A 72,089-nucleotide genomic window follows, 5' to 3' on the forward strand; every position below is an offset into this window, starting at 1 on the left:
CACTGATTTTGAATCTCCTTATGATGTGGTAGATTGAATTGAGTTGTTTGAAGAATTTTTTGGAAGGTATTAAGGACTCAACAGAGTTAAGGTATGTTTAGGCTATACCTTCTTTCTTTTAGGAATGATCCAAATGATACAAACGAAACGAGCAAAATACGCAACTTTCATAAATGACTCTATTCATAGAAATACTAGGGATGTCTATATTCTTGATTCCCCATGTGAATTATTATTATATCCTCTGTTCATGGGTCTCAGAAAAATATTTATTTGATAAAGTTTGTCCGAAAGGCATATTGACTTTATGATATTTGAGAAATCTTATTAACGTATTTTTTATGCATTTCATGCATTTATACATGTACATTGACCCATGACCAGAAGGTGTTATATATGTATATATTATATGTATATGGGATATGGAAAAAAGTTAAGGCGTTATATACGCACCACCATATGATCAGCTGGTATACATTGATGATTTTGCCCACAGTGGCCGAGATGATATGATGGGATGCCCTCAGAGGCTTGATGATGTTATGAACACATATACCTATGTATGGTATGACATTTATACGCACATGCATGACATTATAAATTTTCATAATTCACAGAGCTATTCAGAATTTCAGGTTAAGTTCATTACTCCACGTTTCTTTCATGTCTTTTAAATACTACTGTCATGCCTTACATACTCAGTACTTTATTTGTACTGACGTCCCTTTTTATCTGGGGACACTGCGTTTCATGCCCGCAGGTCCCGATAGACAGGTTGAGAGTTCTCCTAGTAAGCTATCAGCTCAGCAGAAGGTGTTTGTGCACTCCACTTGCTCCGGAGTTGCCTATTTGGTCAGTATGATTTGAATATGTATTATTTGGTATGGCGGGGCTCTGTCCCAGCCTTTATGATATTTATGTAATCTTAGAGGCTTGTAGAATGATGCCATGTATACAAATACTGGTATAGCCTTATAGGCCAGTACGTAATATATATAAGTCGGTATATCAAGTTGGGTCACCTTATATTGAGTATTTTCTCATGTATTATTCTACTTATCTCACGACAGCCTTTCTGGCTCAATTACCTATGATAGTATGATACGGAAGATATGTTATGTTGGTACTCGGTTGAGTAAGGTACCGGGTGCCCGTCGCGGCCCATCGGTTTGGGTCGTGATAGAAGTGGTATCAGAGCAGTTCTGTCCTAGGGAGTCTACAAGCCGTGTCTAATAGAGTCTTGTTTATGGGTGTGTTGTGCACCATACTTATAAGCAGGAGGCTACAAGGCATTTAGGACTGTCACTCTTTCTTCTTACTCTAGATCGTGTGGTAGAGCTCAGTTGTAAGAAATTCTAACTCCTAAATTCTATTTTATTTGTTATACAATGACATCCACATCCAGAAAGACAGTTGGTAAGAGATTGAATGTGACTGTGGAAGAGTTGAGTCAGATGAACTCGATTTTGCGTCATGCTTATGATGAGTAAATGTAAGGCCTTCAGTAGATATGTGTGTACTACGACGCGTGAGCCTCTTGATAAGGAGACCTAAGGCATGAATATCTATCTACCCCTATGGTAAAAATCAACGAGAGAATCAGAAGGAAGATACAAGTTTCAACAAGTAAAAGAAGCTAGGTGAAGAAGGATACGAGGTACCCAGTTAGTGAAGATTATCTATATTTATAATTCATACAGATAAATATAAGAATTCTGAGTTACTTTCAACAATAATAAAGATATATTCACTTGACAACACTCATTTCAGTTATGCCATGTGGGAGCTAACAGATATAATTTAAGAGAAGGATGAGATATCAGCATCTAGCTAGAGTTAGAGTAACCTAAAATTGTGGACGGATTATTATCATTAGCTCACATTTTCGAGAGATATTGCAAACGTGGTAATGGTTCTCCTTGTGAGACACCCAGATGGTGCACTCTAGAATAGTACAATCAGATATAAATACTAGAATGTTCAGAAATTTCAGAAGATTGGCATTATAATCCTAGAAGGGATAAATATTTACCTTTGTATGGCTCTCGTCCCTAGTAAAGAGAGAGTGTTAGGTGACCCGAAGAGCCAGTGAGTTGAATCAAGGGGGGAATGTTTTAAAGAAGTTTTCATAATAAGGTGATAGACAGAAATATTAGCAGGAGAATAAAAAGAAAGTAAATGAAGTATTATGAGTAAGATATGATAAATGGATGATAATGGTAAATCAAAATATGACAGGACTACAGATTCTATAGTCAAGTGAAGGAAAAGACAAGAAGTTACAGGCCTTGAGACAATAAAAGAGTATAAGCCATAAAGTCCTGCCCCATTTGAGAAATGAGTTGGTGACTCAAACATGATTACCAGAAAGAAAGGTTAGACCCCTGGAGTAATAGAAATTAGTATGGGCTAGTGAATAAGATAAACTGAACATGAATTCGGGACTGAAGGATTTGATAATAGTTGACATCGTGAGAATTTTAGAGGTCGCATTCCGACGATAATTGAATGGACAACAGAAGAATAATCTTTAAAGGTAATTCGGGAAGACGCTTCCCTAAAACAAGCGATGTGAGCAGAGTTAAGCTTAATGGACTAAGTGTGACAGTTACACTAGGTGTTACCTTTGTGTGTAAGGAATTAAATTATCCCTGGTACAGAAGGGTTATCGCAAGGCAAGTAAGAATCCGTGAAGATGTGAAAAGATGCCAAATATGAAGAAGTGAAACATTTATAGGTAAATCTTCATAGCAATAAATGTTAGTACTCCCCTAAAGGGGGAAGATGCTGTGATATGGTATTAAGTCAAAGTTATGTGGTTAAGATAACTATGGAATAGTAAAGGAAGAATGTGGTAGAAAGGCGAAAGGAATGAGATTGCATTTATTCAGATCCTACGGATATGATACGACTCCAGAACGCTATGTAAGCATGACGACGGGGAGAGGCAGAAAGGGTTCCATCACTAGATGTTATTGATAAGTAAGTGCAAATGAATAATTGATACATAAGGAGCTAGTGTGCGGGGTAAGTTAAGACAAAGGATATAATCCACGAGAGATTACGCAGAATATATATATGATAATGGACTAACGTGTAGTTAGTAGTTGATTCAGGAAGAGCCTAGCCATGGCTAAACAAGAGGATACAGACAAATCAGCAGGTTGTGCAAGATAAATATAGTGAAACCCAACATAGGGAATTCAATCTCGCAAATATAATGACATCGTAATCCTTGAGAAATATTCAGATAGGAGTTGGGATTGTTAAAGGTACCGCATATATGTTACGGGAAACAAAAACGGTGCCATTGAGAAGTCAGTCAAAACTTTTAGTTTAGAATCAACCTTACGAGCACAAGGGCGCGGAGGTAAGTAATTAAGGATAATTATAGGCGAGTAAGAACATCAAAAATCCTTTCGGGTATACGATGTAATAAGCTCACAACTTTACAGAAGTCAAATGGTCTCTCTTAAGTAGTACACAGAAAGACTAGCTAAGAGAATAAGAAAGAAGGCTTCAACTTAATTATAATGGCATATGGAAGAATTGGTCTTGTAACAACAGTCTCACAACAACATTGTATGCACTCCATAAGAAAGTGGCACCTATCGTGGCTAATGAACGGGAAAAAAAAAATCAAAAAATGATATTTGAGATCATATGAGTTACATGAAATTCCAGTGTTTATGGTCAATGAGATAAGCCATGTATTCATGCAACAAGTGGCAGAACGACCATGAAAAGTAATCGCTTATGTTTAAAGACAACTAAGAAAGCACAGGAAGAATTATCTGACCCGCGATTTAGAGTTAGCCGCGGTGATTCATGCATTAAAGATGTGGAGACACTATTTATATGGCATTCATGTTGATATCTATACGGATCATAAGAGCCTTCAATATATCTTCAATCAAAAGGAATTGAATTTACACCAAAGGAGATGGTTGGAGATACTGAAAGACTACGGCGTTGATATTTTATACCATCCGGGGAAGGCGAATGTAGTAGTCGATGCCCTCAGCCGTAGATCTATGGGTAGCATGTCATATTTACAGCCAGAGAAGTGTGGGATAGCCTATGTGATTCATCAACTAGCTAGTATTGGAGTTCGATTACTGGACTCAGGTGATACCGGAGTTACTATTCAGGACACGACAACATCCTCTTTAGTAATTGAAGTTAAGAAACGCCAGTATGAGGATCCTGTGCTAGCTCATTTCAGAGATACATCCCCTCAAAAGGAGAATACACCATTCGAGATTACAGGAGATGGAGTCCTCAAATATCGAGGTCGATAATGTGTTCTAATGTGGCAGGGTTACGCCAGTAGGTTATGGGAAAAGCTCACTATTCTCGTTATTCTATTTATCTAGGAGCGACAAAGATGTATTATGATATCAGGGGAATATACTGGTGGGACGGAATGAAGAAGGATATAGCAGAGTTTATTGCTCAGTGCCCTAATTGTCAACAAGTTAAGATTGAGCATCAGAAACCCGGTGGATTATTACAGGCTATAGAGATTCCGACTTGGAAATGGGAAGTGATTAATATGGATTTCATCATAGGCTTACCTCGTACCCAACGTAAGTTCGATTCTATATGGGTTATTGTCGCTTGACTTACAAAAGTAGCCATTGTCTATCTGTCAGGACTACTTACTCAGCAGAGGATTATGCAAGGCTTTACATTAGGGAGATAGTACGAATTCATGGTGTCCCTATTTCTATTATCTCATATAGAGGTGTTCAGTTTACAGTTAATTTCTGGAAGTCCTTCCAAAAAGGATTGGGGACTCAGATAAGTTTTAGTACAATATTTCATCCCCAGACAGACGGTCAGGCTGAACGTACTATTCAGACACTAGAGGATATGCTACGGGTTTGTGTGATGGACTTCAGGGGTAGCGGGGATGATCATCTCCCACCTATTGAGTTTGCATATAATAATAGTTATCATTCCACCATTCAGATGGCTCCATACGAAGCTCTTCACAGACGAAAGTGTAGGTCACCTATCAGATAGTTCGAGATTGGGGAAACTATGTTAGTAGAACCAGAGTTGGTACAACAGGCAGTTGAGAAGATTAAGATTATAAGGGAAAGACTATTAGCAGCACATAGTCATCAGAAGTCCTATGCAGATAATCGACAACGAGACTTGGAGTTTCAGGTAGATGATTGGGTATTCCTAAAGGTATCACCAATGAAAGGCGTTATGAGATTCGGTAAGAAAGGAAAGCTTAGCCCTCGGTACATTGGACCTTATAAGATTATACACAGAGTAGGCCAAGTAGCATATGAGTTAGACTTGCCTTCCAAATTGGAGTCTGTATATCCAGTATTTCATGTGTCTATGCTCCATAGGTGTATTGGAGATCCCTTTAAAGTTATTCTAGTTAATAATGTTCAGGTTACAGACTAGCTATCATATGAGGAAACTCCCATTGCTATACTAGATAGACAAGTTCGGGGATTAAGAACTAATGATGTAGATTCGGTTAAAGTACATTGGATTAACAATAATGTGGAGGAGATGACTTGGGAAGTTGAATAAGAAATGAAGACCTGGTATCCTCATTTTTTTTCACTTCCGGAGGAGGATCAGACTGAGACATCACAGCCTTTAAGTATGTATATGGTACTTGATTCTTATGTTAGTTACTGTTATTGGTCGTGTGAGGCCATTGGTGTTATTGATGATTGTGGCCCTGTGTGGATTTGTATTGTTGGATTTGCTGTGCGGCAAGTTGGTAGTACTACCATTACAGAGGATACTTTGCCAAAATTTCTATAGATTTCTTAGAGCTTAACATTCGAGGACGAATGTTTCTAGGGGGGAGATTGTTACACCATGTGCGTCCCAAGGTGACGTAATAAATATGAGACTTATTAATCATGATTTAAATGATTTTAAATTCATAATATGGATATATATGATGTTTGGATAGAAAATATGAAGTTTGAGAAAAATCATATTAAAGTTGCGGAAACACCGACTAAGGATTTGCCATGCAACAGAGCTTTTTGAGAAATATATTTTGTATGCTATATGAGGTCTTTTAGGAAATATTATATATCAAATTGAAGTTCTTGGAATGTAGTTTCCAACTCACTTAACCGTTCATTCATACGACACCCGGATAAAAAATTATGAGCGTTGGAAGAAGGGCCAATCAAAGGGTGCCAAGTATCACCTTTATGACTTTTAAAACAATTGGGATATTTGCATCCCATCTCGTCTCTTTCTCCGATTTTCCAGAGAGATCGCCCAAATAACACCCCTAACTTTACTCTTAAGCTATCTATAAGAGCTTCAAACAATATTATCATCCCGGGCACGGAATCAAGAAGCGATAACATTAAAACGATCCCTACGATGTAAGTATCGCTATATTGCCTCTCTTTTTCTTTGTGGTTTGAGTTTTGGAAGGTACTTCATTGTTAAGAAAACGTGTGATTTATGTATTTAAGTGTTTAAATATCAAGGAAGGTTGATAAATTTATTTCCTAATAGTTAGAACTCACGGGACGGTGATCGGAAGCCGTGAGTTCGAGTTATTTCACTTGTAGTGGACTGTTTTGTAGTATGTTTCGTGTTGCCTTTGGGCTGTATATTTTTCTAATGTTTAATGGAGTTTTGGAGGATAAATGGTGTGGAGAAACACCACATAATGACAGAATGGTGGGCTGGTCGTTCATCGTTATATTAATTTAAATTGTTTGATACTACTTTGGTTGTCATTTTATGTATGAAGTGATTAGGGTATGTAAGCTGTTTTGTGGTATATTATGATGGAGATAATGTTGGAAAATGATGCTCACATGTTGTTATTGTTGTGTTCTTGTTGTTGTTGGTATATGGTATTGGAGGAGGGCCTAGTTACAGGAGAGATGCTGCCCAAATTTACGTAAACGAACTACTAGTTTAAGTTGCGGACTTAGCCTTTACTCAGCACTGATTTTGAATCTCCTTATGATGTGGTAGATTTAATTGAGTTGTTTGAATAATTTTTTGGAAGGTATTAAGGACTCAACGGAGTTAAGGTATGTTAAGGCTATACCTTCTTTCTTTTAGGCACGATCCAAATGATACAAACGAAACGAGCAAAATACGCAACTTTCATAAATGACTCTATTCATAGAAATACTAGGGATGTCTATATTCTTGATTCCCCATGTGAATTATTATTATATCCTCTGTTCATAGGTCTCAAAAAAATATTTATTTGATAAAGTTTGTCCGAAAGGCATATTGACTTTATGATATTCGAGAAATCTTATTAACGTATTTCTTATGCATTTCATGCATTTATACATGTACATTGACCCATGACCAGAAGGCGTTATATACGCGTATATTATATGTATATGGGATATGGGAAAAAGGTTAAGGCGTTATATATGCACCACCACCTGATCAGCTGGTATACATTGATGATTTTGCCCACAGTGGCCGAGATGATCTGATGGGATGCCCTTAGAGGCTTGATGATGTTATGAACGCATATACCTATGCATGGTATGACATTTATATGCACATGCATGACATTATAAATTTTCATGATTCACAGAGCTATTCAGAATTTCAGGTTGAGTTCTTTACTCCATGTTTCTTTCATGTCTTTTAAATACTACTGTCATGCCTTACATACTCAGTATTTTATTTTTCCTGATGTCCCTTTTTGTATGGGGATGCTGCGTTTCATGCCCGCAGGTCCCGATAGACAGGTTGAGAGTTCTCCTAGTAAGCTATCAGCTCAGTAGAAGGTGTTTGTGCACTCCACTTGCTCCGGAGTTGCCTATTTGATCAGTATGATTTGAATATGTATTGTTTGGTATGGCGGAGCTCTGTCCCGGCCTTTATAATATTTATGTAATCTTAGAGGCTTGTAGATAGATGTCATATATACGGATACTCATATGGCCTTATAGGCCAGTACGTAATATATATAAGTCGGTATATCAAGTTGGGTCACCCTATATTGAGTATTTCCTCATGTATTATTCTACTTATCTCACGACAGCCTCTCTGGCTCAATTACCTATGATAGTATGATACGGAAGATATGTTACGTTGGTACTCGGTTGAGTAAGGTACCGAGTGCCCGTCGCGGCCTATCGGTTTGGGTCGTGACATATTATTATTTACATAACCCATGCTTATTTAGAACTTGTGTATTTCTTTACTGTTAGCCCATAGTAATTGTCGATGTCGACCCCTCATCATTACTTCTTTGAGGTTAGACTTGATACTTACTAGGTACATGTTGTTTATGTACTCACGCTACACTTCTGCACTAATCGTGCAAGATCTGAAGCATGTGCATCTGGCGGTCACACCAGCGCGCATCCCTGATACCCTGAGGCCTAGTGGTGAGCTGCTTCCTGAGCCGTTCTGCAACACCTAGAACCTCTCTTTTGTACTTATTTTTTATCCATTTTATTTCAGACATTAGTTAGAGTTTTGTACATTCTACTAGTGCTCATACACTTGTGACACCAGGTCTTGGCACACATTCTAGTAGACTTTATACTTTTGGAGTACTTATATATTTATGATTACACTCAGTTGCTTTCGTTTTATTTATTAAACTTTCTACTTTTTAAATCTCTTAATAAATGGAATTTAATTACTTGAAAACTTATTAAAAGAAGTAATCACGTAGTTAGTTCACCGTTGGCTTGTTTAGCGGCGTTGTTGGGCGCCATCACGGCCTATAGGAGAAATTGGGCCGTGACAATATGGTATCAAAGCACTAGGTTCACGTGGGTCTCATAAGTTATGAGCAGGCCTAATATAGTCTTGTGGAGACGTCCGTACTTATTTTCGAGAGGTTATAGGGTGTTGGGAAACTACTATTTTCTTCATCTCCTATCGTACACTTGATGTTGTGCTAAGTATCATTCTCTTATTCTCTCACAGATTGTGAGAACGCGCGCGGCAGATATACCTGATCTACCAAGATTCTATGCCTTCCCAGCTAGACCAGATGTAGTAGCCTCAAATGCCGTGATCACAGGTATTATTGCTATCTGCGGTAGGGATGCTTCAGTACTATTTGATCCAGGGTCTACATATTCATATTTTTCATCTTTGTTTGCTCATTTCCTGGGAGTTCCTCGTGAGTCCTTGGGTACTCTTATTTATGTGTCCATTCCAGTGGACGATTCTGTTATTGTGGATCGGATCTATCGATCCTGCATTGTTACTTTTTGTGGTTATGAGACCCGAGCAGATATTTTGTTGCTCGATATGACCGATTTTGAGGTCATCCTAGGCATAGATTGGTTGTCTCCATATCACGCCATTCTTGATTTCCATGTCAAGACTATTACCTTGGCGATGCCAGAGTTGAATAGATTGGAGTGAAAGGGTTCGTCTGTCAGTACATCTAGTCGGATTATATCCTTTCTGAAGGCTCGACATATGGTCGAGAAGAATTTTTTGGCTTATCTAGCTTATGTTCGGGATACTACTGTAGAGACCCTGGTGATTGATTTAGTGCCCGTGGTCCGGGAGTTCCCCGATGTGTTTCCTTCTAATCTTCCAAGCATGCCACCCGATCGTGATATCGATTTCTGTATTGATTTGGCTCCAGGTACCCAACCTATATCTATTCCACCGTACCGCATGGCTCCAAAAGAGTTGAAGGAGTTTAAGGAAAAGCTTGAGGAGTTTTTAGCAAAGGGGTTCGTCAGACCAAGTGTGTCGCCTTGGGGCGCACCGGTGTTATTTGTGAAGAAAAAAGATGGGAGTATGCGGAGGTGCATTGATTAGCGCCAGTTGAACAAAGTTACCATTAAGAACAAGTACATGTTGCCACATATTGATGATTTGTTTGACCAATTGTAGGGTGCTAGGATGTTCTCTAAGATCGACTTGAGATCGGGATACCATCAGCTGAAGATTCGGGATTCCGATGTTTCGAAGACGGCTTTTCGGACTAGATATGGCCATTATGAGTTTCTAGTGATGTCCTTCGGTTTGACTAATGCCCCGACGGTATTTATGGATTTGATGAACCGGGTGTTAAGGCCATGTATTGATTCGTTTTTCATTTTCTTCATTGATAACATTTTGATCTACTCACGTAGCATGGAGGAGCACGAGCAACATTTGAGAGTGGTGCTTCAGACCTTGTAAGAACAAAAGCTATATGCTAAGTTCTCCAAGTGTAAGTTCTTGTTAGATTCTGTGGCATTCTTGGGACATGTTGTATCAGGCAAGGGTATTAAGGTAGATCCCAAGAAGATTGAGACAGTTCAGAGTTGGCCTCGCCCTACTACAATGACTAAGATCAGGAGCTTTTTGGGGTTAGTAGGTTATTATCGCCGGTTTGTGGAGGGCTTCTCATCTATTGCGGCACCTTAGACTAGATTGACCCAGAAGGGTGCTCCGTTTCGATGGTCCGATTATTGCGAGGCGAGCTTTCAGAAGCTCAAGACCGCATTGACTTCAGCACCAGTGTTAGTGTTGCCTTCCGGTGCAGGGATGCATACTGTGTATTGTGACGCTTCACGCATTGGTTTGAGTTGTGTATTGATGCAGGAGGGGCGAGTTATTGGATATGCTTCACATCAGCTGAAGCCCCACGAGAAGAATTACCTTGTACACTATTTGGAGTTGGCCGCGATTGTTCATGCTCTCAATATCTGGAGGCATTATCTTTATGGGGTGTCCTGTGAGGTTTACACCGATCATCGCAGCTTGCAGCATTTATTCAATCAGAGGGATCTCAATTTGAGGCAGTGCAAGTGGCTTGAGTTACTAAAAGATTATGATATTATCATCCTTTATCATCCGGGCAAGGCTAATGTAGTTGCGGATGCCTTGAGCAGAAAGGCGGAGAGTATGGGCAGTTTGGCATTCATTTCAGCAGAGGATAGGCCACTAGCTTTGGACATTCAGTCTTTGGCTAACAGACTTGTGAGGTTGGATATTTCAGAGCCCAACCGAGTTCTTACATGCATTGTCGCTCAGTATTCACTATTCGAGCAGATCAAGGCTCGTCAGTTTGATGATCCGCACTTATTGGTTCTTAGAGAGACGGTACTATAAGGTGGTGCCAAAGAGGTTACCATCAGGGAGGATGGTGTTCTGTGACTCCAGGGTCGCCTATGTGTCCCTAATGTTCATGGTTTAAGGGAAAAGATTCTAGAAAAGGCACACAGTTCTCTGTATTTTATTCACCCAGGTGCTACGAAGATGTATCGCGACCTGAGGCAGCATTATTGGTGGCGGCAGATAAAGAAAGACATAGTTGAGTATATAGCGAGGTGCCTTAATTGCTAGCAAGTTAAGTATGAGCATCAGAGGCCAGCATATGACTATACCTGAGTGGAAATGGGAGCGCATTACTATGGACTTCGTAGTTGGGTTGTCGCAGACCTTGCGGAAGTTTGATGAAGTTTGGGTCATTGTCGACAGGTTGACCAAGTCGACGCACTTCATTCCGGTTGTTACCACATATTCTTCAGAGAGGTTGGCTCAGATTTACATTCAGGAGATTGTTCGGTTTCACGGTGTGCCTGTCTCCATTATATCAAATAAAGGCTCTCAGTTTACTTCGTATTTCTGGAGGGCAGTATAGAGTGAGTTGGGGATCCGGGTAGAGCTCAGCAAAGCCTTTCCTCCGCAGACCGACGGGCAGTCGGAGCGGACAATTCAGATCTTGGAGGATATGCTCAAAGCATGTGTGATTGGCTTCGAAGGGCAGTGGGATCAATTCTTGCCTTTGGCCGAGTTCGCTTACAACAACAATTATCAGTCCAGCATCGAGATATCTCCATTCGAGTCTTTATATGGTCGGCAATGTCGTTCGCCCATCGGATGGTTTGAGCCCAGCGAGGCTAAGTTATATGGTACTGATTTAGTGAAGGATGCCTTGGAAAAGGTAAAAATTGATTCAGAAGCGACTTCACACAACACAGTCTAGACAAGTTACGCAGATCAGAAGGCGTGCGATTTATCATTTATGGTGGGCGAGAAGGTTCTCTTGAAAGTCTCGTTGATGAAGGGAATCATGAGGTTCGGAAATAAGGGAAAGTTGAGCCCAAGGTTTATAGGTCCATTTGAGGTGTTGAGGCGAGTTGGGGAGGTTGCTTATGAGCTTGCTTTGCCTCCCAGTCTATCATGAGTTCATCCTATTTTTCACGTGTCTATGCTCCGAAGGTATCATGCTGCGGGTCGCATGTGTTAGACTTCAGCATGGTTCAGCTAGATGAGAGCCTGGGTTATGAGGAGGAATCGGTTGCCATTGTTGACAGACATGTTCGCCAGTTGAGGTCCAAAAAGATTTCTGCGGTAAAAGTTCAGTGGAGGCCAACTAGTCGAGGAGGCGACTTGGAAGGCCGAGGAGGACATGCAGAGCAGATATCCACACCTATTCAGCACTCCAGGTACGATTCTAGACCTGTTCGAGGATGAACATTTGTTTAAGAGGTGGAGAATGTAACGACCCGACCGATCGTTTTACTTTCTAGATCCTAGTTCCCTTAAATAAGACTTCCCGTATGTGATTTTATTATTTTATGACTCGCGGGAATGATTAGTTCGTGATTTGAAAGGGTTCGGGTTGAAATCGGAATACTTGGTTCCTTAATATTGGCTAAAAAGGACTAAGTTTGACTTGAGTCAACATTTTGAGTAAATGACCTCGAAAGCGGGATTTGACGGTTCCAATAGGTTTGTATGATGATATTGGACTTGGGCGTGTATTCGAATCGGGGTTTGGATGACCCGGGAGCATTTCGGTGCCTAATATTGAAAGTTGACTTATTGGAGGTTTAAAAGTTCTTTAAATTTGGTTTGAAGTAGGTTTTGATGTTATCGGTGTCTGTTTGGGATTCCGAGTTTGGGAATAGTTCCGTATGGTGATTTAAGACTTGTACGCAAAATTTGGCGCCATTTTGATTAGTTTAAGTACGAATCGGCACGTTCGGAGTAAGTTGGAAGAATTTAAAGTTCATAAGTTGATCCTATTGGTTTTGGGTTGTGATTCTTAGTTTTGGCATTGTTTTCAGCGATCCGAAGGTTCGAGCAAGTCCGTCTCATAATTTAAAACTTGTTGGTATATTTGGACAAGGCCTCGGGAGCCTCGGGTGCAATCCGGACGATGCACGGATTAAGTTAGAACTTGAAATGTGCTGCTGGTGCACCAGTTCTGGTATGCCCGCACCTGCGGGCTCGCATCTGGCCAAGTGGTCTAGGCATGCTGGCTGTGGCCCGTAGAAGCAACAAGGGTTACGCAGAAGCGGCCTCGCTTTTGCGAGGGAAGGACCGCAGGTGTGAAGGGGTCATCCATGCCAGGAGCCGCAGAAGCGGGCTCACAGATGCGGTCTCCTCTCCGCAGAAGTGGCCAGGGCTGGGCTTGAAGCTTTCCGCAAAAGCAGACCATGGTCCGCAGAAGCGGAGCCGCAGATGTGGCCCATTGACCACAGATGCGAAAGTCGTGGAGGCAGTGAGGTTCATTTATTTCCGACTTAGGTCATTTTTGGTTCGTTTGTTTCACTTCTTGGGGCGATTTTGGAGCTTCCTAGAGAGAAATTTTTACCTAGCTATTGAAGGTAAGTAATTTCTATCCAATGTGAGTTATATACATAGATTACGGGGAGATTTTGACATGTAAATTTGTGAAAATTATGGGTTTAGATGAATAAATTTAGGTTTTGATAAAAATGGGACTTACCCACGAAAATGGTTATGGGATTGAGTGAAAATTCTATATTTGAGTTCGTGAGATTATGGGTAACAACTTTCTTTGAAAATTTCCGGAATCCGGGCACGTGGGTCCGGGGTGAATTTTAAAAAAATTTCAATTTGGGTTGGGTAATTACTCTAATAGCTAAATCATTAACTTTTGAGCGTCTATTGATTAATTTGTACAATATTTGACTAGTTTTGGATTGCTCGGCATCGAGTTGAGGCTTTAGGGTGAATTTGAGGTCGGAAAGCGAGCTTTGAGACAAGGTAAGTCTCTTGCCTAACCTTGTAAGAGGGAATTTACCCCATAGGTGATTTAAATTGCTATTTGCTTCTAATTGTGGGGGTTACGTAGGCACGAGGTGACGAGAGTCCGTACGTAGCTACTAACTATGCTTATGTTCGGGTAGTTTAGGATCCGAATCATGAAATACTTATAATGTTTGTACCCTACTTGCTAATCAAAATGCCTAAATTATATTAAAACTTGATAGAGGAATTGTAAAAGATCGAATTTCACTTACTTGAGTTTTGTCGGGTTACTTGATTGTTAATAAAAATTGTGTTTTGTTGTACATTAGCCTTGTATTAGCTCTTAAATCGGTTATTTATAAAGTATCTTCTCTTCTTGTGGAGCGGGCCGAATGCCTCGGCAGTAGATAGATGCATCTATCGTTCGTGCCGCTCGACCCTCGGTAGTGTACACATTATTATGGATTGGGTCGTACAACCTCGGCATAATCGTGCGTGACAACACTTGAAGTTTAATGATATATCTGATATTTTTTCCTGGCTTGAGAGGCTAAAATTATATAAGACAAATTTATTTGAGACTTACCATCTGTGAACGAATTATTTACTTCGTGCTTGTTATTGAGTTATTATTATTATTATTATTATTATTTACATAACCCATACTTATTTAGAACTTGTGTATTTCTTTACTGTTAGCCCATAGTATGTGTTGATATCGACCCCTTGTCACTACTTCTTTGAGGTTAGACTTGATACTTACTAGGTGCATGTTATTTATGTACTCACGCTATACTTCTGCACTAACCGTGCAGGATCTGAGGCTGGTGCATCTGGCGGTCACACCGGCGCGCATCCCCGATACACTGAGGCCTGGTGGTGAGCTGCTTCCTAAGCCGTTCTGCAGCACCTAGAGCATCTTTTTTATACTTATTTTCTATCTATTTTATTTCAGACATTAGTTAGAGTTTTGTATATTCTACTAGTGCTCATACACTTATAACACCAGTTCTTGGCATACATTCTAGTAGACTTTATGATTTTGGAGTACTTATATATCTATGATTGCACGCAGTTGCTTTCGTTTTATTTAGTAAATTTTCTACTTCTTAAATCTCTTAATAAATAGAATTTAATTACTTGAAAACTTATTAAAAGGAGTAATCGCACAGTTAGTTCACCGTTGGCTTGCTTAGCGACGACGTTGAGCGCTATCATGGCCTATAGGAGAATTGGACCGTGACATAAATATTATAAACATCTGAAATATAGTACAATTTTTGAGAAGAAAAAAAATGCTTTAGAAAATATAATAAACACCCCCAATAAATAATGATAAACGATGTCATATTTTTTCCTTAGGAATTTGTTATGGCATCTTGTGTGTAAATTATGTGCGTAATTTCCTTAAATGTATCTAACCACTACAGTGGCACCATTGCATCAATTACTTAAACTTCATATATATATATATATATATATATATATATATCTCGTTATAAGTGTGAAATTCAAAGTTGAGAATTGAATTACCAACATAACCTTATAAAGTTGAGTGACTATAATAATCTTAAACATAATATTTTTTCATATATAATTTTGTATAAAGATGTAAATATATATTCCACGAAAATTAATTAAAAAGATAATATTTAATTGAAACAAAGACAAAGTTGGCAACCCTTGATCTTCATCATAAAAAAGTAACCTCCTATTAAGTGTTAAATAATTCTCCACTAACATGAATGTGGTTAATTGAAAATCCTATTAAATGATGACTTATAATAACACGTTAATTTATTATAAATCATAAAGTTTAGATGTTAATTACCTTGTATTTTTCATTTATTTTTGCTGCTAAATAATGAGCTAATAAAAATTATTTATGTCATTTGTGATATATTGGTTAACTTTTATTTTTTGAAAATTAACTTCTTCTAACTTTCTATGTATGTATCACCATTTAAGAGCTAGCCGGTTTACCAAAAAGCATATTAGCAAACTTAATTATATTAACCAATATTCTCTTCATTTTGTAAAATATTTGGAGAATTTGAGGAGCCGCTTTGAATATTTTGTTTGTCTAATTTCATCCAACAACTTATTCCTTTACTATTCACTTTTTTCTCTTTCTCCTATTTCTATTTTCAAACTTTAAGCACTCAAAATATATTTCTCCAATAAATTGTAAAAGATTTGACTATTTGTGAACCCATACTACTCTGTGAAAACTAAAAATGAATTTCATGTTTTGAGACGCAAATTCAATTTCTGTAGTGCATTGCAAGTTATCTATTTACATTGATTGGTTCATTAAATTTTTTAAGATATAATACTGAAAGTATCTCAATGAATTGCTAGGATTGAAGTAAGATAAGTTGAAATGTCCTTATGAATGCTTATTTTATCAGTAAAATATTAAAAAATATTTATCTTTTTATTTTTAATTTATCAAAATCACTGCACGCCTCCCTAAAAGGAAGCATTATGAATGCGAATTGGGCATTTGAGAAAATGCAAAGCCATTTTGGTCCCTCTTCAATGTTCAAAACGTTCAAAACGACGGTGTGGACTTGAGGAATCTAACACACTTCCCCACTCTCGATTGGAACTGGAATACAAAAATATTTGTTGTCTCTTTAATTTTATAAGATCATATTTATATTTTTTAAGAATTTAATTACTTTTGGTTTTATAACTCAAATACATTTTTAGTAATATAACTTTTTAAAATTTTGTCATTCATATAGGTTACACGCGCATTGCGCATTCTGCGCGTATCAAGATACTAGTATATATATATATATATATATATATATATATATATATATATATGCAAGTATATCTTTGGGGGCGGCCCCTCTAAATCTTTTTGTAATTTAAATCAGTGGACATTAATGAATCATTATTGATAGACTAGTACATGACACAATTAATTCAACTCAAGATTCAACACTAAGAGAAGTTACTTACTTTTCAAGTAGCGAAGGAATTAAAGGGAAAGGTTTTTGTCATAGTAATAGTAGGCGAATTTCATGAGATCTATGCCGGCCGTTGAAATCAAAAGAAGATCGAAGGATCATTAAGGGGCATAGCAACACTTTCACCTGGCGCCATTTTCGAACCTGACAGCAGACGACGGTATCAGTATATGATATTATTATATATGACATTATTAATTTCTTCTTGATAATTTTGCGTATTTTTTATATAAATTATGTATGCTATGTGCTTCTTCGGTAAATTTAATATTGGGTTAAATATATTTTAGTACAAATTATTTCTTGAAAAACAAGTGATTTACTTTGTTAGCCTACAATATTTTTGATGAAAATGTAAGTAATCTATGCAACTGCATACTCACATATGTCGTTGCTTAGATAGTTTACATTTAAATTCAGCTATGAAAATAAAGAAATTTAAAATGTGAGATTTTAAACAAAAGCATATTAGTTGTAGATTTGGTTAACAAATTGGATCACTAGTGGTTCCCCACTTAATAAGATTAAGGTTCCGTATTTTTAGGTTAATCTTTTATTTAAATTGCTCGGACATGCATTATGACTGAATTGTCTCTTCTCATCATTATATTTTTTTCCTTATCCCTTTACTCGATTAGTAATCAAAAAGTAAATTTCTTTTTTGTTGCTTTTCAGCTAATTGAAGATAACTTTTATAATAAATAAACATGTTTAGTCAAATTTTCACACAATTTAACCATATAGGAGCGCATTTGGCTAAAAAAGACCATGTACGACTGTATTTTTTTCCTTCAAAATCAATTGTTCAAAAAGTAATTAAATGCAAAGATGTTTGTTTGTTTTCTACAAATCAATTCTAAAACTAATTTCCAAAATTAAATTTAAAGCTACAACAATCAATTGTTTTAATAAATAAATTAGATATAGGAGGGTATAGGCAAATAAGTAACTCTCTACTTTGTAGCCCTTCTGTAACGACCCGACTTGTCATTTTGAATATTTACACTTCTTTTAACTATTTGAAATCTTGAATATCTTCATATGATGTATTATGACGTGTGTGAATCATCGGTTTTGGTTTTCAGTTGTTTCAGAATTAGTTCGGAAGAATGAATTTCATATTTGAAGCTTTAAGTTGGAAGAGTTGACCAAGTTTGACTTTTTAGTATTCGACCTCTGATCGTAGTTTTGATGATTCCGTTAGGTCCGGATGGTAATTTTGGACTTGGGCGTATGCCCAGAATTTCATTTGGATATTTCTAGAAGGGTTCGGCACTAATTAGCGAAAGTTGGAAACTTGAAGGTTTGGAATGTTCATAAGTTTGACCGGAAGTTGATTATGATGATATCGGATTCAGATTGTGGTTCCGAAAATCTTAGTAGCTTTGTTACGTCATTTATGACTTGTACGCAAAATTTGAGTTTATTCCGAGTTGAATTGATATAGTTCGGCATGAGTTTTGGAAATCTAAAGGTTTAAAAATTTCTAAGTATGAATTATGGTACGACTCGTCATTTCGATGTTGTTATATGTTATTTGAGGCCTCAAATAGGTCTGTAATATGTTTTGAGACTTGCTGGTACATTCGTACGGGGTCCCGAATGGCTCGAATGTATTTCGGGGTGAGTTTTGAGCGAGTCTGGGCATTTCGGCACTCTGATATTGTTTTGGAACTTTTGAAGTGCGGGGGGCACATTTTGGAGTGCTGAGGCAAAGCCTCAGGTGCGGACCGCAGAGGAAAAGTTCGTACCGGAGAGGAAATTTGCGAACCGCAGAAATCCTCTCGCAGCCGCAGAAAGAAGATTCTGCAGATTCGATGGTCCGACTTCGGAAGCTTATATCTTTTAATCTACAAGGAATTTGGAGATGATCCAAAAATAAAAGTTGTAGCCCTTTAAATCTAGTTTTCAGAAAGTTAAACCATTCATAATTTGGACCGAACGTTATGGCCAATTTACTGAAACTTGGTAGTGCAGTCACTGCTAAAGTGCGACCGCACAATTTGGATTGCGGCCGCGGAACTTGGAATGTGCAGACCGCACAAAAAAATGTGCGGTCAGTATAATGGGAGATCAGATTGGTACCATAAAAACGAAGGTTTCATCTCATATTTCATATTTGAACTTTGGGAGCTCGGTTTATGGCGATTTTTTGTGAGATTTTCAAGAAATTCATCAGGGCAAGTGATTCTAAATCGGATTTGGTTAATATACATGAATATATCATTATTTTCATTATTTAATTAGTATTTTGAGATGAAAATTTGGGGAAAATTGTAGAAATTTCATAAAATAAATTTTTGGGAATGTCGATTCGGAGTCGGATTTGAGTGAAACTAGTATGGTTGGACTCGTAATTGAATGGGTTGTCGGATTTTATGAGTTTCGTCAGATTCCGAGATGTGAGCCCCACTGCCGACTTTTCGAACGGAGTTGAAATTTTTTATAAATTATTAAATTATAAACATTGGAGAATATTTTGATTAATTTGCACGTTGTTTGACTAGTTTCGAATCGTTTGGCTTGGAATTGAGGAGATATAAAGGCGTTCGGATGTTGAAACGCGCGGGATAAATTTTTTGGAGTATTGTTTATCTTGCTCGACATTGGATTCGGCTTGTTTGAGGTAAGCAACACTTCTAAACTTGGAACTGAGGGTATGAACCCTGATTATACGTGTTATGTGATTGTTTGGAGGTTACGCACATGCTAGGTGGCGGGCGTAGTGCACCTTAGAAATTGTGACTCAGTCGATTTCGTAGAGCTGTGTAGTCAATTAAATTGTATTGTTCCATGTAAGTTTTCTATGTTAGAGATACTGAGCTGTGACTCATGTTAGAAATCACGCTTAGGCAAGTGTTAGTATTATTGGGACCCACTGAGGTCATTTCTGCTATCGAATTATATGTTTAAGCTATAATTTCATACTCGGTCATATTCATTCATTGCATATCATATCTCAGTATCTGTTGTTATTTATTGATACATCAAATCATCATTTTGGGCTAGTTTCATGACATTGTGAGCCCGAGAGACTGGAGAGATTGATGACTGAGCGAGGCCGAGGGCCTGATTGTGAGGATATTATGGGATCGGGCTGCACGCCGCAATATGTTTTTATTTATTTATTATAGCGCTTGGGCTGAAGGAGCCCTTCTAGAGTTTGTATCCCCACAGTGAGCGCAACGAATATTATATTTGGGATGGAGTTCCTTGGCATGTAGTTTCCATATATATTCACTTCAGAGATGCAGTTCCCTGGGCATGGAGTTGCCTTCTTTATTTATATTTGGGATGTAGTTCCCTGGGCTTGATTGGCCCTGTACAGTACTGAATGACTGAATGTCAGTTATTATGTATATATATGGGATGGATCTTCCCTGGGCCGGATTGACCATATACAGTACTGAGTGATTGAGTACTCTGAGAGTGTGAGTACATGAGTTCATCACTGTGCTGCATTGCATTAGACATGTATACTTGATATGTAGGCATAACGAAGTATTTTTCCTCATGCCGTCTTATAATGAAATTTCTTATCCGTCGTTAAAGTTTTTGAGAAAAATCATAGATCTCAGACTTATTCATATTTCGGTGACTTTCGGCAAAAGATTTGAGTTTTATTGTTATAGTTGAAAAGAAAATATTTATTTTCCAAAATTGTATACGAGCTGAGCATTTTATTATTGAGTTATTACTTGTGTTGCTTTAAATTATATTGTTATGAACTGTTGTTGGTTATTGGAGTTGGACTCTGACCTTGGTACAAACTCATCACTACTTTTAACTTAAGGTTAGGTTTGTTACTTATTGAGTACATGGCGTCGGTTGTAATCATACTACACTTCTGCACCTTGCGTGCATATTTTGGATTGTTGATGTTGTTGTACATGGAGGGAGCTAGATTTGAAGATGTACCTGCGTTTCAGTCATTGTTGCCTCTTGTTCATGGTAGCTTTAGAATTTTATCTGTTCATGTATATTTCAAACAGATGACATATTCTTATTTCACACCAGTTTTGTAAATTCTAATCTTAGAAGCTCATGATTTGTACTACCAGTCATTGGGGAGTGTACTAGAGTCAGTTAAATATTAATTGAATCGGATTGTTATTATTTAGCTTACCTAGCGGGTGAGGTTAAGTGTCATCACGACTAGTTGAAATTTGGGCCGTGATATCTTCCTACCCTCCTAGATTTGGATTAGAGAGGTTCGAAGATGGAAGAAAGTTGTACGTTTTGTCATCATGGGCCGGAATAAATTGGATTTTTTTGTCTCTTTTCTATTTCAAACCCATGGGTTGGATATGGGAAAAATATAAAATTAATCCATTATTTGTTTTGCCTAAGGATAATTAATAGTAATAATTATTAATTAAAGGTCGTGGCCAAATAGTAAATACTTTGTTCTTAACCAAAAGGTCACGGGGTTTAAGCCATTAGAATTTAATAGGGAGCACTTTATCCTTTGAAGTAGGACTTCTGGGTGTGAATATGAATTAATTGATTCTCAAAACAAGTATCAAACACATGGTGAGAAACCAAAAAGTAAAACTAATAACAATTGTACACCTCAAAAAATTGCCTTATGCTGATTTTGGTCTTTATACTGTTCAGTTAGAAATATTATATATTAGGTAACATAATAATAATAACTAAAAATTTAAAAATATTTAAAATTAGAAATAGAAGGGAATGATGATTTGAACTTGAGATTAGATTAAAATTTTGATAAAAACGTTCAAATAAATAATACTCAAAAATATTATTGATATATTTTAATATCGAAATAATTTGAGAAAGTCATACAGGATAAAGTCAAGTTAAATTTCAAGAGTAGTACAAAATTATATTCATTATATTATATTAAAATGCTAATTTATTAATAATTCATATGTCAATTTAATAAAATTAAATAGTGGATACTACAATTAGATAAGCAAGAAATAAAAAAAGAAATAAAATATAAATTTATGAAAAAATATAAAAATATAAAACTTATAATTAGAATTATGATGAGAAAAGTCGTATATATACACATAACTAAAATCATAATAAAAATAATCATAAAAGAAGAATACTAAAAACAAATCAAGCGATAGCGTAAAAATATATTTACTAATTAACATTATAATGTAAGAAATTTTAGTTAATAAATAGAACTCATAATTTTATAATAAAAACTACAAATTTAAAGATACTATTAGGATACTATACATATATATAAGTATATATATATATATATATATATATATATATATATATATATATATATATATATATATATAACACAAATTAATAATTATTAAAAATATTGATAGGTTTTTTTATAAAAAATAATAAAAGGCTTATATCTTTTATACTTTTGATGAATTCAAAATTATAATTTAGTAAAACAAATATTACATTATTTAAATTTTTAGTAAAATACAAAATGCAAAAATAAATCAAATATTACAGTAGAATAGAATGTACAGAGGGAAATAAAGATAATTTTATGATATTTATATTTTGAATTAATTAATAAATAAAATATAAATAACACTCAAGAAAATTATTGATAAATTTAGACATCTGAAGAATTTTGAATAGTATAACATAAGTCTAAAAATAAAACTATTTTCAGAGTAGAAAATATATATCTATATTATATCAAAGAGAAGTAGTATTAAAATATTAAGCCAATTGGCGAGTTAATAAAAAGTCATATTGGTAAATGTATAATACTAAGTACTTGCTAATTTAATAATATTAAAGAATAATTAAGAAACAAATAATTTATTTGGTTACTATATAATGTGTATCCTTTGATTTTGTATAGATTTTGTTATATTTTTGTACACCACATTAAATAGTAAAATTACAACTAATATTTATTAAAATAATATAATATATTAGATCATAATTTTATAAGATTAATATTCTATCAAATTATCCGCTTATCGCGCGGGTTCTAACATTAGTTATTAATTAAATGTTGTGGCCGAGTAGTAAAGTGTATTCTTAACCAGAAAGTCACGGGTTCAAGCCATTAGAATAGTATTATCTTTAATAAGTAGCACTTTATCCTTTGAAGTAGGACTTCTGGATGTGAATATGAAGTAATCGATTCTCAAAACAAGTACCAAACACATGGTAAGAAACTAAAAAGAAAAAATAATAGCAATTGTACACCTCAAAAAATTGCCTTATGCTGATTTTGGTCTCTGTACTGTTCAGTTAGAACAGTGACATGTTATTTTATAAAACTTGTATCATATCAATTTTTCGGTTATTCTATTATGTATAACTAAACTTAGACTTTTAGAAACCGTACCAATCATGTCGGTTTCTCTCCGATATCGGTACGATTCGGTTAATTTTCAGTATTTTTTAAATATCATTTAAAAGTCAGTAGTAGAAACAGAATGCAATAACATACATACTTTTACAGGACTTAGCAAAACTCTCTAGATATTTTTACTATTTAAAGGTGATGAATTAAGAAAACATGAAAAGATGACTAGAGTATAGATCCATCAAGCATAAAAGAAACTACGCCAAGGCAAAAAAAATATAAATCACATTAGTGAAAAGATATTAAGCAAGTTGGGACTTAAGAATAAAGTCTATAGAAGATTAAATATTCAAAAATATAAATTTAAATCATACGAAAGGAAACATATTCAATAAATTATAGTTTGCTACTCAAAATCGCCAGAATACCTTGTGTCTTACTAGTGAATATGTTGGAAATAGTTTAGTTTAATAGGAGTAGTTTAATAGGTTTGTGAATTAGAATTTTGAGTTTAATTACTTGTTACCTTGTAACCTTTTTCATAATTTCAATGCCCAGGGAAAAATGTTATGTTTTATTATTTTTAAACTTAATATATAAATATATTTTTTCCATGTAAATTTATTCGATGCGCTTCGGTATTTTTTCGGTTTATTTTCATAAAATAAAAAACCTACCCTATTTATCGGTATGATTATAAATTTATATAAAAACCTACGATTTTATTAAAAGAAACATAAAATTCGGTTCAGTGCGGTACGGTTTGATCGGTTTAGTCGATTTTTAAATATCCGTTGACACCCCTAATTAGAACATTTAACCTTTAATTGAATCAAACATGCATTCTTAAGTTTAATTATTGAAAATAGCTAAAGTTAACGAATTAACATAATCTTTTATTTATGAAAGTGGAAAATGAAAAGAAAAGCAAAAACCTTGTGTTACCTCCAACAAGGAACAGAACATTCAGAAAATCGTTTCACACACCTTTGACCATACAAGTTATTCTCTTCTACTTGACTGCTCTTATGGGGCTCTAAATGGAGAAAAGATTATTGCATATACAACCATTCCAAAATAATAATATATAACTTAACTATTATTATTAACTCATAGTCCAAAGTCATGTATTTTTTACCAATAAATCTCTTTTTCTTGGGCAGGTCCCTAAAATAGCAAGGCCTCAAAAATTACCCATATTATATATAAATTTTAAAAATTATTATTCATTATTAGTGAAAAATAAAATCTTTTCAATTATTTCCAGTCAATATGATTGAAATGCATGCAATTGAAAGTTGTAGCATTTTATATTATTGATTGAAATACTCTGTTGAAACTTGAAAGTTGCAGCCAATTCATTTTGTTTTGAGGAAGAAATATTTACAGCCAATTTATTACTTTCTTCTTATTTTGTCTAATTCATTCCAATTTAGCTATGTATAATTTTTACTTCAATCCATTTAGTGCCATTGTAAGTTAATTAGACAGATAACAATTGAATTCGTTGTCTTAATCTTGAATATTATTTGAAACATAATGATCATCATTATGATATTATTTAATTTCAGCTTATTTTTGGAATTAAAAGTGCTAAGAGAAATGAACATATATATATATATATATATATATATAATCTTACAGACATACTCAATCAGGTAAGAAGTGTTAAAGTTTTAACATAATTAGATGGCTAATAGAATAAATTAAACAATTTTTATATTTGTTGTCTTAGTTGGAAAAGTTTTTCAAAATATGAATCAATAAAATCTTACCTACTATCAGTTATGTCTCTACAAATATTAAATAAATCGGTGTACATATTGCCAATTAAAAAATAATTTTAAAAATATAATGAACTACTTCACATTTTAAGAAGTTAAAACATCAAATAAAATATATTAAAATTTTATCAAAAGAATTAAGGCCATGTTTTTAGTTTTTGCCTTAGGCCTCTCATTACATTGAGCCGACTCTATTCTTGGGTTGCAATACCTCTTGAAAGTTACATAATTAATACATCAAAATCAAATTTCTTAATTTTGACCATGAATTCGGACATAATATATTTAACTTAAAATTTTATATATTTAAAAACTACGTAAAAAATATTTTAAGTCACAATAATTAATAATTTAAAATAATTAAAAGGAAAATAAAAAATTACATTCAATGAAAAACCTTGTAAATTCTTGAAATTCGAATATTGCCATTTAAAGAATACTGCCATATAAATTGGGACTGCTGACGGCGTAAAGAACAACATTGAAGTACTGTGTATACCCCTAAGAAGTACCAAAAACAGCAAATTGTATAGTAAGTGATTTAAATGCAAATGATACATTTAAATTTATTATTCTTGACTCGTCTTGAGACAATTGTAGGCTTTTAAACAGCAAACTGAGAATACTTAATATTAAAAGCCCTGAGTAGAATACAAATTGTCTATTATATCGCCATCGAAAAACGCAATAATGCATTTGACACTTTTGGTTAATTAACTTTATTATTCATGAAAATTCAGGACTTTTCCTCTCTGTATACTTTTAGAAAATGTTATTAAACTGCAATATTCATCTAAAGCACAATTTAGATTACGACTGAATAATGATAAAGTTAAACCTAGACAGTGACGGAGCCAAGATTTTTATTAAGGGGAGTCAAAATATAAAGAAATAAACTCATCAAAAAGTCAATGAGTGTCATTATATAGTATATATACATATTTTTAAAAAAATTACCGCTAAACAATATAATTTTCTGACGAAGGGGTGTCCGACACCCCTTGGGTACATGTGGCTCCGCCACTGAACGTAGGAAACACCATCCTCGAAATTTTCTTGCGTCAAGATGTTCGTCGCTAGGCCTCATTTCTCTACATTGGTTCAAAGTTTCTAGACGTAGAATTTTACAATGGCATTAGACCCTCAAAATAGTTTTGATATGAGTAATATTTCATTTTATCTTTTTTCTCAAAGTTTTCTTTAAAAGCAGTGTTTTAGTTGGTTTTGCTTTCCGGTTGATTTAAGTGTGCTTCAAGAGAAGAGAAATAGCGATTATAAATGACGACGACGACGATAACATATCCAGTATTATTCACACCGTGAGATATGAGGAGGATAGTGTGTACGCATGCCTTACCCTTACCTTACGAGAATAAAGAATTTGTTTCCAATATACCATCGGCTTAGAACAATTATGAATGAAAAGATAGTTAAAACTAGTAGTTAGAATTAGCACTATTCAAAAGGTCGTTTATGATGTACTATTAATAGATTTTTTTTATCCCAAAAAATTGCTTTTTATTTTGAACCAACACTGATCTGCTTCATGCTTTTTCTTTTATTGTTCATTTCAATCTTCTTTCGCGTAGGTTGTGGAGCCAGCCCGCTCAATCCACCAATCAAAAGGGGGAGGTGAAAAACAAAAAGAGATTTGGCAACACTAAAACAAAAGAAGAACAAGAGAAATGTATGTTAAGTTGACCATTTGCTGTACTTGTGACTGCAACTAGTACAAATGTACACGCGTCAACTGCAAATATGCGATATAGGGGATATTTTTTATTTTGTATCTCACACAACTGATATTAGTTGTATGAGGCCTTTTTTTTTAGGACAATTTTGTGGACCAAAAAGTGTAAGATATGAGTTTACAAATTTGTGAGATAAAAAGAGGAATCACACAACTAATGTCAGTTATATGAAGTACACCATAATTTTTTTCCGATATAAGGTCTTGTGAGCTACTCTTATATCCGGGTAAAAACTTATCCGCACCGTGGGATATTTACACCCATTCGAGTTAAGTAAACCATGAAAGCCAAACTAAAGTATTTTAGAGTTCTATTTTTAATAAATAAAAAATTTATTGCCTCAGTTCATCTTCTATGTTGGCTTAATATTTCAAAGGACTCTGCCTTTCTTCAGTTTTAATAATGGAGAGACAAGTTTTAACTCAAGCTCTTAGTACATAAGTTTGAAATTTTGTTGTCCAGATTTAAGTTTGATAAATTTTTCAAGATTAGTAAGATTGTGACTACGCAAAGCCAAGTGCAATTTTTTGTGAAGCGCATGAGTCTGTTAATATTTTGATGTATTACAACGAAGGTTTACAAAGGCAAGTGTTTTTCTTGTTAATGTTAAAATGTTTATATTACTAAAAATATTTGATTGAAAATACTTAAATAAATTATTGAACAGTCATTAAATATGCCCAAAAGAAACGAAGTTTTTTTTAGTTGTAATTTGCTCTAACTTGGTTTGTTGTGTGCGAATCTAAATGAACCTTCCGAAATGCCTTCCTTCCAGTTATAAACACCATTACAGGTAAGTTTTTAGTTTTTACCCTCTTCTCTTTCTTGGTTTTCGTATCACTACCCAATTTAGGATCATGACCGGCACTTAGGAGCAAGTTCTCCCAAGTAAGCCTCATCGATATTTTACAGAAAATCGGACAAAATTTCCCCTATTTTTGGACTATCCAAAAATTTTTTTGTCTCAAAATCAACAACCAACCATCCTAATATCAAACCAAACAATTGACAACTTATCAATTAATCAAAACAAGTCTCCACCATTACTAATCAACCCACTAACAACCAAAAATACTAATTTATCTCCAATTTCGATAAGAAAGTACAATATTCATCATAAGTCCATAATAACAAAAGAATGCTCAAGACTCTAAAAGAATGACTATGGAGCGACTCTAAGAGTTCAAAAGAAAAGACCATAACAATAAATAAAATCTCCGCCCACGCGAACAAGTGCGAGACTCACCAAGAACTATCAACCTGTGCGCTCTACAACAACAACAACAACCCAGTAAAATCCCACTAATGGGGTCTGAGGAGAGTAGTGTGTACGCAGACCTTACCCCTACCCCGAAGGAGTAGATAGGCTATTTCCGAAAGACCCTCGGCTCAAAAAAAAATAAAAAGACAAAATGACAAAAAGGAAACAATATTAGTATCACAACAACAATCATAGGATAAATAGGAACACCATGAAATCCAGAAGAAAAATGCAAAGCAAAGGGAGACAATATTAGTAAATATTAGTATCACCACAATAATCATAAGAAAAATAGGAACACCATAAAATCTAGAAGAAAGATGCAAAGCAAAAGCGATAGCTAGTAAATAGGACATGCACTGAAAAGCGAAATAGTAAGCCACAATATTGCCAATAGTTATCTTAGACAAAAACCCTACATGGCTAGTCCCACAATGGTACGAAGTAAGGCACGACTCAACTATCTCCTAACCTACAACCCTAATACTCGACCTACACATCTTCCTATCAAGTGTCATGTCCTCGGAAATCTGGAGCCTCGCCATATCCTGTCTGATCACCTCTCCCCAATACTTTTTAGGTCGCCCTCTACCTCTTCTCGTGCCATCCACAACCAGCTGCTCACACCTCCGTACCGGAGTATCTGGGCTTCTCCTCTGAACATGTACGAACCATCTAAGCCTCGCTTCCCGCATCTTGTCATCAATGGGAGCCACATGCACCTTCTCCCGGATATTATCATTCCTAATCTTATCTATCCTAGTGTGCCCGCACATCCACCGCAACATCCTCATTTCTGCTACTTTCATCTTCTGGATATGTAAGTTCTTAATGGGCCAACACTCAGCCCCATACATCATGGCCGGTCTAACCACCGCTTTATAAAACTTACCTTTGAGTATCGGTGGCACTCTCTTGTCACACAGGACTCCAGATGCTAACCTCCACTTCATCCATCCTACCCCAATACGGTGTGTGACATCCTCGTCGATCTCCCCTCCCCCTGGATAACCGAACCAAGGTACTTGAAGCTGCCTCTACTCGGGATGACCTACGAATCAAGCCTCACATCCACGCCCTCTTCCCCTGGATCAGCGCTGAACTTACACTCCAGGTATTCCGTCTTCGTCCTGCTCAACTTGAAACCCTTAGACTCAAGAGCCTGTCTCCAAACCTCCAGCCTCTCGTTAACACCGGCTCGCGACTCATCAATCAAAACTATGTCATCGGCGAATAGCATGCACCATGGCACATCCCCTTGAATATGGTGTGTTAACGCGTCCATCACCAGGGCGAATAAGAACGGGCTGAGCGCAGAATCTTGGTTTAACCCCATTACAACCGGAAAATGCTCAGAGTCGCCTCTTACTGTCCTAACCCGAGTCTTAGCCCCATCATACATGTCCTTAATCGCCATAATGTAGGGAACCGACACACCTTTTGCCTCCAGGCATCTCCAGAGAATTTCTCTAGGAACCTTGTCATACGCTTTCTCTAGGTCAATAAACACCATGTGCAGATCCTTCTTCCTCTCTCTGTATAGTTCCACCAACCTTCTAACAAGGTGTATAGCTTTTGTAGTCGAACGACCTGGCATGAACCCGAACTAGTTGTCGGATACAGACACTAGACACTGTCATCCTCACCCTCGCTTCAACCACCCTCTCCCACACTTTCATGGTATGACTCAGTAATTTGATACCCCTATAATTGTTACAACTCTGGATATCACCTTTGTTCTTATACAATGGAACCACCGTACTCCACCTCCACTCATCTAGCATCCTCTTCCCCTTAAAAATAATATTAAACAACCTAGTCAACCACTTTAAACCTGCTCTCCCCATACACTTCCAAAATTCTACCGGAATCTCGTCTGGCCCGGTCGCTCTGCCCCTACTCATCTTACGTATAGCTCCCACGACCTCCTCAACCTCGATACGCCTGCAGTACCCAAAGTCACGATGACTCTCGGAATGCTCCAATTTGCCTAGCACAATATCCCGATCCCCTTCTTCATTCAGAAGTTTATAAAAGTAAGTCTGTCATCTCCTCTTAATCTGGGCATCTTCCATCAATACTCTACCATCTTTGTCCTTGATGCATCTCACTTGGTCCAAATCTCGAGCCTTCCCCTCTCTCTCAACCTGTGCGCTCTAATTAACGAAATCCTCGCCCGCGTCAACTGTTGTCTCTGTAAAAAAAATTACGGGGAGTGAGTCGCTAGCTCAGTGAGTAATAACACTAAACTACAACCATTTTTATTGGGGACAAGTCAGAAAACATGCTAGTATATCAAATAGAAAATAACAAAAAAATGCCTTTTCAGAAACAATAAATAATTTTCAGTCGCATCATGTTTTTCTTGTAGTATAATATAATTAACAATTCAGTAATAAACTCGGTAACCACTATATAATATCAATATTCACATTTTGGGAGGTTTCTATGAACGGATCATGTAATCGGTATAACTGTGGACTTCTTCGCAAGAAGTCAAATATAACGGTAGTCCCTACTCGAGGAAAATCGGTAACAGTATGCTAGTTCTACCTTCCCACTATCGAGGGCTATAACGGTAATCGGTAATTACAAGGTGCACTAGGTTTAACGAACCCACTGATAGCTACGAGATCCTTCAAAGTCTACTTTCATTTATACTTGTCTCTGTAATTCGTATATACTCATAGAAAAATATTTTTTAAAAATATAGGGCATTTCGGTTCTTATCAAATCATATAATTTTATTTCAATAACAGTAAATTCAAGTAACGGTAAAACAGATCTAGTGACAACGGAAATATTTAAAACAACGGTAATCATCTCAAATAACTATTTCGGTATCATATCGAGTAAAAGACTTATCCCATATGCAACTCAAAATAATCGGTAACATATTCATATTAAAAATCATGTTTAAATCATGTAAGTTATGAAAATACAAAGTGCGGTAAGATTACTACTCACAGTACTCGTGCTGAAATACCAAATGCTTCACCTCAAGCAATTCGTACAACTTCCTCCAATCAATCTATAATTACATTATATCGATCTCATGTTAATTTTCATGTTTAGGCTAATTCATAGCTAATTTAGAATGCTCAATCCTCAGAGTTTAATGTTTGGCTCTTAATTCGTTGAATTATAATAACCCAACAAATCCCTCTTATTCTACTTGAAATATCAAGACCCATTTCAGTATCCCAACTCGCTGCTATCAAAATTACATTGTAAATTTTTTACCAATATTAGTAGCAATCATATTTGATTACCAATCACTAACGAAACAGAAGGTTTTTGAAGGAATATCCCTTTTTTTTATTGGCATATACAGAATATATAAGTTTATACCCCAAACCTATAGTACCGATTCATGAAAAATTCCATGAACTCCATTAATTCATTAATTTTAATTCTTCAACTAATTCTCAACCCCAACTCTATAGCCATGGAATTTATGAATTAAGTTAAAAAATTTACCTACCTTGTTCCCCTTCTCTGTAAATCCCTTTGCTAGAACAAAGTAAACCCACTTTGTGGTAGCTTTTGATCGCCTCTGTCCGTTTTGCTTATGCCGAGCTTGGTCCCTTGTTCTTTTATTTTTGTATGCTCAATGCTCTGTTTCTCTTTAGCGCAGCTTTTGCTGCTTTCCCTTTTCCCCTTTTCGTTTGTGTTTGATTTTTCCCACAGAATGGGCTTCGACCCTTTTTGAATCCTTATTCCTTTTTTTATGATTTGTTTTGTTTTATTATAGTTAGTTTCTTCTTCTTCTTCTTCTTATTATTATTATTATTATTATTATTATTATTATTATTATTATTATTATTATTATTATTATTATTTTGCTAATGACCAATGCACCCTTATAAAAAAATATAGGGTATTACATCCTCCCCACCTTATGAAATTATGTCCTCGAATTTAACTCAAGTACGTACTTGTAGACTGAAACAAATGGGGGTACTTGACTCGCATAGCATCTTCTATTTCCTAAGTAGCTTCTTCAACTGTATGATTTCGCCATAAGACTTTTACGAACTCAATTTTCTTTGACCGTAGCTTCCTTATTTGCCTATCTACAATAGCCATCGGTTTCTCCTCGTAAGACAACTTCTCATCAAGCGATATAGCGGGTGCTTCAAGCGCCTGAGATGAGTCTGATATACATTTTCTTAGCATTGAGACATGAAAAACTGGATGAATAAAGGACAACTCAGGAGGAAGTGCCAAACGATAAGCCACCGCTCCCACTCGGTCTAGTATTTCATACGGTCCTATAAACCTGGGGCTCAACTTGCCTCTTTTCCCAAACCGCATCATACCTTTCATAGGAGAGACTCGTAGGAACACTTTGTCCCGAATTGTGAACACTAAATCTCTTCTTCTCTTATCCGCATAAGATTTTTGTCTACTTTGAGCTGTAAGCAATCTCTGTCTGATCAACTGAACTTTTTCCATAGCTTCTTGTACTAAGTCAGGTCCCAATAAGTTAGTCTCACCAGCTTTAAACCATCCAATAGGAGAACGACATCTTTTACCATATAATGCTTCGTACGGTGCCATTTGAATACTGGACTGGAAGCTATTGTTGTAAGCAAATTCAGCTAAAGCTAGATGCGTCCCAACTACCTCCAAACCCAAGAATGCAAGCTCTCAACATATCCTCCAAGTTCTGTATAGTACGTTCAGACTGCCCGTCTGTCTGTGGATGAAATGCAGTACTAATATCTACTCGTGTACCCAATGCTTCTTGAAAAGATTTCCAAAAGCGTGAGGTAAATTGTGATCCTCTATCAGAGATGATGGATATGGGGACTCCGTGAAGTCGGACAATTTCCTTCATAAATATCTGGGCATATCTTACTCCACTATATGTAGTCTTCACTGGCAAAAGGTATGTTAATTTTATCAAACAATCTACAATCACCCATACCGAGTCATAACCTCTAAGGGTTTGTGGTAGACCGGTGACAAAATCCATAGTAATCCTTTCCTATTTCCACTATGGAATCTCAATTTGTTGTAGTAGGCATGCGGGTCGCTGTATATACCCAATATTTTTCTCATATTTTTTTTAAAAAATATATATATATATATATATATATATATATATATATACCCCTTCAAAATAGCGCATATGCATCATAATTGATTTACAAGCATACACAAGTATTTTTCATAATTTTTCATAATTTTTAAAGACTTTAAATCAATTTATTTCTGCATTTTAATTATATAAATATCCAATAATTACCCTAAAAATTATTTTTATGATGATTAAATCATATGAACTTATCATTTATACCAATATGAGATTTTAAATATTTTCAGTGCATTTTATCATAATTACACTTGCATATTTTAGGGCCAAATTGCATATTTTGCAATAATAGCCCATATGCATATATAATTATATTATTCATATAGAAAATAACTTTTTATATTTTTATAATATTAAGTAATTATTTTTAATCATTTTCATATACAAATGATATTTTTGTTATTTATTAATTATTTTATAAATTATTTAATTGTTAAATAGTGGGTATTTAAAATCTAGCCCTAAAATCCCCTATTTTCGGATTTAACCCAACACCCTTACACCAACCCAATACCCTTGGCCCAAGACCCATTATCCCAATCCCCATACCCATTTAAACACCCGACCCAGGACCTTTTTAAATCGTGACCGTTGAACTCTAAGATCAATGGTCCACGTTACACCCTCCCCTTTAAACCAACCTAAACCCCTAACCCTAATAATTTTATACCACCTCGCCGCCCCGGAACTTCCTCGTCTCTCATCTCTCATGAACCCTAGCCGTCGTTCCTATCAACCCCCCCCCCCCCCAAATCCGGCCCCAAAACGGAATCCACCATGGATTCCCTTACCTTATTTACTTCTCCTCGCCACTGGCCACTCGTCTATGATATTACTTAGTTGCTTGCCTAACATGGCAAGCACATCTTTCCAAAATCGAACCAAATCGGTTCACACCTCTAATTTCCGTGGCTATTTCGTCTATGTTCATCATTGATTCTTTGTGAGTAACGGATATTCTTCATATCTATTGATGATTCTTACCTACCCCAAATTAGGGTTTTCAAACCCTTTCAATCGGACCAAAATAGGTCCGATTTTCTGATTTTTAATGTTATTCCGCTTCTATTCATCTTATTTTTTGCGATTTTTACTTTATTTTTCACTGATTTCACACTTTTCCTAAAATTAGGGTTGGAAACTTTCTCCTTTTCTTACCGATTCTGGTGAATCTTTCTGTGTTCGATTACTTTTTTTCCTTATGTTTTCCCTGATTTTTACTTTAATATTTGTTTAAATATTCTGAATAATATTTTGTTAATAGTTTCTTAAATATTCTGAATGATTTTTGTTTCGATATTTATTTGTGTGTCTTTTAAAGTCTGCCTTAATAAGTCTGAATGATTTGTGTTTTGGTGTGTCTGTGTATTTACCTTAAATATTCTGAATAATCTCGGGTGTTTCCCTCATTTGCTGAATCACTTGATTTGTGCCCTAAATTACCTATAACTGATTCTAAAATGTTTTCTTGCATATGACTGATTTGTTTCCATATTTATGTCCTGATTTCCATCACTATATATACTCTTCCCCCATTCCCTTTTGAAGGGACCTTCGACTACTTTCTGAACTCACTATAGACTTACTAGACCTAAGGTTATTCTGATTTTGTATTCTATACTCTAACTTTGGCCGGCTGGGAGCCAAGGCCAGTCAGCTCTGAAATCTTGCTATATACTGTGGACTTCCATACTTTGTGCATTTTTTTCGCATAACTGGTGAGTCACCTAATTTCTGCACTTTTATTCTTACATGTCCCTGATTTGTATATGTGATTACTACTGAATTTGTTATTCAATATGCTTTGGAAGGGTGTTTAAGGATAGCTCTATCAAATCTGTATGTCTTAGTCCCTTTAACACTTAATTGCTCCTAATGTTACTTGTGCCGAAGTTATTTGAACTTATTTAAGGTCTATCCAGTTAGTGTATCAATCCTTGAATGCCTATGAACATGTTTATCCTCTTACCCTGAATCCCTGCAGTGAATGCCTCACATCCGTGACTCTTATTACTAGTTATAATCTACCTCTTTGCTATTGTGTTAACATGATCACTCGATCCCACACCCCCTCTAGTGTTTGTTTGTAATTTGGAATAGCTGTCTCATCATGTTCAAATTGGTGCTTTATCCTTTGACACAAACTGGATCATCTTTGGTTAGATCATTATAACAAAGTTACCTGCTACTTAACATGATTTTACTGAGTGTGTGTCTTGACTTAGGACTGTAAACATGATGCCCTCCCCCCTTCTATGATGTTGTTCTAGTTTTCTTGATAATAACACTAGGTTATGTACTTAACATGATTCAACATGCTTTAACTCATTCTACACCTATGACTTTGCCAAACTTGCAAACATGTTCTTTGCTAACTTTTAGCATGTGACTGCTACTGTGCTGAGTTTGAAACATGTTTATTAGTTTCATTAAACTTGTTCTTTTTTTTTAAGTTCTATATAAGTGTCTGCTTGTTAACTCAATTTTGTCATGTCTATTTAAATCCCAAATTCCTGTCTTCTTAATTTTGGTCTTTCTTTCTCTCTCACCTAAGCTCTTTTAAATCCTATTCTTAGACAATGCTGCCCAAGTTCTGTCCTTTGGCCTCCCTACTGTGAGCACTGCTCAGGGTTTAATAGAGACTCTTGTGAACTCTGACACACTAGGATTTGGCCCCTAATCCCTCCTCTGAAATATTTTTGTTAACCACCTTAGTGTGAGCACTGCCCTGGGTTCTTGAAGCACTTGGAACTCTGACACACTAGGGCTTTGGTGCTATATGCTCAACTCTATCTTGTGCTCACTGGGTGAATCATTCAATTCCTGGCTGTTGTATGTGTATGAGTATGTAACTTGGAGACTGTTGTGATTTGTGAGAATAAAGGCCAGGCCTATCCAGGTGTATTTTGGGCCTGCTGTAGGCTCCCTATAGTTATTCTCTTATGTAATTCATGCTATTCATTCTGGGTATGTAATAATTATTGTAATAATATTTGGGGTATTGGTGAAGTTGGGTAAGGAACTTTTATCTTATATTTGCAATAAATGGGGTAGAAATCCTGCCTATAGATTCAATAATGTGTGTTTAGTTATCGTGTGTTAGAAATCATGCCTATAGGTATCCTATTATGTTCAGTCATTATATGCTAGCAATCCTGCCTATGGTTTAAATACTCGGTTCAATTGTGTTCTATTTGTGATTATTAGAAACCATGCATATAGGGAATTGTATGATTCAATATGCGTTTACATGTTTCCCTATTCACAAATTGTAGAGATCATGTCTATAGGATCTAAAATCGGATTAAATTGTAGAAAGCATGCCTATAGGTCTGAATCAGTTTAATTATCATCTTGCTCGTTTATACAGGAGTTCTCGACACTATGTCATTATTATCACTAGAAAATATGCCTATAGGACTAAATAAGTAATTCTGAATATCCTTACGTGATTACCATTATTTATTATTGAGTAGAACACCTAGACATCATGCCTATAGGTTTAATCCCCTTATGCTTAAATCTGTAGGCAGATTATGTAGGTTTCTGGAAATCGTATTTAGGAAATGGATTTTTCGTGTAGCTGTCTGCTCATTAATTTGGTATCACATAGAGATCTTGCCCATAGGATTCTGCAACCTTAACTCATTAAAATATGTCAATGTTAATCAGTTTGGCGTGCATTTGTTGTCTAAATGCGGAGGCTAACTTGAGCCCTTATTTGCTTATATGTGGAAGTCCTAAATGTTTTGCTTGTCGCCGAGTATTTTCCCTTTTGAGCAACCTAAGTTAAAGTCTAGAACCACCCTGAAATAGTGGTCCAAATGCCTCCTGGACCATAGGCATGGGACGGGTAGTGCACGCATAGAGTACGACTTAGAATTGACTAATGCACTTTAGGTAAACAACTTAAAGATAGTAATTGGGTAGCAGGAGATGATAGTTTGTGCTCGCTGAATAATATGAGTAACACCTCATCTTGAGGGAGTTACGAAGTATTATTTATGTTGCACGGGGTGATCCTTTAGGCTAATAAACTTAGGACCCTTCCCCCAACACACACACACCCCTTTGTTTAAAGTCAATCATTTTATTTGCCCAAATTGCTCCCCTTCTTTTAGACTAATTCATATAATTCGAGTTCATCCGGGACCCACCGTTGTGGACCTCGAGGAGTGCCTAACACCTTCTCCTCAAGGTAATTTGAGCCCTTACCCGATCTTTGGTGACGCGAACTGGTTAATCCAGAGTTATTTGCAAAATAGGTGCCCTAACGCATCTTAATCCGTTAGGTGGCGACTCTCTCTTTTAGTACCCTTCCTTTAAAAGAGTTGTCACGACGTCGAAGCCCAATTTCGCGAGAAAGAAGGGGCGCGACAGCATGGCGACTATGCTGGGGATATTTTTAGGCTCTTACCATATCGAACTTGGTCTATATGAATTAGTCTTCTTTGATGAATGTTTTTCCTTGTTCTTTATCGTTACATGAACATCTCGCTTCCATTTTCCCTTTTTATTGGCACATGCACACCCTTTCCCCTATTTTCCTCTATTTTGAATTTGTATTAATATGCAAATCTTTGCTTAATTTGGTTACAATGTGCGTTTTCCTTTATTTTCTAGTCATGTTCACTTGCTCCGAATCATTTTTAAATTTGCTACATCATGTCTCTCCTTACCCCTACCCCCTCGCTTGCTTTATTACAATTATTTCATGTTGCGCAAACTAACTTCTTCCTTGTTTTTCTTTCTTTTTATGTCTTTACATTTCATTTAATACTGCATTTACCATTTTCATCATGCAAAATACTTGATAACGTGTTATTTTATCTTTGCATAAAGCATGCTCCACATCATATTCCACTCGTGCGCAATTAATACCATAGCGGCGCTTGATGAGTGTCTGCACTCTTTCTAAATCACCCTTTTAAATTTGGAAAGGCTTATTTGCGGTAAAACTAGTCGATCAGTGATGCAATCGACGGTTCCGTGCCTTCCCCTCTCAAGTTTTCCACTTGAAGATACTGGTCTAGACTCTTCTAGAAACCCCCACTCTAATAATAACTGTGCATGCATCATGTCTAAACCTAGTATGGGTTAGAACGTTGTCCGCGTAATAACTCTCTAAGGCAAGCCTTGTCCAAAGCCCGCCGGGATTTCCTTAAATCCTAATGGGTACAATCATGATATGTGCATTATTTGGAGAAAACGTGCCAATATGCTAATCATTAATGTGTAAATTGAATCCGTTGGAAAGGGCTAACTTTATTTGTTTTGCAAAAATGAGGCACGAAGTCCCCAGGTTCGGCATGGTTCGAAGTATCCCACCTTTGTTGCTAGATTGGTGGGAAAATCTCTCGCCAAGCGACAAAAACCATGTGAAAAGAGTTCTCGGAAATTTACCTTCTTTGTAGATATTCAGCCGAATAATGTGTTAATTGAGGCTGCTACCATGTTCTGGGATGAGAAGAGGGTCGTCTTCCGTTTTGGTGATATAGAAATGATTCCCCTTCTAGAGGAAATAAGAGGCTTCGCTGGGATCACATGGGATAGCCCTGGCTTGTTGGTATCGGAAAACCGTACTTCTCGAGGTTTCCTAAAAATGATGGGTTTCAGGAAAAATGATGAGTTAGTCTGTCTGAAGAAATCTTACATACCATTCGACTTCCTTTACGAGCGTTATGGTCACGGCAAGTCATATCACCTTTACCATGATGAATTTGCCATCACTTCTTTGGGTTGAACTCACCGCCAGGTTTTTGTATTCATTGTTTATTTTCTAAGGATACTGAAATTCTTGATACAAGGAGAAAGGATCCACACTCGCCTAGCTATGGTCACTAAGACCCTAATGGAAGGAATTGAGGGGCAAACTTACACTATTGTCCCAATGATTGTTGCTGAGATATACCGAGCCTTAGACCGTTACAAAAAGGGATATAGGCATTTCGAGGGTTGCAATCTGTTGCTGCAAATATGGTTGTTGGAACACCTTCAGAGAGGACAATACCATCAAGAATTTCCGTGACGGCCATGGAATGACCACATAACTTCTCACCATCCGAAGAGAATGACTTTTATCCCAGACAGGTTTGCACAACTGGGAAACACTGTGAGTTGGGTACATTTATTTAGCAATTTGACTGATGACAAGATACATTGGATGTTCGAGTGGTTCCCTAGTAGTGAATTCATCATCAAGTCGAGAGATGTTCCTCATCTAGTACTAATCGGATTAAGAGGAATCTATCCTTATGCTCCTATCAGAGTCATGAGGTAAGCTGGGAGAAAACAGGTTATACCACGAGTTTCCAAAATGGTTCATTACAAAGCAGATTTCCAAGAGAATGTTATTCGATTCAAGTTCGAGGCACAACACATGTGGCATCAAAAGATTATTGTGGAGAAAGATACCATCGAGCCAAACAGGTATCATGCCGGCCATGTGTACTTTTACCCATCATGGTTGGTCGATGACATAGCAGGAGAGGTCAAGCCAGGGGTTGATTTGAGAAATAGGGTCATAGACGATGCTGCTGAAGCATAAGTCAAATACAAGAGGTTGCGCAAAAGGGTCTTTGAATCTGAGTCCAGGCATTTGGAACAGCATAAAGTGGACATGGAAGCAATCAATGAATGGAGGGGAATCGCTACTAAATCAAAATAAAGGTTGGAGTATTTGGAGCAGGGTTTGATGGAACTTGAGGGAAATATGAGGAAAAGGGTCTCGGATTGTCAGAACGTAGAGGGAAATGAAGAAGGACATCTGGCAAGGGCGTATCTGCTATTGGACATGCGTGACCCGGGGAATTTGATTGACGGGGCAAAGAAGACCAAGCTTGGAGAAGGTCCCTCTGGGACCAAGTAGATTAGGGGTGATGTTTTCTAGATTCGTTTTAGAATTTAATTGTAGTAAGGCAAATGCCACCAGTGACTCTTTATAATTATTGTCGTTTTAGTAGAGATTTGGTCTATTTATCATATTAATTAAATGATGCAGTTATCGGCATTGAGTTTTCTCCAAAGCTATATGTCGCTAGGCCTACCTCGGGTACGATGAGGTCCCCAAATTAGGACACGAATTCCGCAATACGTGTTTAAATATCGTAAATATCCTTTTAATACTCTTTGCTGACTTGTTTACCTTTTGTTTTTCTTCTTTTTTTATTCTCATCTCCTAAGGTTGGTTCGTGCATACTGTCATCTTCTCAAGAACTGGACTGTTGCACCATCAAGGGCCCATCGAGTTCCTAGGTAGTATGGCAATTAGCATCATTTATTTTAAAAGCAATTTTGATGAGCATTTAAGACATTTTTAGTATTTTATTTTAAGCATGCTTTGTTTTGAAATAATTGCTCGGGTCATCGAGCCGTACCTGTTTGACGTTTTCAAGATTTATCTAAATGCATTGTTGTTTTTAGTATCTATTATTATTCTTTATATTTTTTCTCTACATCATTATTATTATCTATCCCGATGAACTTACGAGTGTGACATGTAATGAGACAACGCAACATAAGGATAATGATTCAGAGGATCTGGAAGAGGATATAATACCCGAAGAAATTGTCAGAGAAGTGAAAAACTTTGAAAACAAGCCTAAGTCCAATTTGGATGAGACTGAAACAGTTAATCTAGGAGACTCCAAAACAATCAAAGAAACACGTGTAAGTATTCACCTGTCACCATCAGAGAAAGAAGAATACACTCATTTCCTGAAGGAATATGAGGATATCTTTGCATGGTCCTATGATGATATGACCAGTTTGACCACGTCCATAGTGGCTCATAAACTACCTACCAACCCAATGTGTCCGCCGGTAAAGCAGAAGCTCAGAAAGTTCAAGCCAGATATGAGTTTGAAAATCAAAGAAGAAGTCACCAAGCAGATTAAAGCTAAGGTTATCAGAGTGGTTGAATATCCAACTTGGTTGGCTAACATCGTGCCAGTTCCGAAGAAGGATGGGAAAGTCAGAGTATGCTTCGATTATCGGGACCTAAACAAAGCAAATCCCAAAGATGATTTCCCGTTACCCAACATACACATACTGCTCAACAACTGCGCCAAGCATGAACTCTAATCCTTTGTGGATTGCTTCGCGGGATATCATCAGATCTGGATGGATGAAGAGGATGCCGAAAAGACAGCTTTTATCACACCATGAGGGGTGTACTGCTATAAAATAATGTCGTTTAGTCTGAAGAATGCTGGGGCCACTTATATGAGGGCCATGGCAACTATTTTCCATGACATGATACACAAGGAGATAAAGGTATATGTGATGATGTCATCATCAAATCCAAGAAAAGTACAGATCACATAGCAGACATGAGGAAATTCTTTGATCGGCTTCGGAGGTACAATTTGAAATTGAATCCCGCAAAATGTGCCTTTGGGATCCCCGCAGGAAAATTATTAGGATTCATCGTCAGTCGCCGAGGAATTGAGCTAGACCCATCAAAGGTCAAGGCTATCTAGGATTTGCCACCTCCAAAGAACAAGAAAGAGGTGATGAGATTCTTGGGATGTCTTAATTACATCAGCCGCTTCATAGCACAATCAACCGTGATCTGTGAGCCGATTTTCAAAATGTTAAAGAAGGATGCCGCAACCAATTGGACTAAAGACTGCCAGAACGCTTTTGACAGAATCAAAGAATATTTGTCCACACCACCAGTCCTGGTCCTGCCAGAACCTGGTAGACCACTGCTACTCTATCTCTCCATATTAGATGGATCTTTCGGTTGTGTCTTGGGACAACACGACGAGACGGGAAGAAAAGAACAGGCCATATACTATTTGAGCAAGAAGTTCACACCCTACGATTCTTTGCCGGAACGCACCTGCTGTGCTTCGGCCTGGATAGCCCAGAAACTAAAGCACTACTTTTGTGCCTATACCACATATCTCATATCAAGGATGGATCCTCTGAAGTACATCTTCCAGAAACCCATGCCTATATGAAAGCTGGAAAAATGGCAGATATTATTGAATTCGACATCGTCTATGTGACTCAGAAGGTGGTTATGGGACAAGCATTAGCGGATCATCTTGCGGAAAATCCTGTAGGAGGAGAATACGAACCACTAAAAACATATTTTCCTGATAAAGAAGTATCATTCGTAGGAGAAGATATCGTCGAAGCCGTCGACGGGTGGAGAATATTTTTTGATAGAGCCGCAAACTTCAAAGGAGTGGGTATTGGAGCCGTTTTGGTGTCAGAAATAGGTCAACATTATCCGGTATCAGCGAAACTTAGATTTCCATGCACCAATAATATGGCAGAATATAAGGCTTGCATATTGGGGCTCAATTTGGCCGTTGATATGAATATCCAGGAATTACTAGTAATTGGTGATTCAGATCTTCTGTTACATCAGGTGCAGGGAGAATGGGCTATAACGAATACCAAGATATTATCATATATATCATGTGCAAGAGATGATGATGAGGTTCATGAAGATAGAGTTTATACATATCCCGAGAATCCAGAATGAGTTCGCAGACACATTGGACACTTTGTCCTCCATGATACAACATCCGGACAAGAATTTCATCGACCCAATTCCGGTAAGGATTCATAATCATCCAACTTATTGCGGTCATGTTGAAGAAGAAGCAGGCGGGAATCCATGGTTCCATGATATCAAGGAGTACTTGGCAAAAGAAGAGTACCCGGAGCATGCAAATTAGACTAAAAACGCACGCTCCGAAGATTGTCCAACCATTTCTTCCAAAGTGGAGAAATTATGTACAGAAGGACTCCAGACTTAGGATTATTATGGTGTGTTGACGCCAAGGAAGCTTCCAAACTGCTCGAAGAGATACACTCTAGAACTTGCGGACCACACATGAATGGTTTCGTTTTAGCCAAGAAGATACTGAGGGCAGGTTATTTTTGGATGACTATGGAAACAAACTGCATCAGATATGTCAAGAAATGTGATCAGTGCCAAATACACGCAGATATGATACGGGTGCCGCCAAATGAACTCAATGCGATGAGTGCACCTTGGCCTTTTGCCGCTTGGGGAATGGACGTCATTGGACCAATAGGTCGGAGTCCATAGACTACTTCACAAAATAGGTCGAAGTTGCATCCTACAAAGCTGTAACCAAGAAAGTCGTCGCAGATTTTGTCAGAGATCGTATTGTTTGCCGATTCGGGGTTCCAAAGTCCATCATCACCGACAACGCCGCCAATCTCAACAGTGACCTAATGAAAGCTATGTGCGAGACCTTCAAAATCAAGCACAAGAATTCCACAGCATACATGCCTCAAATGAATGGAGCCGTGGAGGCCGCAAACAAGAATATCAAGCAAATACTGAGGAAGATGGTAGACAACCACAAAAAATGGCACGAGAGGTTACCATTTGCCTTATTGGGGTACCGGACCACAGTCCGCACATCAACCGGGGCAACTCCCTATTTGCTGGTCTACGATACCAAAGCTGTCATTCCTGCTGAGGTTGAAATTCCTTCTTTAAGAATTATACAAGAAGCTAAACTCAGTGATGCAGAATGGATAATAAGCTGCTATGAACAATTAGCTCTCATTGATGGGAAAAGAATGAATGTAGTGTGTCATGGTCAACTCTATCAGAACAGGATGTCCAGAGCTTTCAACAAAAGGGTCAAACCTAGACAGTTCGCACCGGGGCAGCTGGTACTGAAGCGGATCTTCCCGCATCAAGATGAAGCCAAAGGGAAATTTTTGCCCAATTGGCAAGGGGCCTACATGGTTCACCGAGTACTAACAGGAAGAGTACTTATACTCACAGAAAAGGACGGAGAGGTTTGGCCAAAGCCTATCAATTCAGACACAGTCAAAAGATATTATGTTTAGAATGTTCCCATTTCTTCATCTGGTGTAATTGAACTACGCTTGACCTGATTCCCGTTTAAGAGGGGATACGTAGGCAGCCCTATGGGTTCAGTCACAATTCAATAAAATTCTCATTTTCCCCACAATCAGAAACTAGGGCAGAATTTTGAGGAGAACCCTCAAAATTCCAGGGCAAGCTCAGCCAACGGCACCGTGTGCAGAATATATAGAAAATCGTCTGAATAATTGGGGCAGAATTTTGAGGAGGACCCTCAAAATTTTATGGCAAGAAGGTCGCAATGTCTTTGATAATGTCACAGTTACTGGTTCATCTAAATTATTTAATATTACTATGTTTTAAATAACCATGCACACATATTTTTCAAAAAGATGCTACCCATGGTAACTCGAGCAGGATTTCAATGCAGAGCAACAAAGCAAGAAGGCGAAGGCACAAACCGACCTCCCCGTAAAACTCATAATTTTCCTTTGGATACAGGAACAAGGAATAGCCGCGAGTACGTGCGCACCTTAGAATCACTATCTTCGTAACAACAAAGCTACCGAACGCAAACATATCTCCAGCTAAGAAATACTCCGCTATCACTTATTATCTATTCATTGCATGAGACTAAGCAGTGTCTCCATTTTGCATGAGGCTAAGCTCTGCCTCCTTAATTGCACAAAGGTAAGCTCTGTCTTTCCTATCGCATGAGACTAAGTATTGTCTCCCATCTTGCATGAGGCTAAGCCCTGCCTCCTTAATTGCACAAGGCTAAGCTCTGCCTCCTTAATTGCATGAGACTAAGTATTGTCTCCATTTTGCATGAGGCTAAGATATGCCTCCTTAATTGCACAAGGCTAAGCTCTGCCTTTCCTATCGCATGAGACTAAGCATTTTCTCCCATCTTGCATGAGGCTAAGCCCTGCCTCCTCAATTGTACAAGGCTACGCTCGACCTTTCCTATTGCATGAGACTAAGCATTGTCACCATTTTGCATGAGGCTAAGCTCTGCCTCCTTAATTGCACAACGCTAAGCTCTGCTTTTCCTATTGCATGAGACTAAGAATTGTCTCCCATGTTGCATGAGGCTAAGCCATTCCTTCTCGATTGCACAAGGCTAAGCTCTGCCTTTCCTATTGCATGAGACTAAGTATTATCTCCCATCTTGCATGAGGCTAAGCCTTGTTTCCTTAATTGCATAAGGCTAAGCTCTGCCTTTCCTATTGCACGAGACTAAGCATTGTCTCCATTTTGCATGAAGCTAAGCCCTGCCTCCTCAATTGCATAAAGCTAAGCTCTGCCTTCCCGATGCACGAGACTAATCATTGTCTCCAATCCTGCATGAGACTAAGCATTGTCTCCAACCTTGCACAAGACTAAGCATTGTCCCCAATCTTACACAAGACTAAGCATTGCCTCTCCTTGCATAACCACAAATGATGTGTTGTTCAAAACCTTGTATTATTCTCTTCTCTCGGGACTAAGCTCTGCCCCCGATTCTACACAAGACTAAGCTCTGTCTTGTTTTATCTCAAGCATCATGTCTTTGCATCTCATGGGCTAAAGCATAGCCAAAGTTTCCGAAGGCATCATAGTCCGAAGGCATTATCCTCATAGCCGGAAGACACCATGCCATGGCCTGAGGATCTCTCAATATTGCACATCATTATTCAAAGGCATCATAGTTCGGAGGCACCATCTTCATATCCCGAGAACATCATTTCATGGCCTGCGAATCCCCTATCTCACAATTCATAGCCTGGGACATCACGGTCTAAGGACATCATCCTCACCGTCCAAAGACGATCTCCATAGTCCAGAGGGAATTTGCATCATGCTTAAATTTATGTAATAATCTATATGTATTTTTATGCATCGTATTTTGAGTTTGCAGGTGATCCAAGAAGTAATCGTTCTCTTAACTGGAGCAATCTTCGCTCCGGTTTCCATTCAGCGTTCATGTCCAACAATTATTTCAAACGTAACCAACCGTCTGTTACCCATTTCCATCTGATAACCATTAAAATATCCATAACCATTCCCAGATACATCCGTTTATAATCCCGATATCGTCCTATCCAAAATATCTTGTCCGTTCTTACAATAACTCCATCGGTTTATTCCATTGTTGGATCCAGAACTACACATGGCATGATTCCTATAAAACCAGGGATATGTAGGCAGCTCAGAAACCAGGGTCCGGCCTATAATTTTCAAAATTACCCCGTTCGGTCAAAATCGATCATAATTTCTTTACCCGACAACTCTTTCATCCTTCCCGGGTAAAGAGGGGCAGCTGTTGATACCCAATTTTTCTCTCATATTTTTTAAATATATATATATATATATATATATATATATATATATATATATATATATATATATACCTTCAAAATAGCGCATATGCATCATCATTTGATTTACAAGCATACACAAGTATTTCTCATAATTTTTCATAATTATTAAAGACTTTAAATCAATTTATTTCGGTATTTTTATTATATAAATATCCAATAATTAACCTACAAATTATTTTTATGATGATTTAATCATCTACACTTATCATTTATACCAATATGTGATTTTAAATATTTTCAGTGCATTTTATCATAATTACATTTGTATTTTTAGGGCCAAATTGCATATTTTGCAATAATAGCCCATATGCATATATAATTACACTATTCGTACAGAAAATGACTTTTTATATTTTTATAATGTTAAGTAATTATTTTTTAATTATTTTCATGCATAAATGATATTTTTTTTATTTATTAATTATTTTATAAAATATTTATTTGTTAAATAGTGGGTATTTAAAATCTAGCCCTAAAATCTCCTATTTTCGGATTAAACACAACACCCTTACACCAGCCCAATACCCTTGACCCAAGACCCATTAGCCCAATCCCCATACCCATTTAAACATCTGACCCAGGACCCCTTTAAATCATGATCGTTGAGCTCTAAGATCAACCGTCCACGTTACACCCTCCCCTTTAAACCAACCTAAACCCCTAACCCTAATCATTCTATACCACCTCGCCGCCCCGAAACTTCTTCGTCTCTCATCTCTCATGAACCCTAGCTGCCGTTCCTATCAAACCCCCTAAATCCGGCCCCAAAACGGAATCCACCATGGATTCCCTTACCTTATTTACCTCTCCTCGCCACTGGCCACTCGTCTATGATCTTACTTAGTTGCTTGCCTAATATGGCACGCACATCTTTCCAAAATCGAACCAAATTGGTTCACACCTCTAATTTCTATGGCTATTCCGTCTATGTTCATCATTGATTCTTTGTGAGTAACGAATATTCTTCATATCTGTTAATGATTCTTACCTACCCCAAATTAGGGTTTTCAAACCCTTTCAATCAGACCAAAATAGGTCCGATTTTTTGATTTTTAATGTTATTCCGCTTCTATTCATCTTATTTTGTGCGATTTTTACTTTATTTTCCACTAATTTCACACTTTTCCTAAAACTAGGGTTTGAAACTTTCTCTTTTTCTTACCGATTCTGGTGAACCTTTCTCTGTTTGATTACTTTCTTTCCTTATGTTTTCCCTGATTTTTACTTTAATGTTAGTTTAAATATTCTGAATAATTTTTTGTTAATATTTGCTTAAATATTCTGAATAATTTTTGTTTCGATATTATTTGTGTGTCCTTTAAAGTCTACCTTAATAAGTCTGAATGATTTATGCTTTGGTATGTCTGTGTATTTACCTTAAATATTCTGAATAATCTCGGGTGTTTCCCTGATTTGCTGAATCACTTGACTTGTGCCCTAAATTACCTATAACTTATTCTGAAATATTTTCTTGCATATGGATGATTTGTTTCCATGTTTATGTGCTGATTTCTATCACTATATATACTCTTCCCTCATTCCCTTTTGAAGGGACCTTCGACTACTTTCTGAACTCACTACAGACTTACTAGACCTAAAGTTATTATGATTTTGCATTCTATACTCTAACTTTGGCCGGCTGGAAGCCAAGGCCAGTCAGCTCTAAAATCTTGCTATATACTGTGGACTTCCATACTTTGTGCATTTTTTTCGCTTAACTCGTGAGTCACCTAACTTCTGCAATTTCATTCTTACATGTCCCCGATTTGTATATGTGATTACTACTGAATTTGTTATTCAATATGCTTTGGAAGGATGTTTAAGGATAGCTCTATTAAATCTGTATGTCTTAGTCCCTTTAACACTTAATTGTTCCTAATGTTACCTCTGCTGAAATTATTTGAACTCATTTAAGGTCTATCCAGTTAGTGTATTAATCCTTGAATGCCTATGAACATGTTTATCCCCTTACCCTGAATCCCTGCAGTGAATGCCTCACATCTGTGACTCTTATTACTAGTTATAATCTACCTCTTTGCTATTGTGTTAACATGATCACTCGATCCCACACCCCCTCTAGTGTTTGTTTGTAATTTGGAATAACTGTCTCATCATGTTCGAATTGCTGCTTTATTCTTTGATACAAACTGGATCATCTTTGGTTAGATCATTATAACAAAGTTACTTGCTACTTAACATGATTTTACTGAGTGTGTGTCTTGACTTATGACTGTAAGCATGATGCCCTCCCCCTTCTATGCCGATGTCCTAGTTTTCTTGATAATAATACTAGGTTATGTACTTAACATGATTCAGCATGCTTTAACTCATTCTACACCTATGACTTTTCAAAACATGCAAACATTTTCTTTGCCAACTTTTAGTATGTGAATGCTAGTGTGCTTAGTTTGAAACCTGTTTATCCGTTTCATTAAACTAGTTCTTTTTTTTAAGTTCTATTTAAGTGTCTGCTTGTTAACTCAATTTGGTCATGTCTGTTTAAATCCTCAATTCATGTCTTCTCAATTTTGGTCTTTCATTCTCTGTCACCTAAGCTCTTTTAAAGCAAATGCTACCCAAGTTCTGTCCTTTGGCCTCCCTAGTGTGAGCACTGCTCAGGGTTCATTAGAGACCCTTGTGAACTCTGACACAATAGGATTTGGTCCCTAATCCCTACTCTGAACTATTCTTGTTAACCACCCTAGTGTGAGCACTGCCCTGGATTTTTGAATCCCTTGGGAACTCTGACACACTAGGGCCTTGGCTCTATATGCTCAACTCTATCTTGTGCTCACTGGGTGAGTCATTCAATTCTTGGTTGTTGTATGTCTATGAGTATGTAACTTGGAGACTGTTGTGATTTGTGAGAATAAAGGCCAGGCCTGTCCAGGTGTATTTTGGGCCTGTTGTAGGCTCCCTATAGTTATTCTCCTATGTAATTCATGCTATTCATTCTGGGTTTGTAATAATTATTGTAATAATATTTGGGGTATTGGTGAAATTGGGAAAGGGATTTTTATCTTATATTTTCAATAAATAGGGTAGAAATCCTGCCTATAGGTTCAATAATGTGTGTTAGAAATCATGCCTATAGGTATCCTATTATGTTCAGTCATTATATGTTAGCAATCCTGCCTATGGTTTCAATACTTGGTGCTATATGTTCTATTTCTGCTTATTAGAAACCATGTCTATAGGGAATTGTATGATTCAATATGCGTTTACATGCTTCCCTATTCACAAATTATAGAGATCATGTCTATAGGATCTAAAATCGGATTAAATTGTAGAAAGCATGCTTATAGGTCTGAATCAGTTTAATTATCATCTTGCTCATTTATTCAGGAGTTCTCGACACTGTGTCATTATTATCACTAGAAAATATGCCTATAGGACTAAATAAGTAATTCTGAATATCCTTACGTGATTACCATTATTTATTATTGAGTAGAACACCTAGATATCATGCCTATAGGTTTAATACCCTTATGCTTAAAATCAATAGGCAAATTATGTAGGTTTCTGGAAATCGTATTTAGGAAATCGCTTTTGCATGTAGTTGTCTTTTCATTAATTTGTTATCACATAGAGACCCTGCCCATAGGATTCTGCAACCTTAACTCATTAAAATCTATCAATGTTAATCAGTTTGGCGTGCATTTGTTGTCTAAATACGGAGGCTAAACTTGAGCCCTTATTTGCTTATATGTGAAAGTCCTAAATGTTTTGCTTGTCGCCTAGTATTTTTCCTTTTGAGCAACCTAAGTTAAAGTCTAGAACCACCCTGAAATAGAGGTCCAAATGCCTCCTGGACCATAGTCATAGGACGGGTAGTGCATGCATAGAGTACGACTTAGAATTGACTAGTGCGCTTTAGGTAAATAACTTAAAGATAGTAATTGGGTGGCAGGAGATGATAGTCTGTACTCACTGAATAATATGAGTAACACCCCATCTTGAGAGAGTTACGAAATATTATTTATGTTGCACAGGGTGATTATTTAGGCTAAAAAACTTAGGACCCCCCTCCCACCTTTGTTTAAAGTCAATCATTTTATTTGCCCAAATTGCTTCCCTTCTCTTAGACTAATTCATATAATTTGAGTTCGGCCGGGACCCACCGTTGTGGACCTCGAGGAGTTCCTAACACCTTCTCCTCAAGGTAATTTGAGCCCTTACCCGATCTTTGGTGACGCGAACTGGTTAATCTAGAGTTATTTGCAAAATAGGTGCCCTAACATATCTTAATCCGTTAGGTGGCGAATCTCTCTTTTAGTACCCTTCCTTTAAAAGAGTTGTCACGACGTCGAAGCCCGATTTAGCGAGAAAGAAGGGGCGCGACAGTCGCTGATGCTTAGCCTTGACTTACTGACAAGTCAAACAACTAGAAACAAAGCTAGCAACATCTTTCTTAATACCTTCCCGCCAATAAAATTACTTCAGGTCATGGTACATTTTCGTGGATCTAGGATATATAGTGTATTTAGAGTTGTGAGCTTCTTCAAGAATAGCATGTCTCAACCCATCTACGTCTGCTACACATAGTCTGTCACCCATTTGAAGCACACCATCACTTTCAACAATCATATCCTTGCTTTTACCAGCTAAGGCCTCATCTTTGTATTTGCATAATCGCTCATCCTCATATTGGGTGGCCTTAATGCGCTCAACTAATGAAGACTTAGCCTGAGCACAAGCCAACAATGCCTTTGAATTTTCGACGCTAAATCTGGTACATGTATCTTCTAGTCTCTGAATATCTTTGGCCAAAAGTCTCTTTGCAGGAGCTATATGTGCCAAACTCCCCATAGATTTTTTGCCCAATGCATCAGCCACCACATTGGCTTTTCCAGGGTGATACAAAATAGAACAATCATAGTCTTTGAGTAGTTCCTTCCAATGACGCTGCCGAAGATTCAGATCTCTCTACTGAAAGATATACTTCAGATTTTTATGGTCAGTATGAATCTCACAAGTTTCGCCGTATAGATAATGTCTCCAAATTTTTAAAGCAAATACCACTGCATCCATCTTCAAATCATGTGTAGGATAGTTTTGCTCGTGCTTTTTCAATTATCTCGAAGCATAAACAATAACGCGACCATTTTGCATGAGAACACATCCTAATCCCACCCTCGATGTGTCACAGAACATCGTAAATCCTTTGAAACCTGATGGTAAGGTTAATATTGGTGCAGTTGTCAAACATGTTTTGAGTTTTTGAAAGCACTGTTCACATTCCTCCGTCCACTGAAACTTTGCATTTTTCTGTGTTAGCTTGGTCAGCGGCACTGCTATTCTGGAGAAATCCTGCACAAAATGCCCGTAATAGCCTGCCAAACCTAAAAAGCTACGAATCTCTATAGGAGAAGTAGGTCTGGTCCATTTCTGCACAGCTTCTGTCTTCTTAGGATCTACCATAATTCCATCTTTGGATACAACATGCCCCAGAAATAATACTGAGTCTAGCCAAAATTCACACTTTAAGAACTTAGCATAAAGCCGATGTTCTCACGATGTCTGCAACACAGTCCTGAGATAATTATCATGTTCTCCTTGGCTACGAGAATATATCAGGATATAATCAATAAATACTATTACAAATCTATCCAAAAACGGCTTGAACACCCTATTCATTAAATCTATGAATGCAGCTGGAGCTTTAGTCAGTCTGAAAGGCATCACAAGGAACTCATAGTGCCCGTATCGAGTTCTGAAAGCAGTCTTAGAAATATCTTCATCTTTGATTCTAAGTTGATGATAACCAGAAGGGAGGTCAATCTTTGAAAAGTGGGTAGTTCCTTGTAACTGATCAAACATGTCATCTATACGAGGCAACAGATATTTATTGTGTATTGTTATCTTGTTCAACTTCCTGTAGTCAATGCACATTCTCAGGGATCCGTCTTTCTTCTTTACGAACAGTACTGGTGCACCCCATGGAGATATACTCGGTCTGATAAAACCCTTATCTAACAAATCCTGCAGTTGTTTTAGCTCCTTCAATTCTACTGGTGCCATCCGATATGGAGGTATTGATATGGGATGTGTGTCAGGTGGCAAATCAATACCAAAATCTATTTCTCGTACTGGAGGCAATCCTGGTAAATCCTCAGGAAATACATCAGAAAATTCTCTCACTATTGGTACATTTTCTATACTAATTAGTTCCTTTCTTGTGTCATTTACAATATCTAAGAGACCCAAGTAACATTTCTTCAGAAGTCGTTGAGCCTTCATAAAAGATACAACTTTACAAGTCTCTGGAACCTGACCCCATTTTAGAACAAAACTGGGTTCGTTTGGTATCTCAAACTTGACTATCTTTGCATGACAATCGACGATAGCATAGCAAGAAGATAACCAATCCATTCCTATCAGCATGTCAAAGTCAATATATTAAGTACAATAAGATCAGCTAGAGTATCTCTACCCTCAACCCGAATCTGACAAGCACGATACACATATTCAGCTAATAGAGACTCTCCAACAGGAGTAGCAACTAGAAAAGGGTCATTCAATAGCTCAGGCTGTCTACTAAACCTCAAAGCAAAGTACGAGGACACATAGGAGTGAGTAGATCCCGGATCAATCAGCGCAAGTGCATCACATGAACAGACAAAAAGAATACCTGTAACCACAACGTTCGAGGCCTGAGCATCCTGTCTAGTAAAAGCAAAAACTCTCGTCTGACCTCTACCAGCATTCCCTTGTCCTTGATTCATAGCAGCACGGTCTCCAGCACCTCGACCTCTATTTCTTGTACATGTAGCACCTGAAGTATTACGAGTAGTCTGAGTAGGTGCAGCTGATTGAATAGAAGCCTGATTAAAATTTCTTGGAGGCTGAGGGCAATCCCTCAAGTGATGTCCCAACTGGCCACACCGAAAGCACTCTCCCATTAGAACACGATATTGGTCCAAATGTGATCTACCACAAGTCTGGCAGACTGGAGTAGTGACATTTATCTGCCCAGAATTACGATGTCCAGTTATTGACGGTCCCCTAGTACCCTGTCTGTAATATGGTCTATATGTGGTCTGTGAAGACAGGTGTGTCCCTGTCTGAGAACCCTGTTATTGTTGTCCCTGATTTCCTGCCTTTCGATTTTCACTAAAACTGCCACTGAAAGACGCTCATGTCTTGGCCTTCTTACGTAAATCACTAGTTGCACGCTCATCACATCCCTTGTTTTCAATTTTTCTAGCAAGGTCAACTGCATCAGAATAGGAAAAAGTCTTCATCTGTGGGGCTACTGCAGTGTATAACCGACCAATCAATCCATCAACGAACCTCTAAACTCGAGCATCTTCGGTAGGCACTAAGTACAAAGCATATCTAGCCAGCTTACAAAACTTGGTGTTATATGTTGACACATCCATATCTGGAGTCTGAACCAATCTCTCAAAGTCTCTAGCATATTTTTGCATCAGGCTGTCTGGAAGAAAATGATTCATGAACAACATAGTGAGCTCGTCCCATGTCAGTGGTGTTGCTCCTGCTGGCCTTCCTAGCAACATAGTTTCATACCATATACTGGCCATATCCTCTAGTTTGTATGCTACGAGCTTCACGACTCTCTCACTAGAACATCCTAGGGCATGTAATGCCTTGAGTGTCCCATCCAATAAACTTTGAGGATCTGCTTAATTATCAGAACCTGCCAATTTTGGTGATTTCAATTTCAGGAACTCTTGTAGGGATACTTCCTTATTTCCGAAAGTCCGAGTCTGTGCAGGTGCTTGTGTCTGTAAAGTAGCCTGAGGAGCTAAACTTCCACCCTGAGTAGGCACCAATGCCTCTAACACATTCAATAACTTTGCCACTCTGTATGTAGGTAAGGCAACAGTAGGTACAACAGTTGGCACTGGTGGTGGAGCGTCCTGAACTACCTGCCCTTGCACTTGATCTTGAATAGCAGTTTGGGGTTGACCCATATTCCCAACTTCAGGTTGAGGAGCAGTCTGTCTTCTAGTTTGATGAACCTCAACTTGACCGCCACCCCGGGTAGTACCACGTCCAGCAGATGAGGGTGTATGTGTCCTAGCCATCTGCGAAAGAAATACTCCAAAGTCAATCTCAAGTTATCTCAACGCACGATCAAAGAATGAAAGAAGGGAAAACATTCCTAGATGTTCAGTAGCCTTAAGATCATATGTATGGGCGCCTACATACCCATGAACAAGACTCTACTAAACATTGCTCCATGACTCGGGACTTAAAGCCTAAGCTCTGATACCAACTTTGCCACGACCCAATTTAGGATCATGACCAGCACTTAGGAGCAAGTTCTCCCAAGTAAGCCTCATCAGTATTTTACAGAAAATCGGACATAGTTTTTCTTGTTTTTGGACTATCCAAAAAATTTTCTGTCTCAAAATTAACAGCCAACCATCCTAATATCAAACCAAACAATTGACAACTTATCAATTAACCAAAATAAGTCTTCACTATTACTAATCAACCCACTAACAATCAAAAATAATAATTTATCTCCAATTTTGATAAGAAAGTGCAATACTCATCATAAGTCCATAATAACAAAAGAATACTCAAGACTCTAAAAGAATGACTATGGAGCGACTTTAAGAGTTTAAAAGAAAAGACCATAACAATAAATCAAATCTCCGTCCACGCGAACAAGTGTGAGGCTCACCAAGAACTATCAACTTGTGCGCTCTAACTAACGAAATCCTCGCCCGCGTCAACTGCTGTCTCTGTAAAACAATTTGTAGGGAGTGAGTCGCTAACTCAGTGAGTAATAACACTTAGCTACAACCGTTTTTATTGGGGACAAGTCAGAAAACATGCTAGTATATCAAACAAAAAATAACAAACAAATGCACTTTCAGAAACAATAAATAATTTTTAGTCTCATCATGTTTTTCTTGTAGTATAATACAATTAACAATTCAGTAATAAACTCGGTAACCACTATATAATATCAATATTCACATTTTGGGAAGTTTCTATGAACGAATCATGTAATCGGTATAATTATGGACTTCTTCGCAAGAAGTCAAATATAACGGTAGTCCCTACTCGAGAAAAATCGGTAACGGTATGGTAGTTCTACCTTCCCACTATCGAAGACTGTGGCAGTAATAGGTAATTACAAGGTGCACCAGGTCTAACGAACCTGCCGTTAGCTACGGGATCCTTCAAAGTCTACTCCCATTTATACTTGTCTCTGTAATCCGTATATACTCATAGAAAAATATTTTTTAAAAATATAGGGCATTTCGGTTCTTATCAAATCATGTAATTTTATTTCGATAACAGTAAATTCAAGTAACAGTAAAACAGATCTAGTGACAACGAAAATATTTAAAACAACGGTAATCATCTCAAATAACTATTTCGGTATCATATCGAGTAAAAGACTTGTCCCATATGCAACTCAAAATAATCGGTAACATATTCATATTAAAAATCATGTCTAAATCATGCAAGTTATGAAAACACAAATTGTGGTAAGATTACTACTCACAGTACTCGTGCCGAAATACCAAATACTTTACCTCAAGCAATTCGTACAACTTCCTCCAATCAATCTATAATTACTTGATATCGATCTCATATTAATTTCCATATTTAGGCTAATTCATAGCTAATTTAGAATGCCCAACCCTCAGAGTTTAATGTTTGGCTCTTAATTCGTCGAATTATAATAACCCAACAAATCCCTCTTATTCTACTTGAAATATCAAGACCCATTTCAGTATCCCAACTCACTGCTATCAAAATTACATTGTAAATTTCTCCAATATCACCAATATTAGTAGCAATCATATTTGATTACCAATCACTAACGAAACGGAAGGTTTTTGAAGGAATATCCCTTCTTTTTTTTTTTATTGGCATATACAGAATATATAAGTTTATACCCCAAACCTATAGTACCGATTCATGAAAAATTCCATGAACTCCATTAATTCATTAATTTTAATTCAACTAATTCTCAACCCCAACTCTATAGCCATGGAATTTATGAATTAAATCTTTGAATTAAGTTAAAAAATTTACCTACCTTGTTCTCCTTCTCTGTAAATCCCTTTGCTAGAACAAAGTAAACCCAGTTTGTAGTTGCTTTTGATCGCCTCTTTCCGTTTTGCTTCTGCCGAGCTTGGTCCCTTGTTCTTTTATTTTTGTATGCTCAATGCTTTGTTTCTCTTTAGCGCAGCTTTTGCCCCTTTTGCCCTTTTCGTTTGTGTTTAATTTTTCCCACATAATGTGCTTCGGCCCTTTTTGAATCCTTGTTCCTTTTTTTTTTGATTTATTATTTTTTTTTTTTTATAGTTAGTTTATTTTTATTATTACTACTATTATTATTATTATTATTATTATTATTATTATTATTATTATTATTATTATTATTATTATTATGCTAATGACCAATACACCCTTATAAAAAAATATATGGTATTATATTTCGGTAGGACTGTGGTTCGGTCGGATCGAATCAGATTTAGCATATTTCGGATTGTAAATTCGGTTTTTGGATTTTATAAAAATGCAATCTAAATCCAATCCAAATTAAATTGGATTTGATCAGATTTTAAAGTTTGGATCAGATAAATATTTTAAATTTTCGGATCGGATTGTACATCTTATTAAGGCTACTAACAATCTAATCGGCTACTTCACTTTTTAAGGCTACTGCTATTCACCATTCTATAAAATTGAAAGGCAACAAATATCTTTCATAGCAATAGACAAAATAAAAGTTTCATAGCAAAATAAAATAAACTGAAATTCCGAACAAATGTCTAATAAGCGAGAGGCGCCATTGTCCGTCGATAGGAAGGAGAGATTGAGAGACATAGAGGTAAGACTTAAGAGAAGCAGACCGAGCAATTTGAAAAGAGGTTAGAGAGAGATACTTCAATATAAACTAAGAAAGAAGAGTCTAAAGAGAGGCGGATAAAATGAGAAGACTTAACCCTAAAATATAAGTCTAATATTTATACATGTCCATATAATTTGGATTTCGGGTCGGACTGGATTAAAATTATACCAATCCGATCTGAATAGCCGAATTTTTAAAAAACCTAACTCATATTCGATCCGAATATCCGAAATCCAAAAATCCGAATAGAGTGGATCGGTTCGAATTCTCGGATATTGGATCCAAATGCACAGCCCTAGTATCGGATATCGGATCCAATACTAGCATTTCCCTTTTCTTTTCACATGGCAAGGTACTCCTTCCGGATCAATGTAACTTCTCACTGGCAAAGGAACTGGCTCGTAAAAGGCAGGGGTTGAACATGAAATCCAACTGGAAAACCCGTCGACTTTAAGCAGGTGTTTGGACATAAAAATTGTGATTTTTGAAGAAAAGAAAAAAAAGGAAGTAATATTAGGAGTTAAGTTGAAAATTTTTATTTGAAATTTGAAATTATGTTTGAACTTGTATTTCACTTGAAAAATTATTGCAATTTTGTTGGTGGGAAAAAACTTTTTTTTTCGAAAAACTTGACCACTTTATTATTTTTGAAAAACTCATTTTCGAAAAATCTTCAAAAGCTTACAAATTTTCTTGGACAATCATGTATTAGAAAAAAATTCCGGAAAAAGGAACTTTTTTCTTTTTATGTCCGAACGGGTCCTAAATTGTAGTGATCAAAATGCAAAAGTACCATTTGTACAAACCATAGTGAAATTAACATCCATCTGGTGCCACATTAAAACATCATAATAATTCTATGCGACTTCGTGACTTAGTAAGTTTATTTCTCCGAAATTAGTAGTGAAACCATATTATCAAAGTCAAGATTATAGTTAGATTTCTATCTATCCTTGATTCGAAATATGGCAAAGAGAACTACTGCTATAAGGGGTGGTAGATTTTGAGGCGTTACAATTAAAACTGTAAATACTAACAAATCCTATCAAATGTTGTTCAACTTCTGGGAATTTTGACGTAGTTGTATAGTCAAACCAATAAAGATCACATACATAAGTAACAAAGCATTACCAGAAACAAAGATATATTTCAAGCCGATCAAGATACATGTACGTTACCATGTGTTGGCGTCCATCCAAACATCTAGTTAAGGAGATATACCTAACAAAACCAAAGCAACCAGAATGCAACCACCCAAGCAAGGGTTAATCAACCGAGCCGCCAAATGCCTCACTCACGAGATATCTTAAGTTAATATAGGTTTCCTGTATCTAAATTTGATTGAAATTTGTAATAACAATTACAATGCTAGAAAATGGTATCATAATTTCCAAAAACTAGGTATCCCTTGACTATCAATTTCATTTAGAGATCGGCTCTTCCTGGATATCTGGGAAAGGGAATGACATCCCGAATGTTTTCTATCCCAGTGGCGAAAAGAATCATTCGCTCAAAGCCTAAACCGAAACCACTGTGTTTCACAGAACCATAGCGCCTCAGGTCTAGATACCACTCATATGGCTCTAGTGGTAAACCCATCTCCAGTATCCTGCAATTAATAAATGCAAGATTCTCAGTCCAAATTCCTTCATTAATTCATTGCAATTACCTTCAGTTAATTCATCCCAGTTCACCTTAAAGACAACAAAGAGTAGGCCAAACAAACTTTTGATGGCTGGAATTTAATCACCAAATATATGAGCCAGATACAGAATCTAACTCTCTTCTAGATAGCAAATTTGTTATACCTTGTTCTGAGGACTTCATAATCCTCTTCTCTTTGGCTTCCTCCAATTAGTTCTCCCACCTGCAAAGGAATGCAAACAATTTGTTCAAGCAGCGGCAGACAAATTTACTCATGATCTTGAAAGAGAATTGGATAGGGAGGGGCCCGCGGGGAGGGGGGTGTGGGGTGTAAGGGCCACTGCAGGTACAGTGTATCTGTTTCTTTTGGAAAAAGAGAGCTGATTTTTTTTGCTCCAACTAACTCTAAATCATGGCTTCATTCCATTGGGCAACAGTGTTTGATTCAGTTTAGTAACAAAAAAGGTTTGAGAAACAAAAAGGTGTAGATAGTGGTAGTTTTTTTTTTTTTTTTGAAGATCAGTATGTGGTTAAAAACACCTTTCAAAATCGGCAAAAACTTCTTGAAAAGCTTAAACAAACACTGGAAAAGCTATCCAAAGGTTTCAAAAGAATTTGTATGGACAAACACCTCAAATTGGTCCATGCCATTTCAAACAGACATTCAGCTCACTTTTTTGATCAAGCAGACATTCAGCTCACTTACTGATTCTCTAACAGGAGATATATGTATTAGCAGCAGCAAGTTGAGCTACTTGCCATTAAATTACATCAAAGCATCATTCATCTAGACGTTTTTGAAATGCAACCTGCCCATGGGCGGATGTGTAGGGAACATATATTAAAGAGCAAAAGGTATTTCTTCCAGCATGCCAGCAGATTCAAAAAGCCTACCTTTGGTACAAGCAGATCCATGGCAGCAACTGTCTTCTTGTCTTCATTCACCTTCATGTAAAATGCTTTAATCCCTTTTGGGTAGTTGAACACAATAACAGGTGCCTTAAAATGCTCTTCAGTCAAATATCTATTATCGAGGCAAATCATGAATCAGAATAGCTATAGGAATACAAAGCAGATCCAATAAGTGGACAATGGAAAAGGAGTACCTTTCATGTTCAGATGCTAAGTCAATACCCCATTCTACTTTATTTTCAAATTTCTTCACTTTGGCTGCTACCTCGAGAATGGCTATGGCTTCTGTATAAGTTATTCGATAACAGTTCGATGAGGCAACCATTCTAAGTCTACTCAAAGCATCTTTATCTATAAATTTAGTTATAAATTCCATGTCATCAAGGCAATGGTCAAGTAACCACTGACACAGAAACTTCACATATGCCTCAGCACAATTCATATCATCCTGTGAAAGGAACACAAGTTTTGATTAATGGAAAGAAAACTTACAGAAATCCAACCAAAAGAACCCCTTCAGAAACTCTACGAGATTGCTACATGTAGTATTTGACATAACCTTTCTGCTTCATTGCCATACATGTATAGCTCATATTTTAATATTTGAACTCAAAATGTAATCATGTAAGAGACCAAGAGTTTAAATCTATTTTTTTTGTCAAGGCAGCCTACCAGCCTCGAACTCTTGACCTAGTGGAATGAAGAGAACTCTCTCAACCACTATGAACAAGAATGGCCTGTACCAAGAGTTTAAAACTATTCTATGTCTCAGTGAAACTTCTGGTTGCTAGGTATTAACTGTCCAAAACAATTTGCTCCAGAATTATTGTATATAACACCATGATGCAATTACCACATGAATACCTGGATATCTGCAAAAGCTATTTCAGGCTCCACCATCCAGAACTCCGCAAGATGCCGAGAAGTGTGGGACTGTTCGGCTCGAAAAGTTGGTCCAAAAGTATACACACTAGAAAGTGCACAGGCATAGGTTTCAACTTGGAGTTGGCCAGACACAGTCAAGAAAGCTTGCCGTGCAAAGAAATCCTCAGAGTAATCAACCTTTCCGTCCTTTTTGGGGATACCAGCAGAGAGTCTACACCTTTCTCCCAGTTTAAATCTCTCTTGCAACTTCAGTAGATTCTCTTTAGCTCTTTGCAGCTCAGCAACTGCAGCACTGATTTGCTTGTTGATGTCCGCAATACTGGCACCACTTTTCTCAATGCTCGCCTTATTAGCTTTTAACTGAGCAACTGCCTCCCCTTTCTCTTTGACAAGTTGCTCAGCAGCTTTAATGTCAGATTCTGAAGGAGCAGGATTCTCTTTCAGCTCCTTCTCCAATTTTTCAGCTTCGTTTATCAAAGTAGTAACTTGGAACATCTCACCAGCACCCTCACAATCACTTGTTGTGACGATTGGAGTGTGGATATAAAGAAACCCATTCTTCTGGAAGAATGTATGGGTGGCATAAGCTAAGGCATTACGGATTCTTGCAATGGCAGAAATCTGAAAATGAAAAGTGCTGGATTACAATCAAATATTTTTAGACACATAAAGTAATCCACCATTCCGTACCGTCAGCAAACAGATACTGGTGGAATGGAAAACTTTTGACAATTTAAAATCAAATTTTAAATTTGAACATAAATTTTGGCAAAATGAGAACAGTCCACAATCTACCTCACTTAAGAGATAAATTATGGAGAGGGGGTAGTTTTAATGGAAAAGTTCATATGTTAAACCCAAGAAGGACATGAACATTCAACCAAACCCACATCTTTTTTATGCAAAAGCATTTTTATATATGAACGGAATTGCGTCCAAGGCTGTGGCCTAACAATTAGAGTGAAAACTAAGGGAGATGAATCCGCCTAAAAACTAGGTGATTTCTTTCCATCTGTCTAACCATGTAGACAGAGTTATCAATGTATTGGAGTGGAATAGTGGAGGTACGATGCTTGTCGTACACCACCATATTCATATATAAATAAATAATTAAATAAGAGTTTAACTAATATCCACCAAGGCTGTAAATTATTTTTACACTATCAGGTCACATTTACCGGGTTTTAGTACATACTCCGTCTTATTTTCAACATAACAAATTCCACTTTTTATGGAGGTTACATGTAGATATGTTTTGGATGACCTGATAGTGTAAATCTTTTCAGTATTTATAAAAATTAAACTCATTCAACAAACAAATCTACTCCGAATCCACTAACTCTGAATCCCTATAAATCCATAATCCAACTGTCCAATAAATTATTGTAAATAAAAATAAGATTAGATAATTACCGTGTTAGTTCGGGGCCGAAGATGAACAAAATCCCTTAAAAACTCAAGTGTTAACTTAGTTTTCGGCAACGGATACTTGGCAGCATCAACAGTACCAACAGATAGAACCTTCTGTACACGAAGTTCAACTTTTTGCTTTGCGCCTTCAGGAGGTACCTTCAATTCACCTTCCACGTGTACGCAAGTACCAGTAAGTACCAAATCACCGAGCTTGTGAACTGAAGCATCGACGATTACTTGGAGATTCGCCGGGCAAGAGCCGTCGTTCACTTCGAGGAACGCGAATGAACCTTTGCCTTGTTCTCGACCTGTTTTTACCCAGCCGCCGATTTTGACGACATTTCCGGCGAGTCCAGCTCCGCCGTCGGGACGGCCGACGATAGAACGGATCGGGACGCGTTGGGAGAATTTGGCTTCATCTACGGTGGCGGCGTTTAGGGTGAGCTTCTCCACCGCCGGCGGCGTTGAATCAAATGACATTTTGGAAATGTGGGATTTGTTTGGCTTTGAAAAACCCTAGGGATTACCTGGTAGTTATTATAGTTGGGAGTGACACTGCCAGATCGGCGTAGATTTAAAGCTTGTCAATCTGAAACGAAACGGTCTAAATAAAATGAAGTTGATCTAACAAATAAATATTACTCCCTTATTCCAATTATCCCAATTTATCTCACTTTATTTTGTAGTCAATTAAAAAAAGAATGATACATTTATATACTTAATAGCAATTTAGTTCTAAAATTTCTATTTTATGAGATGTAACTTATAGTTACAAAAATTTCTTTAATTTATTTTAAATCACAAGTTTCAAAAAAAATTCTTTCTATTTTTAAACTTCATGCTCAATCAAATATCATCACAAAAATTAAATTTTTTCCCTTTATCTCCTATTCTGAATTTCTTTGCAATTATTTAACAAATCCGTGTAGACCACGTCGAATCCTTGTCAAATTTAAATCTCTTTTTCTAAAGAGGTGACGACCGCACAATATACTAATGCACATTCGATTTAAACCCAAGAATCTTCAAATGTGTTTCTTTCTACGTTACATTAGAGTTTAGACATGCATCTAAAATTTGATTCTTGACCCCAAATTTTAGAAACTTGAATACTTAATACACGGAATACCATCATATCAAATAGAGCAAGTTGAACCAGATCAACTGAACTCACTACTTTCTACTAAAATTACTTAGACATTCTGAGCCTATTGACTTTACATCTTGGATTCACTTAGTAGTTTGCTGCTACCTATCAGCTTTTGCTCTTACTTGCAGCCCTCGCCTTTGATCCAGATGTTAAATAGCCTTAAGAGACAATTTCCATGTAAATGTAAAATGTAGAGACTCAACTCGTAGGCATCAAAGGTTCTTTTTATTATTGGTAAGGAATTGTACTCAAATGTTCCAAGAGAGCTAGGAATTGCCGAGGCATATGTTTAATCACACACACACACACACACACACACACACACAAAAAACTCAGCAATAGAGGAAGATGAATAGGAAGACCAAAGGATAAATTCAGTTAATCAGAAATTGAAGAAGAATGGAAGATGGACAGCAAGTGATGTGCAATGAAGGAAGAAAACACTTCTATTACAGAATTTTGACTACCCTATTAGTACAAAGCTCTTCAATCTCCCCAATATACCCTGAGCTCAAAGAAAAGAGAAGTAGAATAATGGATGAAGGAAGGAAGAATATTAGAAGAGACTGAAGTTACAACCACAGTTAAAGCCAGTGATCAATTGTCAATATTGGGTCTACGATACCATAGTATTCTTTAATATTTGCATCAAGGAAGGCATCTCAGATGTTTTGTAACTGAGAAAAGGAAATCCGAATGATCGAGCCGCCAAGGGAGGTAGCATGTTTGCACACCAATGCCTCAGTTGCCTGCTCCTCATTTTCAAAAAGAACAAGAGCCTGCTTCTTCCCATTCATTTCAAAAAGCTTTGTACCGACAATGGTACCATGCTCCTCCATGTGGGCCACGATCTCTTCCTCTGTCACATCCTGGGGCAGGCTTGACAGGTGGATCATTTTGGTAGGGGAGCAACAATACCGGTAGTTTTTGGCAGCATTCCGGTTAAAACGATTGAGATTTGAGTTTGAGTAGTCATGTGTATCTGGTCCAGTGATAATATTTGGGTGCTTCGAATAGTTGACTTCCAACCGCGTACCAAATAGCATGGCACCCTATATCCAAAATCCCATAAGAAATTAACAAAGATGCAAGTAAATAGATGCTTGAATGAAACAAAAGATATGCATGGGTTTAGTACAAGGTAAATTTGCTGCATTAATTGATCATATGTTGAAAGATCTATACATCAGAGGCATTTGAAAATAAGTACAGTACAAACTTGCTCAACTACTATAAATCTACTAACCATCTTTTACTGGGTATAAACTCATACCATCTGAACTCACCGAAAATTCAGAAATCTATGCTTAGTGGGAATCAGCGGCCAAGCCACATGTATTCAAGGGGTCGGAAATTACGCTGTGTATCTAGGTTTTTTTTATATGTATACTATATATTGACTCCCCTTGGCTTCTTCATGGGTTTACTTCTTTATATTTTGACCCCCCAACCCCCTTTCGTGAAAATTCTGGCTCTGCCACCGGTGGGAATACAAGGGATATCACCCATTAAAAGTCAAGCTAGGAAAAAAAGGACTGCAGGTTGTTAAGAAACATATAAATTTTATCTGATAAGAAACGAGGGAGTGTCTAGTAGTCTGATGCATGGTTTGAAGTATAGTTGTCTTAGTAGTTTTTTTTTTCTTTGGAGTCATCAAATGTCATGTTTGATTGATGAAGTAAACAATTTTATTGGTCAGATGAGGAATGTCCCTATAAACAAAAAGTAGATGAACATGACATACAAAGGGAAACCAAATGAAGTAAATAAATTTTTTATTGATCTGGAACATCCCCATATACAAAAATTAGAGAAACACGAGTAACAAAGAGCAACCAGTCATCTTTTTTTTTTTTTTTTTGTGATAGGTAGAAACATGCTCAGTATGATGGGTTTACTTAGTTGAGAAAAAACAGTCTTCTACGCTAATTTGACATAAGATTTTATCTTGTTTCCATTTTAAAATTCTGTGTAAAGCTTATGCGGCAGCAGCTTGGTGCTAAGTTTATACTTGAATAAGATTTTATCCCATTTTGAAACTGTGTAAAGGTTATGTAGCAGCAGCAAGGTTGCTGACACCACAGTGAAGCAGAACAAACAAAAATCCGAAAAAGGAAATACAGATATGGAAACAGATATCACATCAGACCTTCAAAAAGTGCACGGCTAGCTCTGCCTGGAAACCATCACCCATCTGAACCAGAGCGTGATCTGGTTTATTCCGTAGGAGTTTAATTCTGACAATGTTTCCATAAATGGAGAACAGATTAAAAAGCTTGTCTTCGTCTATTCTCTGTAATAGGGAAAAGCAACCAGAAGAGAAACATCAAGATAAGAAGCCACAAACCTTAGGACTTAATTAAAACAGAAAAAGAATAAAAACAGAAAATAAAAGGGCTAACAAGGTAATAATAAAAGAGAGAATCTTACATCTGGATTTAAATTAGATACAATAACAGTACACCTGTCATTTGTCCCGCTTATGCCAGGAGGCAAACCACCAGGAAAGGCAGCTGCAATTGCTGCAGCATTTCCCATCTACTCCAATAATTGCAAAAACCAACTTAGAACTATATGGAGATTTATGTTATAAACACAAGAAAGCGAGCAAGACAGTGTCGGGAAAAGAAGTGGTTAATGTAGCATGCGAAGCAGCAACTACAGCTTCACCAACATTGATCATTCAAATTTCCATGTAGTAATAAAATTGAAGATAAAATAAAGATGCAAATATCCTAATCCACTGCATTTAGTAGCTAATACTGATAGCAAAAACAGAGATGATGTAGTGGCATGAACAACAAACGCAGAGACAGAAAGCATCCATTTCCCACTCAACAGCCTGATCTGACAGCAGAGAGGCAGATAGCCAAGAGATGTTAAAATACTTCAAACTTGATGAGTCGGATGCACACCTGAGGAAATCCAACTGGACAAAAACAAAGGGAGAAAACAGTTAGGAATATCTAGACCAGAAAATTTCACAATAAACATAATAAAATAGTGTTAACTTAAGCACCTCCACGAGGCCCGGAACCTTGCAAGGAGTACATGCCTCCTGCGTCTCCATATCCCTGTTGTTACACAATGACAAAGCTTGAACTTAGTCCATATTGGAAAACTCCTATTCCTGCTAAAAAGTAAGAAAAATAAACACTGGAAACTACCTGAGGAGATTTGCCCTTCTGTTCTGATGGTAGATTTGGGTTGGTGAAGTCCCTACACAGATAGATAATGTAGAACATGAATATTTTCCTCACAAACTGAAGAATAGAAACTTTTTTCGAGATGTATAAGAGGGAAAGAGAGAAAGCAATGAACAAGTTACCTCGAGCGTTCATTATTGTAGTTCACTTGCAATTCGTCTAGGCTGAATCACAAAATAAGCCATGGTAAACATACCCATCATAGTATATAAGAGAAAAGATGCAAATTATGTCCATGCAAACACAATGGCAGCACAATTTAAAAAGGATTTAAAACCTTACTTTGAGAATTGTACATCAAGCTGACAGCAACCATCATATACATTACGCCCCTATTAAAAAAATTGTAAGCACTAAGCTTCACCGTCTAAGATAAATAAAGCAGCACGAAATAATCCTCTCACGACAAGACAACTTTATGTAACACAAAGCATACCTGGAGAGAGTTCCTAGCAGAAACAGCATTTTGGGGTAATTGGTATTGAATCAAAGCTTGAAAACCTACAAAGTTCATAGCAAATATCAGTAGCAATAAAGATTATGCAGATATCTCATAATTAGAATTTCACATATGCTCCACGAAACAATTGAAGCAAAAAAGCTAACGAGTTACATCCAAGATTAGAGCCGTATAACACAACAAAGAAGTGACAGAGACTTCCTTCCATGATCAAATTCCATAAATTCTATTCCGTATTTAATTCCAGAATGAGAAACAAATTTAGAAGTTAGAACATATATATATATATATATATATATATATATATATATATATATATATATATAGAGAGAGAGAGAGAGAGAGAGAGAGAGAGAAAACTTGAAGGTGCTGACCAGCCGACTTCTGAAATGTCACGATCTTTTCAACAACTCCATGAGGTGAAAACACTTGATGCAGCACTTCCACAGTTATAGGATATAGCACATGATGTATCGTAACTAAGAGAATTCGATTTGGCTGAGAGTCCAGAGAGCCGAACAGCAGAGCAGCATAGAGACAGAAGAGAGAGAAGAGAAGAGAATGAATAGAGAGAAATAGATGACGAAATGGAGGAACTATTAAAACAACATATCATCTTAGCAACGCAGAAAAAAGGTTTAAAGACAGACCAGAAAGCATGCAAAAAAGCAAGAAAATACATGAATTGACTTCTACATTATAGCCCAGTGTCTTATTTCCTCTTGATAGGGCGCTGAGTTATTTAAAGCATAAATGACACTCCCCCCATCCCACCCCCATCTTTGCCTTTAGTGAAGAATTATGTATAGGGAGGGCCTCTTAAGTGCTCATCTGCTACAAACTGACATGAGTACTAATGTTGGTTCTCGATGCTTTGTGACAGTCACAGTACATAAAGACTGTAAAGATCTCGGGGAGATACAAAAACTGGTGGCTAAGGCAGGTTAGTTGCTTGCTTTAATTCTCAGTCAAAGGAGGAGCTACCCTTCAGTAACCTGTTTTCTCTCTCAAGTTATAGAGAAGACCAGAGTTTCCTGGACTATGAGATTTACAATCTTTCCAAAACATGGACTATTGTTTTTTCAATGAAAAAGATTGGTTTCTGGCAAACAAGATAACACAAATCCACAAGTCAATTTCAATCTGGACTTGCAATCATCCATATTTCCATTCTACTGGCCCATCTATCCCCTAAAACTTCATACCTTTTCAGCACCTCCCAGGGGCGTACGCAAGAATTTTTATAAGCGGTGTCGAAATTTATAAAAGAACGAGAATAATAACTTTAATTATCATTTTTCTAAACAAGAAATAGCCTTAGTCTATTGGTTTATCGAGTCTTAAGTTAAAAAAGGTCCGAGTTCAATTTGCTTCATCACAATTTTTAACCACAGTGGCTTTCTCAAATATTTACAAAAAAATGTGCTAGTTGAGGTTTGAACCTTTAACCTCTTAAAGCAAAATCAAGCATATAACCAACGCACCAAGACAATCTTTGTCAAGTGGTGTCATTTTTTTCTACTTATTTATTTCTTTACAGTATTAATACATATACAGTCAAACCTCTCTATAACAGCCTCATTTGTTCCGAATATTTTTGGATGTTATAGCGAAGTGTTGTTATATAGAACATATATTATAACATAACATGAAAATTGGTTCCGGAAAAGTTTGGCTTTTATAGTGAAGTGTTGTTATATAGGGATACTGTTATAGAAATATATGACTGTACTTAGTAAAATTTTCCAACGAAGCGGAGCGGTGTCACGCGACACCGCTTCGTTAAAGGTGCTTCCGCCCCTGGCACCTCCAACCACATTAAATGAGTTTTAGTGTCAGAAATTGTGAAAGAGAAAATCAGTTATGCTCTTGGACCTTTAACACCATAGAAACCGGGCATAACCTGACAGACAAGCGGCTTAATGGTTAATTCGTCTTCTCCATTCAGTGGGATCAGTGAAATCTCAAATTTTCTCTTGACATCTCCCTAATATGTCTGGACACTAGTTATAATGACATGTTCAACTACTCATTATGAATTTGAGATAGCATTACTTCAGTCTTTGAATACATAGACACACACAACTCAGAAGGTTCCTTTTTATAACAAGTGAAGTCATTTATCGCCCTGTGGGCTTCACATAGTTAACTAACTGATAAGGAAATGGAAGTGAACTGTGTACTGCTTATTAGTGCTCCTGTACAACAAGTAAATAATAGAAATAACTCTTTCAACCATGCAGCACATCTATAAAGCATGTCGAGCTAAAAGCAAACAAGAAATTATACGCAAAATTTTTTCTAGTTTAAAGTGGAGCAAGTTGGATGTTTGTGAGTATGTCGGACACCATTAATAGTGAGTTCAACATAAGTGACGCACATGGCCACCTCTTGTAAAACAAAAAATCACTGACCTCATCTCCTCGCCCTTGGGAGTTCTGATCCATGGTTGTCAGTTCTTGATGAGATGAAAATTGTACATAAACATTTCTTCCCCTATCGGACAAGCAAAATGAGCCACCAATCAAGGAAAACAAAAAGATGTAGCAAACATAGCAACATGAAAAGCTTCACATACAGCTCTCCAATTGGAAATACAAGTTTTGTCTTAAAAGGTACCTGATGCTGGGTTGAACATTTGAATAGAACTGTAATGCATTTACAGCAGATGGAACGTCTTGCATTTGCAAGAGAGCCTGTATTCCATAAGATGTAATTAATTTAAGAAACAGCAACTTACTGGAATCATTCTGCCAATCAAAAAAAATGTATAACAGAAGCACCTGATTTTTTGCCCGAAGCATTACAAGTTTGGTAATGACGCCAAAGGGCTGAAATAGCTGAAGCAAGTCATTCTGAAGAAAAACAACACAGGAATCATTGCATGCCTATAACATCACTTTCCTGCTTGTCACAATAGAGTGGTAAAGAAAACTAATAATAGAAAGAAAGCCAATTGATGCCAACCAAGTGAATGCAAGAGGAAGGATTTGCTGCTCCACTCAGGTTTAAATATTTACTGCCTCAAATGTACAAAGTGTATCCATCTTTCAAAATGTGTTAACACTAACGCAAAATAAAAGCGGCATAAGGCTTACTGCTCCTCTTTTGGAAATTCAAAGTTAGGTGGGAAATCAAATGCCGAGAAGCTAAAAAGAAAACACAACCCGACCTTTAGAATGACTTTTAAGCACTTCGCTGCACACCCCCCAATCCCTCCCCCCAAAAACGCAAAACTATTCATGATTCAACTCTAAAAACAATCCAGGGACGGTCACAGAAAAACAAGACTAAATTGCCCGATCACGATGGTAGTAGAAGAATCTCTTCAAAAAAAAAGGGAAACCAACACTCTGGTAGGACAAGAACGATCACTCTGGGAATTCTGGTAGGACAATTCTGAAGAATGGGCGCTAGCACGTGGCAGGCAGTCCTTTTGAATCATTTATCACAAAATTCCTATCTTTTTGTGTATCTTAAACTTCCTCCATCATTAAGAAATTTTTGTTCGTCTTTATATATTTCTTCCACTGAATTTTTTTAGTTATCACATGAATGATCTCAACCTTGGAAATAGTACAACACAAAAAGAAAAATACTAGAAGTACTCTGCTTTCGATAGAGCAGCCATGCGACAAATCCAGTTGTGAGAATAATGCAAACATAGTAAAGAAAAATAAATCTAGTGCATGAATAATCGGAGCTCAGAAATAACGCGTTGAACTCATAAGAACAAATGCCTATCTACGAGACAAAAGAGGGGGGAGAGAACTATTCAGTATGCAATCCTGATATCTACCTCAGAGATCTCATGGCCCACATTGCGAATGTGAATGACCTTTGAAGGCTCAGTCATTTTTTACCTGAATCGTAAAAACAAATGAATGGCATAGAAATAAATAGACTACCCAAAAGCATGCCAAAGTCACATTCTGTTGAAGAATGATTAAGCACGTGCAAGACAAGAATTAAGTAGCAGTGGGAAAAGAAATTAAGAAAATGATCAGACCTATGAGGTAAGACCACTAGGGTTTACTGAAAAAACTAAACCTTTATTCATTTTGTTAGTAATGAAAAATTAACGAGTAAGAAAGAAGATAAATATACAAGAAATTCAGCTATTAAGGAAATGTAATGAAGCTACGGATCAGAGTAAAGATTTACACGTGACACGGATTACCCTCCTTTGCACCCAACTCCTTGTCTCCTTCAGCCTAAACAGGAATCTTAAGCCTAATTTATATTGGTACCAAAACATTGAATTTCTTTAAAAGAAACATGGAAGGAATAAAAATCATGTTTCGCACTAATTAGTTATTTTTAGTAATAGACAAATAGAAGTTGTCAATCTTTTTCACATGCAAGTAACTAAATGCAGTTGCCAAATACACTGTGCAGATCAGTTATACGAGTAGCCCAAATACATCCACCACAAGTATCAGGTTTGTGCCAACTGACCACTATGCTCTTAAGTATTCATTATTTTCCAGTAAATTCTTCAAAAAGTGCAACCCCCCTTGGTATGAACCTGCCCTATTCCCAGCTGTTTGCACCCATGTTTTTCTTTTTTGGGTAATAAGTAAACCTCACTACCAAAGCCCCTTTCCTAGGAGTGACAGTGACCCTTAAATATTTTTGCTCCACCGGTGACTAAGGCAAAATACCATGTTTTTTTAAGATAACCGGCAACTCCCTGAGGGCCCATGGCACACGGTTGAAAACTCGATGGATAATGGGCCGGCCCTTGCACCCTTCTCCATTTCAGGCTTTTGTCCAAGGTACAAACCCATGACGTGCGCCTAGCCCACACATCATGCGATCTTACCACTTAGACCAAAGCCCTAGGGTAATACCGTGTTTTTTACTCAAACAAACATTCCCTTAAATGCTTCATCCTTTTTTTACGATAAATTAAATGGTATCCAGGTCCATTGCTTAGTTAGTTCCAACCTCAGGCTTAGACCATCTATGAATCACTGAGAATTCCTCCACTTACTAAATAGAGCAGTATTTCTCCATTTAAGCTCAACTATTCATCATGAACTGGTGCATATACCTCCTAATTCATATAGTCGGCCCTAACTAGTTTGGGATTGAGGTGTAGTTGATTGATATTGGTTGAAGTTGTGAAAGAAGAGTAATTGTTCCTGAACATCATATATAAAACATCTCTCTCCATCCTACAACATACTCTGCATAGAAACAGAGAGCAAAAAGGTCCGAAGCCTCTAACTTATCCCAGTTGCTGATTAAACACTTTAAGCT

At 37.0% G+C, this 72,089-nt stretch overlaps 4 protein-coding genes and 1 long non-coding RNA gene across 6 annotated transcripts in view; all 5 read right to left on the reverse strand.

Moving 5' to 3' along the window:
* Positions 1-27,938: 27,938 nt before the first annotated feature.
* LOC138904217 (uncharacterized) lies at positions 27,939-31,669 on the reverse strand. The gene is made up of 3 exons (XR_011413408.1): positions 31,498-31,669; positions 30,161-30,207; positions 27,939-28,012 (listed from the first exon to the last, which is right to left on the reverse strand). It is a non-coding gene; the product is annotated as an uncharacterized lncRNA (long non-coding RNA).
* Positions 31,670-32,003: 334 nt separating this feature from the next.
* LOC138904288 (uncharacterized) lies at positions 32,004-32,576 on the reverse strand. The gene has a single exon (XM_070192790.1). The coding sequence runs from the start codon at positions 32,574-32,576 to the stop codon at positions 32,004-32,006; it is 573 nt and encodes a 190-aa protein (XP_070048891.1).
* Positions 32,577-52,682: 20,106 nt separating this feature from the next.
* On the reverse strand, positions 52,683-53,849 carry LOC138904289 (uncharacterized). Its single transcript, XM_070192791.1, has 3 exons — positions 53,607-53,849; positions 53,378-53,521; positions 52,683-53,273 (listed from the first exon to the last, which is right to left on the reverse strand). The coding sequence occupies exons 1-3, from the start codon at positions 53,847-53,849 to the stop codon at positions 52,683-52,685; spliced, it is 978 nt and encodes a 325-aa protein (XP_070048892.1).
* A 4,432-nt stretch (positions 53,850-58,281) lies between these two features.
* LOC104113183 (asparagine--tRNA ligase, cytoplasmic 1-like) lies at positions 58,282-62,599 on the reverse strand. The gene is made up of 6 exons (XM_009623289.4): positions 62,009-62,599; positions 60,575-61,216; positions 59,905-60,158; positions 59,693-59,822; positions 58,963-59,021; positions 58,282-58,763 (listed from the first exon to the last, which is right to left on the reverse strand). The coding sequence occupies exons 1-6, from the start codon at positions 62,486-62,488 to the stop codon at positions 58,580-58,582; spliced, it is 1,749 nt and encodes a 582-aa protein (XP_009621584.1). The 5' UTR covers positions 62,489-62,599; the 3' UTR covers positions 58,282-58,579.
* Positions 62,600-63,513: 914 nt separating this feature from the next.
* The window catches only part of LOC104113181 (polypyrimidine tract-binding protein homolog 3-like), an 8,957-nt gene continuing 381 nt past the window's right edge, over positions 63,514-72,089 (reverse strand). Inside the window, exons 2-15 of one of the 2 annotated variants that reach the window (XM_009623287.4) lie at positions 70,624-70,687; positions 69,608-69,679; positions 69,444-69,520; positions 69,239-69,320; positions 67,199-67,322; positions 66,801-66,865; positions 66,647-66,696; positions 66,487-66,528; positions 66,326-66,377; positions 66,178-66,232; positions 66,074-66,087; positions 65,589-65,696; positions 65,308-65,451; positions 63,514-64,210 (exon numbers count right to left, since the gene is read on the reverse strand). In XM_009623287.4, the coding sequence (XP_009621582.1) occupies positions 63,821-64,210; positions 65,308-65,451; positions 65,589-65,696; positions 66,074-66,087; positions 66,178-66,232; positions 66,326-66,377; positions 66,487-66,528; positions 66,647-66,696; positions 66,801-66,865; positions 67,199-67,322; positions 69,239-69,320; positions 69,444-69,520; positions 69,608-69,679; positions 70,624-70,680 (1,332 nt within the window). In that variant the 5' untranslated portion in view covers positions 70,681-70,687 and the 3' untranslated portion in view covers positions 63,514-63,820. The remainder of the gene's footprint in view (positions 64,211-65,307; positions 65,452-65,588; positions 65,697-66,073; positions 66,088-66,177; positions 66,233-66,325; positions 66,378-66,486; positions 66,529-66,646; positions 66,697-66,800; positions 66,866-67,198; positions 67,323-69,238; positions 69,321-69,443; positions 69,521-69,607; positions 69,680-70,623; positions 70,688-72,089) is intronic. The other variant, XM_009623288.4, reaches the window with a different exon arrangement.

The sequence above is a fragment of the Nicotiana tomentosiformis genome, chromosome 2 (assembly GCF_000390325.3).
Source record: "Nicotiana tomentosiformis chromosome 2, ASM39032v3, whole genome shotgun sequence".
In the NCBI taxonomy this organism is placed as follows: domain Eukaryota; kingdom Viridiplantae; phylum Streptophyta; class Magnoliopsida; order Solanales; family Solanaceae; genus Nicotiana; species Nicotiana tomentosiformis.

Coding starts and splice junctions, on each gene's coding strand:
- LOC138904289 (XM_070192791.1), bottom strand. CDS start 53,849: ATGGCCAGTATATGGTATGAAACTATGTTGCTAGGAAGGCCAGCAGGA. Junction 53,522..53,606: donor TGCCTACCGAAGATGCTCGA/GTTTAGAGGTTC, acceptor ATTCTGATGCAG/TTGACCTTGCTAGAAAAATT. Junction 53,274..53,377: donor TCAGGGACAACAATAACAGG/GTTCTCAGACAG, acceptor AATTCTGGGCAG/ATAAATGTCACTACTCCAGT.
- LOC138904288 (XM_070192790.1), bottom strand. CDS start 32,576: ATGGCACCGTACGAAGCATTATATGGTAAAAGATGTCGTTCTCCTATT.
- LOC104113183 (XM_009623289.4), bottom strand. CDS start 62,488: ATGTCATTTGATTCAACGCCGCCGGCGGTGGAGAAGCTCACCCTAAAC. Junction 61,217..62,008: donor TTCGGCCCCGAACTAACACG/GTAATTATCTAA, acceptor TTTCATTTTCAG/ATTTCTGCCATTGCAAGAAT. Junction 59,022..59,692: donor TGGATCTGCTTGTACCAAAG/GTAGGCTTTTTG, acceptor ATTCCTTTGCAG/GTGGGAGAACTAATTGGAGG.